This window comes from Chenopodium album, chromosome 9, assembly GCF_948465745.1.
Source record: "Chenopodium album chromosome 9, dcCheAlbu1.1, whole genome shotgun sequence".
Classification (NCBI taxonomy): domain Eukaryota; kingdom Viridiplantae; phylum Streptophyta; class Magnoliopsida; order Caryophyllales; family Amaranthaceae; genus Chenopodium; species Chenopodium album.
The window spans coordinates 57,406,825-57,478,913 of record NC_137842.1 but is presented as its reverse complement, the minus strand read 5'-3'; the positions used below and the strand labels follow the sequence as shown (position 1 = coordinate 57,478,913).

General features: G+C 35.2%; 3 protein-coding genes, 1 long non-coding RNA gene and 1 pseudogene across 5 annotated transcripts; 3 read left to right on the top strand and 2 right to left on the bottom strand.

The window, feature by feature from the left end:
• Nucleotides 1-18,732: 18,732 nt before the first annotated feature.
• On the bottom strand, nucleotides 18,733-36,207 carry LOC145558607 (mediator of RNA polymerase II transcription subunit 32-like). The gene is made up of 6 exons (XM_081619896.1): nucleotides 36,092-36,207; nucleotides 35,969-35,995; nucleotides 35,807-35,868; nucleotides 35,471-35,525; nucleotides 21,055-21,504; nucleotides 18,733-19,034 (listed from the first exon to the last, which is right to left on the bottom strand). Exons 1-5 carry the CDS (start codon nucleotides 36,092-36,094, stop codon nucleotides 21,055-21,057), a joined length of 597 nt encoding a protein of 198 aa, XP_081476022.1. The 5' UTR covers nucleotides 36,095-36,207; the 3' UTR covers nucleotides 18,733-19,034.
• On the bottom strand, nucleotides 33,197-35,364 carry LOC145559240 (uncharacterized; annotated as a pseudogene). Its single transcript, XR_014092686.1, has 6 exons — nucleotides 35,324-35,364; nucleotides 34,884-35,228; nucleotides 34,087-34,221; nucleotides 33,817-33,965; nucleotides 33,594-33,662; nucleotides 33,197-33,493 (listed from the first exon to the last, which is right to left on the bottom strand). The product of XR_014092686.1 is annotated as an uncharacterized LOC145559240 (transcript).
• A 6,504-nt stretch (nucleotides 36,208-42,711) lies between the features above and the next one.
• On the top strand, nucleotides 42,712-54,148 carry LOC145558606 (nucleobase-ascorbate transporter 12-like). The gene is made up of 10 exons (XM_081619895.1): nucleotides 42,712-43,582; nucleotides 43,838-43,935; nucleotides 44,048-44,218; nucleotides 45,765-45,865; nucleotides 50,078-50,213; nucleotides 50,333-50,383; nucleotides 50,731-51,018; nucleotides 51,584-51,818; nucleotides 52,134-52,420; nucleotides 53,482-54,148. The coding sequence occupies exons 1-10, from the start codon at nucleotides 43,018-43,020 to the stop codon at nucleotides 53,701-53,703; spliced, it is 2,154 nt and encodes a 717-aa protein (XP_081476021.1). The 5' UTR covers nucleotides 42,712-43,017; the 3' UTR covers nucleotides 53,704-54,148.
• An 811-nt stretch (nucleotides 54,149-54,959) lies between these two features.
• Nucleotides 54,960-56,596, top strand: LOC145559942 (uncharacterized). Its single transcript, XR_014093038.1, has 3 exons — nucleotides 54,960-55,263; nucleotides 55,516-55,590; nucleotides 56,217-56,596. It is a non-coding gene; the product is annotated as an uncharacterized LOC145559942 (long non-coding RNA).
• A 3,350-nt stretch (nucleotides 56,597-59,946) lies between these two features.
• Nucleotides 59,947-61,149, top strand: LOC145559941 (uncharacterized). The gene is made up of 2 exons (XM_081621212.1): nucleotides 59,947-60,812; nucleotides 61,026-61,149. The coding sequence occupies exons 1-2, from the start codon at nucleotides 60,317-60,319 to the stop codon at nucleotides 61,061-61,063; spliced, it is 534 nt and encodes a 177-aa protein (XP_081477338.1). The 5' UTR covers nucleotides 59,947-60,316; the 3' UTR covers nucleotides 61,064-61,149.
• Nucleotides 61,150-72,089: the final 10,940 nt, after the last annotated feature.

Below are 72,089 nucleotides of genomic sequence, written 5' to 3'. Positions count from 1 at the left end.
AACTCTCATTTATGTGGCGAGTAAAAGATGTACTCGATCGCTCTCCAACCAACCCCTTTATTTGTGAACAATGCCCTCCCATCTCACACTCTCGTGTGTTTAAAACAATGAACGCTCAACCTACTAGTCGACTCGAAATATATCAAGTCATAACTTGCATTGATAAACAACACTTTCACATTCATACAACTCTATGCACAAAGGTCGGAAGGTCTTTAAAGCTTGTAATGTAAGGCTAGGGTAAAGGGTAGGATAAATTTAGGAAAATGTGAGAGTAAAGCCATGCTTAAGGGAGCCATATCCTAATAAAACCTAAGGTCTCAACAAGTGATGACCAAAACATCTCCAATCACAACTCAACTCCACAAAAGTTCACCAAATAATCATATATACAACACAATCCCAACACTTACATATTCACTCACAAAATATGATAATATGGAATAGAATAAATTAAAACAAACTTTGAACCACTTATTCTTTTTCTTTTCTTCTTCTTTTTTTTTTTTTTAAACTTGAACTCTTTTTTTTCTTTTGAATTTTTTTCTCTTTTTTTTTTTTTAACAACCTTCAAATAGAACATTTGAACATATGAAACAAACTTTTTTTCTTTGCTCTTTTTTTCTTTTTTACCTCATATTGGAAATTTTCAACTTTGTAACACAAGACATCAATATTTTCCAATCATAATATCAAAGAACAATCACTCTTCTTTTATTCCCACATTGTGCAAATGATGTGCACACCACAACTCCCTCACCTCACCAACTAATAGCTCCCCCAAGCCAAGCTTGGGACTAGTAACCAATGGGGCTCATATAGGCTTGTAATGTGGCTAAATAAACAATAAAAGGGCACAAGCAACAACATGGGTAGCAAGAAAGGAACAAATGTATCTAGTATCGTCTGAAGGCTACCTAAGAGAACAAATGCCTTCGTCCTCCTCAATGTGCATAATATTGAGCTATATAAACATTACTAATAGTTGCAAACCAATACTCAAATTCATTGACATACCAGGAGCTAACACACATTCCTAACCAAATCAACTAGTCAAGCACTATATTCACAAATAGTTGGCGAAAATTGACGCTTGTTTAGGAATCCGAACAATTAAACTTCAAATCATGATCAACAAATTCACAAAGCTCATTATCATATACCAAGAATCAAAACAATATTTCTAAGTATGGGACACAGGGAAGCATGATTTACAATTCATTGGAACGTATTTTTGAATTTATTTGTTTTTCAATTTTTTTTGTATTTTTTTCATAAAGGAAAGCAATAAAAACTACACTAGGAGAGCAATAAATAGAGAAGAGAGAAAGAGAGTTACCATATATACAAGAAATCTCCCCCCAAGCCAAATCAAGCAATGCCCTCATTGACTTGGGAAGGTAGCTAGGAGAACCTACTCCTTATCGTCATCCATCCTCTCGTACCCTCCTCCATAGCTCGAGCCGGCACCACCCTGGCTCGTTCCAGCACCACCATAACCCGAACCACCTGCAAAGTAGTTAGGGTTCACATTTCCCCCCATACCCCCAAAAGGAGCATCACCCCCCATATCCATGGACTGAAGAGTAGTCCACATAAGTACCAAATGCTCCGGGGGTGGAATACCCTCCTTGGGGGTATTGGAACCAGTCGGGAACTAATTCCTCGGGGGGGATAGCCCCTCAGCGTGCATAGTCATCATACATGGGGTATAGACCCTCCCAAGGTTCCTTTCTATGTGACCTACCCGACCATCCAAGGTGCTTAACCTAGAATCTAGGTTTTGCATCATGCCCTCAACTCTCCCTTGCCCCATCTCGATACAGTCCAGTTGGCTCCTAAAAGCCGAAAAGTCATAAGGGGCATTGGGGTCGACGTTATAATCGACCGAGGAAGTGGGTATGCCATAGGTGAAGGGTGGAGGTGGTGGGTAGTGTGGTGAATGGTGTGGGGGGGATTGGTCTTGGGGTGATTGGTGGGGTTGTGGTGAAGGGTGAGGTGCTTGAACCTCGCCTTGACCGTTAATCTCGATTGTGTAAGAAGGCTTCCCCTTCTCAAATTTGGTCAAGGCGGGGTTGGGTAAGGTGAAGGCTTGGTCTCTCCTACCCGATTGTCGGTGGACTATCCACCAAGTGTCACCTCCCACGGGTTGCACCCAGTTTAGACTCCCTAAATAGGCTAGGTCCATGAGGTTTGAGCCCGCTACTTTCCTATGCCCATCTGGGTTCCAACCTAGGTGTTTGATGGCAATATGGGTCACTAACCCCCCAAAATAAATAGGTGCCCTAGACCTACCCGCTTCGGCCGCCCTATGGAAGTGATTGGCTATCATATGGGGTATGTTCAATTTTTCAGCATTAAGGATTACATAGGATGCCAATAATTCTAATGCATCCCTCCTCACATTTTCCGGTTCATGCCTCCCAAAAATAGTGAGGCCGGCAAATATTTGCCAAAACTTTGGGACGGGATGTTGAATCCACGTCCCTTTGGCGTGTTGGAGGTTAGCCAAACCCTCTCCAGTGAGTCTCTTGTAGACCACGACAATGTGGTCTTGGGAGGGTTCGATTGGTTTATCCGATTTTAATTCAAACAACTTTCCAAATTCTTTAAGAGTTAAACGCACACCGTTGTTTAATAATCGGAATTGCACATGAGTGATTATAGCATTCATTTTAATAACATTAAAACTAGAGATAAATTCTAATGTTAAATAATCATATGTATCATGGCACATTTGAAAGAAACCACTCATGCTTATACCCTTAAACAATTTTTCCACATATTTATCAAGACCTAGTCTAGATAATGTAGGATGATGAACAAAGCGGGTTGAGATTACCTGTCTATCGATGAGATTTAGCATCCTAGACCGTTGTTCCTCCGAGGTGATAACAACCTCCTCCCATCCCGGTACTTGAAGCTTCGGGTTGACTATTGGTTTTGTTACCTCGAACTTTCGCCCCTTTGATGCCTAGAACGCTTTGAAGCCATGTGTATGTGGAAAATTGGGTATTTGGGGCTTTCTCTCTCTAAGGGTTAGAAGGAATTATGAGAGAAAGTGGGTGGAAAATGTAGAGGAAGGTGTGAGGATTAAGAATATGTAAAAAATTTGAGGTTTTGATGGGTGAATTTGAGGAGATCTTGGATTGAAAGTGAAGTTGAAGGTTTGAAAATGGAGGTTTTAGAGAGAGAAAGTGTGAAATAGAAAGAAGAAGTAAGAAAGAAAAAGAAAAGAGAAAGGGAGAAGGAGGGTTTAAACCCCCGGATAAAATAGGCGCGCCCGATTGGGCGAAGGTAGTTCAGGATGATTTGTAAAGTGTGCGCCCGATCGGGCGCGAACACGAACTTGGAAATCGCCATTTCGCCCGCCCGATCGGGCAAGCTTCGCCTGATATTTCTTTTTTGGCACTCGATTTCTTCGAAATTCCGCCCGATCGGGCGAAGTTTTTCTTGATTTCTCTCCTCACTTGCGCGCCCGATCGGGCGAAATAAACTTCAATTTGGACCCTTAGGTGCGCGCCCGATCGGGACTCCTCGCCCGATCGGGCAAAATTAAGCTCCGATAAATTTGATATTTCGCGCCCGATCGGGACTCCTTGCCCGATCGGGCGAAATAAAGTTCAATTCCGACCCTTAGGTGCGCGCCCGATCGGGCCCGTACCCGATCCTGGAGCTTCTCATTCTTCGCCTTTTTCTCTTGAAACCTCTGTACCGTGTGATCTAAAACCTGTACAAAACACTCATGAAAGGTCAAATTTCACTCTCCTCACCTCTCTAAGAAAAAGTAAAAATAAAATAAAGAAAAATATTAGTCTAGAAATCAAGAAATACGGGTTGCCTCCGGCAAAGCGCTGATTTATCTAGGTCCCGCACGACCCTCTTACCACGTTGAAACTCAAAGTGAACCGGAACCGCTTAGGTGAAGTAATTCAACTGCACCAATCGTAGCCCTCTCATGATATAGCTTGAGTCTTTGGCCATTAACCTTGAACTCGTTACCATGTTCGTCGAAAACCTCCACAGATTCGAATTTATTGACCCTTTTTACAATAAAAGGCCCCGACCACCTTGACCGTAACTTTCCTGGGAAAAGTTTAAGTCGAGAGTTGAATAGTAACATTTTATCACCCTCCTTGAATTCTCTCGGAAGGATAATCTTGTCGTGCCACCTCTTTGTCTTCTCCTTGTAGACTCGAGCACTATCATAGGCCGTCAACCTGAACTCATCGAGTTGGTTAAGTTGAAGTAACCTTTTTTCTCCCGCTAGTTTGACATCCAAATTGAGCTCCTTAAAAGCCCAATATGCCTTATGTTCCAATTCGACCGGGAGATGACATGCTTTACCGTACACGAGTCTATAAGGAGTAGTACCTATAGGGGTCTTGAATGCAGTTCTGTACGCCCAAAGGGTGTCATCCAACTTGTCGCTCCAATCTTTCCTTGACTTCGCCACCACCTTCTCTAGAATGGCCTTGATCTCTGATAAGTGACTTTTATGTCACTTTTAGGGTGTTTATTGAGTCGTTTTCCGGCTTATTTTCCAATAATTTAACCCTATTTATCCTTTATTTCTATTATTCGCTTATTCTCGCCTTTTATCTTTATTTTGAGTATTTTTGCATTTTTATTAGTTTTTAGTTTATTTTTGTAGTTTTAGTTAATAATTTCCCGCTTCTCTCATTTTATTTATTTTCTTTTAGTTTTTAGTTTGTTTTATTTTATTTTATTTCATTTCATTTTATTTTATTATTTATTTAGTTTTAGCTTTTTATTTTACTTTATTTGTCTTATCTTATTTTATTTTATTTATCTTATTTTATTTTTATTTTATTTTATCTTTATTTTATTTTATTTCGTGGTAATCCCCTCGTGTTGTTTTTGGTTGTAGGTGTTTTCGGGTCCGTGGTCGATCAGGTTCAAGGTCTGAGGTTCGAGGCAATTCGCACCAGCAGCCCCTGCTCCTCCTTCTCACACCCACCTCCAATCAACAACAACCACCCAAATCACCAACCTCCACCTTCAGCCACCTTTAACAGCAGCCACTACCACCAGCCACTACCACCACCACGCAAACCACCAGTCCACCACTGCTTTCCTCCACCTTCACCAACTACCACAACAACCAACCAACACCACCTTCAGCCACCCTTAACATCAGCCCTGCTGCCAGCCGCAACTCCAATCAGCCCAACAACACCAAAACCGCCAGCAATCACCACCACCTTCACCGCACATCAACAACAACCACCTGCTCCACCGCTCCTACACCAAAAATCACCCTACTTCCCCTGCTCCCATAAACCGCACCTTCCAACCACAGCCACCGTCACAATCAACCACCCAAACCACCGTCCACCAACAGCTACAACAACAAACACAACACCACCAGCAACCCAATCAATTACCCACAACAACCAATTAATCACCATTTCACACCCCCTGTTCCACCGTCACCTCCCATTTCGCCACCAAACTGCCAGCAATTACCACCTCAATTTGACCCCCGCAACACCAATTAAACCACCAGCCCTTCACCCATAATCAACCACCCAAATCACCACCAAATTACTCACCTAATAGTCGCGCAACTCACAACACCCAAACTCACCATCTCAAGCCTCCATCGCGGCCGCGCAGCCCTGTCAGAAAGCGTGCAATTGGAATCCAAAATCAGAGTCGAGGCAGAATCTTTGCGCGACTTGTTGTGCGTCTTCTGTGCGAGCGCGCAATTGTGGGTCAATCACGAGCTTTTCATGTGATTTTAATGAAAATCGGACGGCTGCAAAGTGATGATTGCTGATGATGATGGAGTATGAACGGTGAGGATGATGCGTGAATGGGTGTTTGAATTGGAGCAGCAAATTCGAAAGTGAAGTGTTAAGGTAGTTTGGTGGGGATTTCGTGGTTTGGGTGGGAATTTTGGGATTTTTCTTTTCCTTTTTATTTTATTTTATTTTATTTTATTTTTAGTTTAGTTTTTTTTTAGTTTTTAGTTTAGTATTTTAATTGTTTTAGTTTAGTTTTATTTCTTTTTTTAATTTCTTTTTCCGGTAACCTTGAGTAACCATGAGGAGCTAGCTAGGGGATGAATTGAAGTTAGTGGAGAGAACGCGGACCGTCTTGGTTGGGGCTAGGGCGGAGAATGAAATCATTAGTTCTCTACGCTTAGCTTAGGTTTATCTTTTTCCACCTTGAGCATCTTGGAACGTGCTTTCCCTCCTTGAATTGAGAAAGATAAGTATTCTTTGGTGCATTTATTTGCAAATGAGTCCAAATTGAGCATTCCATTACCTTGAGGTTTGATTGGTTTTGCGAAAACCTTGTCATGTTATGTTTGTTGTGTTTGTCTTTTCGTTCCGGTTTTCCTTGCTTGAGGACAAGCAAGAGGCAAGTGTGGGGGATTTTGATGAGTGGCATTTATGTCACTCTTTTATCCTTTTTCTCTAAGGATTTTCCCCTCATTTGCGCTTGTTTGGCCCTTTTTCTAAGCATTTTTACTTACTTTTGCTTCCTCTTTCCTTTTCTCCCTTATCTTCCCTTCTCTTAGTCTTCTCGCTTTGTTTTTATTTTGATTTCCATGCTTTATTTTTGTAGGTATTATGTGCCGAAAGAAAGAGGATATCAAGAAGCCAAGCTATCTGTTGTGCGCGGGGTACTGCGCGGCTTCTGTGCGGGCGCACATGTGAGGCTGTGCGGACGCGCAGCCCTATCAGAACCCGCACAGCTAGACTGAAGAAACAGAGCCAAACCAGAGAGTTTGCGCGACTTGTGTGTGGCCGCACACACCGATGCGCGGGCGCGCAGGACTAATGTGCGGGCGCGCTCATTTTCCTCGTACCCTCAAAGTTGCGGTCGCGCACTACGCTGAGAGGGCGCACAAACATTGTGTGCGGGCGCGCACGGCTGGGTTTATGATTTATTTGCGCCTTGTTGTCCAAGTCTCTTTCTTTTGGGTGGAGCCACATATATATAGACGGAACTATTTGTAATAGAAAGACACTTAGTACTAATTCCATAGAACATTAGCCTAATCTAGAGAGAGAAAATAGATTGTTATTCAAGCTTCCTTTATTATATTCAACTTTGCTCAAGCTTTAATCTTCCATCAATCAAGCAAGTATCCAAGTTTTCATCTTTCTTCAATCCTTTCTTTAGTAATCTCTTCTCCTTTCCTTTAATATTATTTATTTGTTTTATTGTTACTTATTTTTGTCTATCTTATTAGTTTATCTAGTTGTTATTGATTTCATATATTTCAATCATGTTTTGTTTTGAGTTTCTTGTGTTTATTTCTAGTTTTGATATTATGTTTAATCTCCCTTCTCTAGGCTAAACTCTTAGCTAGGAGAAGGGGGTGGAAGATATGTATTGAATGATAAATGAATGATGATAGTTGGATTGATTACATGCCTTAAATTGATGAAAGACATGATTTTTAATGGCTTGAGATTATTGTTGCACTTTATTTGATTGCCTCCTAGTTTAAATGCATGAAAATGATTTGAACTAGATTAAGATCACCTCTATTTTATTGATTGCATGAGAATGAGTTGTTAAAATGGAGTTTCATGTATTGTGCTTCTTTATTCTCTTAATTTGCTTGTGTCTAATAGGATGCATGAGAATGATCCTAATTAGCATTGACTTCTTTTATTGATTTGCCTAGACTATTGCATGAGAATGAATTGTTTAGGTAGAATCTTGTGTTCTTTGGCATGTTCATCATGATAACTATCATTGTTCCCCTCTTTCTAATGCATGTTTGAAACCCCCGAACCCCTAGCGTCATTTTCTATTGATTTTAATCATCATTTTCTTGCTTACTTGTAGTTTTAGTGTTCTACTCAACAAAACCAACAAAACAATCCCCTTTTCACTCTTGCATTAGTGATATTTGATGTTGAATTAGCGTGCTTCCCTAGTGGATCGACCCTTTACTTGCCACTAACTAGTTTAGTGTAGGTTTAGGTATTATAAATTGTTAATTTGATTAGGGTGGTAGCTTAACGACCTATCTTATCCCGATCAATCTCACGGTTAGAAACCTCAACTTGGCCACTAGCTTGGGGGTGGTAGGCTAAACCTGTCCTATGGTAGACACCATACTTTTTGAGGAGGGTGTCTAACTTCCGTTCATGAAAGTGAGAACCTCCATCACTTATTATTGCTCTAGGCACGCCAAATCTTGGAAATATGATCTTCTTGAAAAGTCTGTGGACCGCCTTGGCATCATTGGTAGGAGTGGCGATGGCCTCAACCCACTTGGATACATAGTCAACGGCGACAAGAATATATCGGTTCCCTTTTGAAGAAGGGAACGGTCCCATGTAATCAACACCCCAAACGTCGAAAATTTCAACTTCTAAAATTCCGGTCTGAGGCATCTCATGCCGCCGCGAGATGTTGCCAGTCCTCTGGCAAAAGTCACAAGCCTGCACAAAAATGTTAGCATCCTTAAACATTGTAGGCCAATAGAAACCTGACTCATTAATCTTGGCCACCGTTTTAGTGGGGCCATGATGTCCTCCATATGGTGAAGTGTGGCAACTAGTAAGCACACCGTGGACTTCCCATTCGGGAACACACCTGCGAAACAATCCATCTGCACACTCACGAAACAAAAAAGGATCATCCCAAAAATAATTTTGACAGGGTAAAGTCGTATCCCCTAATCAAAAGTAATTACCTAAGTCCTTTAACTAAAGTAGATAGGGAAGTAGGCTCGAACTCCACAGGGAAACAAGTCTTTCTACTCCTAATTAATTATTATAATCTAAATTATCAAAGTAACCAATATTTTTGTAAATAAAGTCTATACTACGAAGAATAAGATCGAAAGAAAATAAAGTAGGGAGAAATTAATATTAAAAGACCTAGGGCATAGGTTCACTAATAAACAATATTCCAGGGCAAATCATAATAAGAAATCATCAAGCATTGATTAATCAGATTACAAAGGGCTTTCGCTACGTATTATAATCACAGAGTTAATTTACTAGTATTAAATCTCATCTGTCGAATCTCGACTTAACCATTTATAAATTAGTCCGCCTATTGAAACTAAGCCTAAACATCAATTCTCATCTATCGAATCTCGAATTAATATTGCAAAACTCATAAAATTAAATCTGGCCAAACCTAAGTGCATAGCATTAAATCAATCAATAGGAAATTAACCAAGCATTGATAATCAACAATCACAAATTTACCCCTTCATATTATTTTTTAGATCCCCATAAACCCTAGAAATAAAACTACTCACGCATCATCATAACTAAACTAATCAAATAAATAAAGCAAGACATAATCAAAGAAGTAAACAAAATAACTGAAATTAAAAGGGAAGAAACTTTTACCAAAAGAAATCTGGATTAATGAAAGTAATTAAGAACAAAGTTGAGAGAGAAATTAAGAGAGAGAAAATATCCTAAGTAGACAGAGAAAGTCTAAGAAAGAAGGTAATCAGAATTTACGTACATAATTCGTACTTAAACATTCCTCAAAACAAAAATTAAAACAAAACTAATCAGCTCTAAGAAAAACACGGGCCCGATCGGGCGAGGGGCCGCCCGATCAGGCCCGCCTTTTTTGCTCTGCCCACTTCTGGTGTGCCGCGCCCAATCGGGCGCACTTCTTCCTTGAAGGTGCTTATGCGCGCATCCGCCCGATCGGGCGTATGCTTGCCCGATCGGGCCTGGCTTCTTCTTCGAGGCTTGGATTTTTTATTAGGCTCGATTCCTCGGCCCAATCCGGATTTCCTCATCGGGTCTTGATTAATTGATCCAATAGCCCCAGTATCACATATCGAGCCCTTAATCACCGGCTCTCACCGATCCTGGGTTTCAAGAGTGGTCGTGTCCTTCTAGCTTCCGTAGTTGATCCATGAAAACCCGGGAAAATGCTCCAAAAGAGCAATTTCCTGTAAAACTCAACTAAAAATATGAAAACACTATAAAACACAAATTAGTAATAAAAGTGGCCCTAAAGAGCCAAAAACACTACTAATTATAACTGTGGAACGGGGGTAAAACACTATATAAATTGTATATATCATCTTCAGGCGGCAGCTGTTGGGTGGTGGGTGGTTTTTTAATTTTTCCTTTACAAAAATCTAACTTTTTAAAAAATATATTTTTTGTTTTATTTTTTAAAACCAATCACAGGCCGCCACTTGTCATATAACCTGTTATAATAGGCTTTGTGACCGATTAGGATCTTTTTGAGCAAATTGGGTATAAAGGTGTTATGAGCAATTTTTTTAAAAAAATATATTATCTTGTTTGCATAATTAGTGTGTTTTGAAGCTGACAAATTGATTTCTTATTATAGTTTTTATTAAAAAAAAATTAATAAGTTTTATCCTTTTCAAATAGATTCATAAAAAATTAACTGCCCTTTTGAAGTATAAAGACTTATAACATAAAGACAAGCAAATAAAAAAAATAAAAAACAAACAATTTATGCAAGTTAAAAAAAATTACGCAAGTATGGTTTGTTTAATATTTTTTACCATTGTACTCTGTTTTAAAATTTATTTACAAATATGTTGTCCACATGAGATAGGAGTGATTTTATTTTATGTAAACTTCACTGTTCTTGAGTTTTATTGATCGAAGAAAAAAAAAACTTAAGAAACTAAGAGAAAAGAATTTAGAGAGAGAAAGTTTAAGGGAAAAGAATTTCTCATTATTGAAAAATTAATTGTGTAATACAGGAGACAGCTATATTTATAACAAATTGTGGCCCACCTAACTAACTACTTAAGCCAGCTGTAATATCAAAACTAATAACAAACAATTGCTGACGTGGTTAACTAACCACTATTCTTCACACCCCCCCCCCCCCCTTAAGCTGGAATCTGGTGACAGCATTCCCAGCTTGGAAAGTAACTCATTGAACTAAGCAGAATGAAGAACTTTGGTAAACAAATCAGCAAGCTGTTCTTTTGTAGGAAGATAACACAAAGAAATTAAGCCTTCCATCACTTTATCTCTGGTAAAGTGACAATCAATTTCTATATGCTTAGTTCTGTCATGAAAGACAGGATTCTTAGCAATATAGATAGCTGATTGGTTGTCACACTTGAGAGCAACAGGTTTGAGACCTTGAACTCCAATTTCTTCTAGAAGTCTCACCAACCAGGTTATCTCAGAAGCTGCACTTGACATTGCTCTATACTCAGCTTCTGAAGAACTCTTAGAGACAATTGCTTGCTTCTTTGATTTCCAGGAAATTGGGGAATTCCCAAACATCATCAACCAACCTGTTATTGATCTCCTGGAGTCTGCACATGCACCCCAGTCAGAGTCTGAGAAAGCTTGTAGCTTTAATTCATTAGCAGCCCTTAGAATAATACCCTGTCCTACTGTCCCAGCCACATACCTCAAAGTATGATGCAAAGCTACCATATGGGATGTCCTGGGATCATGTAAAAACTGACTCAAAGCTTGTACTGTAAAGGACAAGTCTGGCCTGGTGTTTGTGAGGAAATTTAATTTCCCTACTAGACACCTATAGAAAGAAGGATTTGGAACCGGATCACCATCTTCTACAGTAAGCTTTAGATTGATTGGTAAAGGATTAACAGCATGCTTTGTCAGATCAAAACCAGAACTCTGTAGCAATTCTTTTGTGAATTTTTTCTATGTCATAACAAATCCCTCAGGTGATCTTGAAACCTCAAGTCCCAAAAAATAACTGACCTCACCCAGATCTTTAATGTTGAACACTCTATGCAAGTGTTCCTTCCAAGCCTGTATACTAGCTTCATCAGAACCAGTCACCAAAATGTCATCCACATACACAATCACTATTGTCAATTTTTCCTCTGAATTTTTGATGAAGAGAGAATAATCATTTTTTTATTGTGCAAAACCTTGAACCTTCAACTCTTGCACTAACCTTGCAAACCACTGCCTTGAAGCCTGTTTCAAACCATATAATGATTTCTTGAGTCTGCATACAGCATTCTTTGGAGCACTGAAAACTTCTGGAACTTTTATGTACACCTCTTCATGAAGGTCTCCATGTAGAAAAGCATTGTTTACATCTAATTGGAAGACTTTCCAATTTTTACATGCTGCCAAAGAAAGCAAACATCTGACTGTTGCCATTTTAACAACAGGAGAAAAAGTCTCAAAGAAGTCTATCCCATACTTCTGTGTATAACCTTTTGCCACTAATCTTGCCTTGAACCTTTCTATGCTTCCATCTGCTCTTCTCTTCAGCTTGAATACCCATTTACAGCCTATGGCCTTTTTTCCAACTGGTAATTGAACAACATCCCAAGTGTTATTATCACTAAGTGCTGTCAACTCCTTGTTCATGGCTTCCACCCACTGTGGTGACTTAGCAGCTTCTTTATAAGAATCTGGTTCCCTAACAAACTCAAATTCAGCAACAAAAGCCTTGTGATGTTCACTTACCTTCTCATAAGTAACAAAATTACACCAATGTTCTGTAGGTTCAGTAACAGTCAAACTACAAACATATTTAATCATCCAAGATGGTGGTTTGGATGGTCTGGAAGACTTCCTAACTTCAAGAACAGGGACAGTATTGGGAACATGAATATTAGAAATAGAATTTTGTTAATTTTGAAGATCTTGGGAAGTTTGTGAACTAGAAGAATTCTGAGGAGATTGAGAAATGTGTGAGGTTTGAAAGGTTTGTGTGTTTTGAGAAGTTTGAGGATCAGAAATATTGAAAACATCAGGTATATTATCAGTTATAACATGATCAGGTAAGGTTTCAAAAGGCAGAAAAATAGGAAAAGAAGAAGATTTAGATGAAGTGGGAGAAGGGTTAATATGGTATGGAAAATGTTTCTCATAGAATACTACATCTCTAGAGACCTGTGCAACCTTAGTGAAGATGTTCATGACCTTATACCCTTTTTGAGTTGTAGAGTATCCCAAAAAAATGTGTGGTTCTTCCCTGGTATCTGTAGGGAATATTTCAAGCATTACCCCAAACTTGAACCCCACTGTGATTATACACTCAAGCATGGTGGCGTCCAAAGGGAAGGAAGCTAGAGCAAAAGAGTCGCCAACAAGTTTTAGGAACTTGTAAACCGTTCACGAGGTGAAGGTTACACCCCTTAACGATCCAGGAGATCGTCAACTCCAATAGGTCTTGAACCATGACTGGTAGTTCGGGGATGAAGGTACAAATCCAATCTAAAAGAGATTGAACCTGCCGTAATAATAGGCCTCTACTTTATTCTGACCGTATTCATGTGCGCTTTCTGACTAACATGCAATCAATAGGATTAACCCTAAACCTGTTTATCTATGTTAGTTGAATATAATGCACAAATAAAACTATTATTGGCGATCACTTGAATTATAATCAAATTAACCCTAAACAAGATTATTAATTATCTCATTAAGCGTGATTACAAGTACAAATTCCCTTTAAACATGCATAAAAGGTGTGATCAAGCAATAAAAATAAATATAATCAACAATAATAATAATAATAAATAATTATTATAATAATTATAATAAAGCATAATAATAGTAAGATCCTAGGCATGATACTAACAAGATTAATAACAAACCCTAGCATGTCACTAAGCAATAAAAATCAAAACTTTAGCCCTAACATGATACTAACAATCATAAATATTAGGAAGAACATAAAAGGCATCATACCTTTAATCATACTTGATATTAAAGTTACCCTAGACATGATACTAGGAAGATCAAAACGCCCTAACATAACATTAGGAATCATAATAATAACCTAAGCATGATTTCTACATAATAACATCAATAAAAAAAACCATCAAAGTACTTACTTAGATGCCTCGTACCTCTTTCTAATAACAAAATACACACGTTAGTAACTTCAAGGAAAATAATAATGAAACACAGTTAAATAAAATTGAAAAAGAGATTTGGGACCAAACCCTCAGAAATTAAAACCTTTCACGTCTAGGGCGAAGGCAACTTCGAATTTGGCTAGGTGTATCTAGGTCTTGTGAGTGCGGAATTTTGTATTTAAGAAAAGGCTAGTTTAGAAAAGAGAGAGAGAATATCAAGAATTTCTTGATGAGAGTTGGTGAGAATTGATGAATGAAAACGAAGTTTTTAGAAGGCTATTTATAGAGAAAATCAGCCAAAAAGATAGAAAATTGAAACAGAGTTCTGACGCGCAAAAACGAGGTTAGCGCCAGACGCTGACATTAGCGCCAGACGCTGACATTAGCGCCAGGCGCTAACACTAGCGCTAGGCGCTAAGCTTAGCGTCAGGCGCTAATGCTGGCGTTTGGCGCTAATTAAATTATTGACGCGTTTTCAAAAATCAGATAGAAATTAACCGTACAGGAGGATAAAATCGTATTTTCCTCAAAAACATTCTTTTATTCTGATTAAAACTCTAAAAAGTCAACAAAAGTCAATTTATCAATGCTAATTGAATTAGGAATGAAAAGAACCTTCTAGAAGAATCTAGAAGACTAAAACCATTCCTAATTGCATTAGGAATGATAAATCCATATTAGGCCCTCCTCTAGATCATTCGGCCGCATATAAGGCTCAAACCAGGCCCAGTTTAGTAATTTGGCCATAACTTCCTCAATATTCATCGGAATTGGGCTTATAATATATCATTGGAAAGCTCTTTTCAAGCCCTATCCAACTACACTACTATTGGACCCATATCATGGACCAACCAAACTAGATTGGCTGTTTTCTTAAAATAGGTTTTCAAAAACAGAGAGAAGAGAAAAGAAATTAAAACTATCCGCAACACTAAACTTTCCACACTTTCACTTCATTCGATTATGATTCGACGTGAAAGATACTCATCAGCGGGTTTGGTTTTGGGGAGACACAAATGGGTGTCTACAGTATCAAATTTACTTCTACCTTGTTTTTGTGTAGAAACAAAACAAAGGCAACCAAAAACCCTTAGGTGTGAAATATCAGGCTTTGTATTGTGTATTTTTTCATAAGGTGAAATGTTTCCTAAGCATTGCAGGGGCATTCTATTTATGACATAGGCAGCACATAAGGCACATTCTCCCCAAAACTGTGTTGGAACATTATATTGAAAAAATAGGGATCTAGCTGTTTCAAGTAAGTGTTTATGTTTTCTCTCAACTACCCCATTTTGTTGAGGTGTATCAACACAACTAGTTTGATGCAAAATACCCTTCCTTAGATAAATTTTCTTAGCTTCTCCTTCACACAACTCAAGGGCATTATCAGTTCTTATGCATTGCACATGAGTACAATACTGATTTTCAATAAAGGAAAGGAAGGAATTTAGAACTGAAACAGCATCTGATTTATGTTTTAACAAATGAATCCAAGTACACCTAGAGAAATCATCAACAATATTTAAGAAAATTGAACAATTATTATAAGTAGAAATTCTATGGGGCCCCTATATAGATATATGCAAAAGCTGAAAAGACTTAGATGTTTTAATAGCACTAGTAGGAAAAGACAATCTATGCTGTTTAGCCATAGGACATATTTGACAAAAAGATTGAGAAGAATCTGAGATATTAAAGCTAGAATCAACAAGTTTAAGCTGGAAAAAGGTAAATGACCCATTCTAAGGTGAAGAAGCTTAGCTTTTTCAGCTGAATTATTGGAAGAATGTGAGGAAGATGAAGAAGCAACATTTGCAACCATAGCTCCTTCAAGTCTGGAGAGAAAACTGTCCTGTTCTGAAGCCCTAGCTGGTGTACAGTATAATCCATTCTTCAAATCACCAAGATGCATTCTCATTGAATGATCCTGAACAAAACATCCATTAGTTTTAAAAACCACATCACAACCTATATCACTGCATAATTTTGGAATAGAAACCAGGTTAAACTTAAACTCTGGCACATATAAAAACATCATTCAGCTTAACACCATTCAAATCTACAGAACCCATATGTGTCATAGAAACTTTGCTCCCATCTGGAATAGTAATATAATGATCCCCAGGTGAAACTTCTTCATAAGTTGTAAAGTAATTCAGATCACAAGTCATGTGATCTGTAGCTCCACTATCAATTATCCAATCACAACAAAATGCTGAGAATAAACATATTTTACCTGCTATGAAAGCAGAACCATTGATGTTGTTGTTCACTGTATCCTTTGTGTAACCAGAAAACTGAGAATCGGGCTGTACACTAGCTTGTCCTGATACCCTATCAGAAAACTCCATGAACTGATTGTACTGATCTCTAGGAACTGAAACCATATCTGAAACTGAACCTTCTTCTTCCATCTGAGCAAAATTAGCAAATCTTTTATTGCCTGTAAGAGTACCCTTATTATTGTTCTTGAAATCTTGAGGATAACCCTGGACTTTGAAACACCTCTTAATTGTGTGTCCTGGTATCTTGCAGTGTTCACAAAAAAACTGAGATCTTATGTTATCATAAGTCATACTAGACCTACCTCTGCCTCTTTCACTGTAACTCATCCTTGTGTTCTGATTATAATTCTGATACTGTCCTTTATAACCCTTATTGTCATATAAACTCCTTCAATCTGCAGCAAAAGCATGAGATTCATTTGTAGTCTGCATATCACCAATTACTGACTTGTGCCTTTCTTCTTGCACCAAAAGTCTATAAGCATGTGTAACTGCTACCAAAGGCTGCATCATCAAGATATTTCCTCTAACCATACCAAAATTCTCATTCAACTTCATCAAGAACTGAATTAACCTTTGGTTATCCCTTTGTGTAGACAACTTCTGATTAAGATTGCATGTACAACCTCCACAAGAACATACAGAAAATGGGTTTACAGCATCTAATTCATCCCATAACATCTTCATTTTAGTAAAAAAAAACTCAGCAACACTTGTTGTTCCTTGCTGTAAATCTGCTAGTTGCTGTTGTAAAGCAAATAACTGGGGCCCTGAAGACTGTGCATATCTTTCTTCCAAATTTTGCCAAATCTCCCTTGCTGTTGTAAAATATAGAACACTTCTTGCCAACACAGGCTCAAGAGCACTTAAAATCCAACTTATAACAAGATCATTACACCTTTTCCATGCACTAAAAGATGCATGAACAGAACTAGCCATAGGAATAGATCCATCTACAAACCCTAGTTTATTTTTAGCAGATAAACCTATCATCATTGATCTTTTCCAATCACTAAAACCTGTTCCATCAAATTTGATTGGAACCGAAGCCATTTTCAGATTATCACCCGGATGTATATAATAAGGAGATCTAGGATCCTAAGTAGGATCTTGATTCTGACTTTGCTCAATCCCAGCCATATTCAATCAAATATCAATCCAAAAAACTTCAACAAATTTCGACAGATTTAAATTAATTTCTACACAACTAATCAATTTCGCACAATCAATTCAGCAAAATAATCATCCAAGACTTCAAGAATTCAATTATTTTTAACAAATTCAATCCAGAAATTTATCAATCAACCAAAAAATCAAGCGGAATTTTCAACTAATTTCCAGAATCTATCAACCAAAAAATCTTCAGAAAAAAAAATGTAATTCGATAATTTCTCCAGAAAAACTTACAAACTGATGAAAAATTTTGCGCCCAAATCGAGTAGATTCGCAGCTCTGATACCATGTAAACTTCACTATTCTTGAGTTTTAGTAGTCGAAGAAAAAAAAAACTTAAGAAACTAAGAGAGAAGAATTTAGAGAGAGAAAGTTTAAGGGAAAAGAATTTCTCATTATTGAAAAATTAATTGTGTAATACAGGAGACAACTATATTTATAACAAATTGTGGCCCACCTAACTAACTACTTAAGCCAGCTGTAATATCAAAACTAATAACAAACAATCGCTGACGTGGCTAACTAACCACTATTCTTCACATTTTATTTTATATTTTTTTAGCAAAACCCCTATCTCAAGTAGCATTTTTTTAAAGGTACAGAGAAAGACCCTAACCGTATCTCAACCCTCACGGGTTTTTTTTATCCGATATTTGCGGGTCAAACACTTTGAGAGTAAGAGGGAAGGGTAAGGGAGTTCACCCACAAAGTGTTTCTCGTAGGAATTGAACCCCCAACTTCAAGGTTGGAAGGTAAGTGACAATCTTACCACTAGACCAAGCTTAGCTTGGTAGGTAGCAATTTCACTTATACGGAGTACTTATTTAGTAAGTTATTAGATAAAGGTAAAACCGCTATTTCAAGTAACGATTTTGCTAAGAAAACCGCAATACTAAGAAACGGTTTTGCGCTGTAATTATTTCCAATCCTATCTGAACAATAATCTTTGGTAATTAAGTTTTGTTCTGATGTAAAAGTGTAAAAAAAAATAACCTTAGTTTTGTAAATCACCCGATTTGAACACCAATATTTTACCTCTCCTTCCAAACCCAACAAGTCCTTTGAAGTGACGGTATTTGTCAGAAATCGATTTTGGATAGTAAACATCTTTTGAATTAATGTTGTCACACGAACCCCGGTTTGAAAACTCTCTGGCTCTCTGCTCATTTCCATGTTTTTTTTTTCTCTCTTTTGCAATAACTCCCTCTACTATTAACACAATAAATCACTTTCTCAATGTTACTGTTTTATTGAGCACAAGGGATTTTTTTTTTTTTGAAACTGAGCACAAGGGATATTGTGACAGCATTTCGCCGTCACAGATTTGGCAAGCTTGTAGTTAACCAGCGGATGGAAGTTATATCTAATGTACTAATGGTCAAACAACCAGAAAATTAGTGGCATGCACTAAATCACAAGAAGTCTTGCTAATTGTTACTCTTGTAATTAAGCAAGTCATGTCAGATTATAATCAGTAATTCAGTATAGTTTCAACTTTATAATTGTTTCCCCACAAATAGTTAAGAAAAATAATACACATACTGCAAAAGCTATTGCAATTTTTGTAATACAACCTATAGACACTACTAAGTTATGTGAGATCTTCCTGTATTAACCTGCAAATTCTTCCCAGCATATCTAACAAAATTCGGCACAAACCAAAGCGCTGATGTCTCAACTGCAGCGTATTTGTTGAGTCCTACAAACACCATGACCTCACTTGTGAAAACATTTGTGTCTTCTTTGATCTGCCAGTAAAAGAAATGAAAGAACAATTAATAGGTTAAGAGATCCATTAGAGTATAAAATTCCAAACTAAAATGGCATAGCTCATGCACAATAACGCGCATATGTTATTTCTACCATTTTAACCAGGTCCCCCTACTATAATATAGAAAGACAAGGAGTAGAATTATGCTTTTGACCAAAAAAAATATCGTATCAAATTCATTCAGCTGGACAGCAGATATAGCCTACTAAGATACCAGAATATACATCCATAACCAGAACAGAAGTATTCACCCTTCTCTCAGTTTACTTCTGCTGTTCTGCAAGTACTTCTACTAGTAAATTTAATCCTAGCACATAAGCTAGCTCATTGTGCGTATTTGGTACTGCTTGCTCCCATATCTCCTTTACAATTGAGCACTATAAGTTTTATGAAGGCGACAACAAAAAATAATAAACGAGAAAATCTGCAATCTTTAAGCTTCAGCACTCCTGTTCAAGGATGCCCCAGTTTCAGAAATAAGTTCTCCCCAGAAAGATTATAGAAATTACTTCATCCATCCCCTTTTACAGAAAGTGGGTTTAAAAACTGTTTTACAGAAAGTGGAAAAACGGACAGATAAATGAGAGTGGGTGGGTGTGGGCCAAATTTTAAAGAAGTAAAGGAAACAATATTACCACATAAGCAAGTTTAGTATTTAGTAAATGAAAGGACATAGAGCACTTGCCTGAATGTGAACATAAGACTAGCAAGTTTAGTATTTAGTAAATTGGCCTAGTTGAATACATAGTGCAAGAATACCTCTTATACAGTAAGAAATAGGTCTCTTACTACATATGTAATTCCTTTCAACTTTTGAAATATTCATCATAAACGGTAAACACTCACAAGCCCAAACATAACTTTACTATTGAGCTTGTGTATTTGTCTTAGAGACTTGCAAACTGGAAAGCAAACCAACATGGGAAAAAAAGAAATTGTCCTAAAACTTGAGAGTAAGAGAGAGAGAAAGAGGATGCAAAGTTCATCAGACACTCTAGCTCAGATTCTCAAATCCTTCTTCTATTCCTTGAACGGGTCCTTCCAAAGTTCCAACCCCCTCGAAGATTCAGTCAATCATGCTGGACTCAATCCTATCAAATTTCTTCACCCATTTCCTTTTAGGTGTCCCCATGTTGGAAACTTGGAAATGTTTCTGTTTACAAACTTAAGCAACCAAAAAAAAACAAAACCTGTTTCATTGACTTTCTTATCCAATTAACCTAAACATGACATTTTTGGGTGAAAAGGGAGGGGGTTACTGAGGTCATCAGGCACAACAATCCAACAAAACGTTTTCTCCTCGCTCCAGGCCCTAAAAAAACATTCTTCCTCACTGGGCGTCAAAACTGTATATATAACCCATGGGAAATGGAGCAGCTCCCACTGTGCTCTTCATTGGACCTCATCATCAAATTCGATAATAACAACCAAGATCTACATCCTTTCTCAAAATAGTCAGAAATAATTAATGCAGAAACCTATGACACAATAAGCATGCATAAAAGTAGTAGTATCAAGACTCTCAACTATATACAGAAACAGCTCATCATTTGTATACAGCAAAATATATTATTCATGGAGTCATGGGAGATTTTATCTTCCACAAAGTCCTCATGAGAAGATTTCCTTTTTTATAAGATCTATGAAAGTATTAATCATCATTTATGAACTCAAATGTGAGATGAAAATCTTATAACTGATACATGAAGCATCAACTTATGTAGGATAAGTGGATAACAGGTTTAGGCTTTTGTTCCCTTGTAATAACCTATCAGAGGCCTATTTGTACACAAGGTCATAAAGAAGAACTATTAACTAATTTGAGCTTCCCAAAGTCAATAATTACCATTTATAAATACATTTAATTAGTATCCTGATGAAAGTGCATCCATGAATGCTGCATAAAACCACTGTTTAGGATCCCAAGTTCTCATAGCACTATGCATTAGGTGTCTATGCTTCAAACAAAAAGACATTAAATTTCCAATCACACATACTTATTGAGCAGTATCCTCTGTGAACCTAGCATCAAAAGGAGCAGAAGAGTTGGGGTGGGACGACCCACCACTGCTTCCAGAACCCTGCTGCAATTCAATCACAAGCCATCTCACTGCTTTACTCATTTGTTCTAACCTTACAGCACTTATGGGTGGAAGACCAGCAATAGCCTGGCCAGGCTTCCCAGCCACTGAGCCAGTGGCCTCATCCACCAAACACTCTGATCCTATTCTCAGCTTAACAGACTCTACAAACTCCTCAGCTTGATCACAAGCCACCCTAAATAGTTCCCACCGCTGTTTAAAGCTCTCCAGGGCAGTATCTGTAATTGGTGTTTTGTAACTTTCAGATGCTTCTTGTGCCTCTAAGACCCCAGCAGCAGCAGAAAGAAATTCTTGATATGCAGAATTTAGGGCATCTACAATATTGTCCATTGGCACAATCTTGACCTGCACACATGCACAATACCCCAATGTTATTTAATTCACTAGTCTGAGATTGGGTACAGGTATGCAATTCAATAAAATCAGACAAAAAATGTACCACTTTCATGTATAATTTGATTGTTTTGGTTCAGCAGAGATTAGTGAATTATGTAAGGTTCAAAGGGGAATTAGCTAATAAAGTGACTATGCTCAGAGTTAATGAGCTTTATAAATGGTGACAAAGCACATCTAACATAACCCCTCCACATGTGATTTCCCTTCATTTCCTCTCTATCTAGCTTTCTTTACTCTTTCCACTATTTCTTCTTTCATATCAGAGGATAGAACGAACAACACCTAAATTTCATGACATGGCAACTTCTACCGGCATAGAATTTCTAAGGCAAAGACATGGTAATTCCATAGTTGAGTATATATAACATAAGTCTCAAATACTCGCAAAAGTCCAGCCTTAACTCAAGTTTTTACCAAAGTCCAGCCTTAAATAGCCATTGCCTTTTAGAATAAGCTACTAGTTGTAAACAGCTCATGTGGAAACATCAGAGTTCTTACACAATCTGCAAACCAGAAAACTGAGAAAAGCTCATTTCTCACTTTAATCTTGAACCTCCTCAGCAATCTTCTCCACCAACTACTCTTATAAAGCCAAGATATCTGCCAGACTGTTAAGAGTAATGGGATGGGTCTGGGCCTTACAAAAGCTGAAATTAGCAACATACCCATATTCCAGAAATAGATATCTAGCCAGGTTTCTCCCAAGAAAAATAAAAACGTATCAATATTGGGAAGCCAATTGGCAAATTAATAGGCCTTAAATTAGCAAGAAAACACTCCATTTCTCTTCTATTTTTTTCAACAGTACAGCAGTGATGAGTTAAAATACGATCCATAAAAGATACTTCATTGCTCTTGACGGGCAGCATGGGCGCAAATCATGCAGCGATCAAAATCAGTTTGGTTAGCTTTCAAGTTAGCTCATAAAAGCAACTATGATCCTAGTCATTCTTAGCCTCCCCACATGTCCTGATATAGTAGTCACATTGCTAATCTATATTCTATATTACATTACCACACTACGAACGTGACAACTACTTTCGGATGAACGGAGTATATTGCATATACGGTGACCGCTGGAGCCAACAAAATACTCCATTGCTCCACATTGTCACCTAAAAACCACCTTTCTTACAGAAAAAACCAACTTGGCATCAAAACATTCACCAGTCACTTTTCCAGTACAAATTATCATAAATCATAAACAATTTCATGGAAAAATCTTGTAATAAGCTCCCTGGAAAACATTATTTACCAATTTTTAATCCTAAAAATTCCCTTTTTCATAGTAATGTCTTAATATTAAAGGGTTCTGCAACAAAATAGTAACCAAATTTTATTCAATCATCAAATGTAATTCTTCCAGATTAAGAAAACGAATAGAAACATTATAGCATCGAAATTTCTAGTCAGCTCTTATTAAAACTATTAGTTCAATAACCCACTTCAGAAGAACCCTAAATTGATTTAACTGACAATAAAATTAACGATTAAAAGTAGATTGTGAAATTGATATTTAAAGGGTAGAAACGAAAAAAGAGCTTACCTCGGAATACGCTTCAATGGAGGAGAGAAAGCTCAGAAGACTCTTCAATGGAGGAAAGAGAGGGAACTAGGGAAGGGTGTAGCGATCCAGTGCAAATGAACATGAAAAATGCTTTGGTTGATAAAAAATTTGATTAGACTATTTTACCCTCTTTAAGTTACCATTTTTTTTTTCTTTTTTAATGTTGAAGAAGAAAAAAATTACCCAAAAGTTTTATGTGTAGCTAGCCAATCCACATTGTATAACTATGACCATTAGGGTTGATCATCGGTTCAAGACCCAGACCAAACCGAATATCGAAAATGAAAATTTTATGAACTGAAGACCAGACCGATTAAGCTAGGACCAAACTCGAACCAGATCGAAAGAATCGGTCCAAAACTCGGACTGGACCATTTTGGATTGTTTTAATAATTTTTTTAAAAAAAAGAATTCTAATTTTTTTTTAATATTTTTATGGAAAACAAGAAAAAAGTACAGGAAAATATACACTTTACGTCTTTTTTTTGTATATTTAGTACTCCCTCCGTTTTTTTTATATGCATCACTTTCCTTTTATGGGTGTTTTTTTTTAAATGCATGACTTCCTTATTTGGAAACTTTATACTATATTTTATCATTTCTCTCCCTTACTTTAACCCCACTTAAATTATTTTATTATTTCTCTCTCCTCTATGGTCCCCACTTATATAATAAAAATATCTACTCTCCCTCACATTCTTTCTCTTTCATGGTCCTCATCTTACTTATACTATAATAAATTATTCATCCACACACAATATTATATTACCCTTCTAAAACTTCGCGCATCACCAAGTGATGCATATAAAAAAAACGGAGGGAGTACTAAAAAGCTCATAAATTTAAAACTTTATGAGCTTATTAAAAATAATAATCTTAATCATTATTTAAGGTTTCATGCATATTTTAAAGGTAAATTTGATAATTATCACCATGTATTGTTGTCAAATTTGAAATTACCACCTCAAGGTTTTTTTTTTTTTTTTTTTTTTTAATCTTACCACCTAGTTTTTCCCAAAACTTTTAAAATCGTAAAAGTTTTGTGTAGAACGGACTCACGTGAGTTCGGTCATACAAACAGGAAAAAAATGTGGAAAAAACAAATCTTAATGATCAGAAATTAGATAATAATAGTCAGATATTAGATTATACTGGTCAGAAAATAGATTGTAATGGTCAGATATTAAATTATAAATATCATATACTATATTATAAATTTATATACTTCCTCCGTTATACATTATGTGCAACATTTTCCAAAAACAGAAGTTACACATTATGTGCAACAAACTGAAACTTTCCTATTTTAGTAAAAAAAAAATTGAATAAAATTACCAACATACCCTTACTAAAATTCAATTAACACATTAAAACATATATTATTAGGTTATTGATAATTCTAATTAATCTAATAATTTACACCTAATTCAACCCCAAACTAATCAGATTCATTCTTCCAAGTTCCAACCCCAATCAACCCTTGTACTTTCATTTCTCACCATCTCCTTCAACCATCTTCTTCATTCAACCATCACCTTCAATGGCAAACACCGTACCACCACCAAACCATCACCACCACCACTACCACCGTACCGATCTCCGATCCACTCTATCTTCATCTACCCATAAATTCCCCCTCTCTTTGTTCATCTCCCCTCATGCCCTCAAATTCAACAACCAGCTTCGTCGAAAGTCGCTGCCATTGTCATGCTTGCATTGTCGCCATCACCGCTTTCTCTCTCTTCCTTCTCCTTTTGTTTCATTTTTGTCACTAAAACTCAAATGTGAAGGTTTTATGGTCAAATTTAACCATAAAAATTCTAGATCTAGAATTTTAGTGGTTAAATTTGACCAAATAAAGCTTAAATTGATGATAGAGTCGGGTTTCATGGTGTTCAATTGATGTGTGAAGGTAATGGTTTTTCATTTGTATTATTAGGGTTGTTATTTTTGTAGGGTCGGGATGCATGGTGTTCGATTTTTCTGGTTGGAGGTGGTGGTTTTGGGGGTGGGTACGACTAATTAGGGAGGTAAGGTGGGTACAGCGATTTCGAGATGGTGGGTGAGGTTTTTTGGAAGGGTTTATTTGGTTATGGGTGGTTTTTTGGTGGTTTACGAGGTTGGCAAAAGTCGAGATCTTGGTGGTGGTGTGGTGGGTCTGTGGCTAAGGTGGTTTTCTTCGGTGGGGTGGGCTCTGAGCGGCCTGGTGTGCTGGGGGTGCGTGGGTGGATCGATGGGACGATTTGGTGGTGGTGTTGTGGGCGATCTAGTGGCTTGGTGGGTGGAGGTGTGGCGGGTTAATTAGTGGCCTGGTTGGTGGTGGTGTGGCGGGCAAGTGGCCTGGTGGATGGTGGTGTGGGTTGAATTAATTAATCATCCACTTTACTCTAATCACATGCCCCTACTTTGTTAATTAGGCTTTTCTATATTTTTTTTCTTGGGAAATGTGCACACCTCTTTGTTGCACATAATGTGTAACAGAGGAAGTATATCAGAAAATAGGTTAAATATATCAGAAATTAGAGTATAATGGTCAGGTATTAAAACCCCTCCTTCCTTCTTCTCTTTCTTTCTCCACAACAATTACTATCTTTCTCATCTTTCTCTGCAACTCACATTATTAGCTGCTGAAATCATGTAATTTGAATCGATTAGTATTTTGTTGATTAGAGAAAGCGAAGAAGGAAGTGAAGAAAAGCAAGTGGTTGACGTTGTTAATGGCAGAGTTCAAGAATCATTTCTCTATCAAAAGCAAATCGAGCTCGAAATTTAAGCTTTTACTCAATGGTTTTACTCATCAATGGCAAAGTTCAATGGCGGAGTTCGAAATTCGAGCTGTTAATGGCGGAGTTCAATGTTTTACTCATCAATGGTTTTACTCGAAATTTGAGCTTTTACTCCATTAACAGAAGGATAATGGCGGAGTTCAATGTTTTACTCATCAATGGCTTGCTGCTTAGCTTCTCGATCTCTTAATACCGCAATTAAAATTAAGGTCTGGGTTTGGGCTCTTTGGTCGGTGGTGGTGGAGTTATGGTGGTGGTGGTGGACTCACGTGAAACAGACTCACACAAAACCTTCTGTTTAAAATTTCCACCACTTTTACACATGACGTCATCATGGGACCTATATTTGTGTTTTCTCTCTCTTTCCTCGATTTCTCCTGTTCTTCTACTCCCTTCTTTCTATTTCATCTCTTAAATTTGATTTCAATTACACAAATTTCGCAAATTAGGTTATAATTTCTACAAATCTAACCTTCAATGAATTGAATTGATTATTTTAATTAGGGTTTGGGTAATCAATTTGGGGGTTTTGCTAAAATCGAAAAAATAGGATTTGTGAAATGAAAATTAGAGTTTATATTAGGTATGAATTGCATGATTTGTAGCTTACATTGTTCCAGCAACAACAAAATAACCCCAATTGCATGATTTAATTGTGTTTTTGTCCCAATTACTTGTTTAATTGTCCAATTTTCATTTCATAAACCTGAATTTTTCAATTTTAGCAAAACCCCCAAATTGATCAAAATTTTAGCAAAAACCTTGAGGTGGTAATTTCAATTTTGCCTACTATACATGGTGGTAATTATCAAAATTTCCTATTTTAAATCAAAGTATCGGTTCGGTCCAAGACCGGTTTTTATAGGGTTTTGAACCGGATTGGACCGAAGACTGGGAAAATAAATTTCTAGACCCAAAGACCATTTGGTCCGGTCCGGTCCGGACCGATTTGTGAACACCCCTAATGACCATGTTTGTTTATAGAGTAAGACATTGTTCTCTTCACCTAATTTACAATACATATTACGCAGTACATGATATCGAATAAAAATTTCAGCTCAATATAAATAAGTTAAATTCAACAAAATAAGTTTTAATTAGGTTAAATACTTAAGTTTAACATAATTATTTCAATCCAATAAAAATAATTTCATTTCAACAAAAATATAAGGTGAGGAGAACATGGTTTCTTGTTCATACATATCCATAACCTCATTTATTTAAAAATTAAACTTTATTTTGTGCATAAAAAATTCCTAATTCATTATACAAATAATATCGATCAATTTATAAAAAATTGATCTCATTTGTCTATTTAAGTAACTTCTTTTATTTTGTTTTAACTATTTATAACTAATACTAAAATAGCAACCGCTGACATTACCCTATCTTAACATCACCCTATCTTAAAAATAGACACATGTCATGCTATTATTAAAAATCTATAACTAATACTAAAAAAAGCAACCGCTGACATCATTATATCCTAAAAATAGACACATGTCATGCTGTTATTAAAATTTTTCTCTCCAAAGCTATAAATAAATGATTTCATCATTTTATGATTTTTATCTTTTTAATTGAAATTCTAATCAGCTAGATTATTATTAATATCGATTTTCAGAAAAAAAATCTATTTCCTCTAACAATAATATATTAAAATATTCTTCCACATGGACCTCAGGTACCCCTTTTAGGCTTTCATTATTCAATTTTTCTACGAGCTTAATTTTTTTTTTTAAAATTTTGATGTATTATTTGTTTTGGGATTTTTATTTTTATTTTTATTTTTTTTGAATTTTGGTATAAAAAAATAAACAAATTTAGAAAATTTTATATGTTCAAATCAATCTAGTTATTTATAAGAGAATAACTTTACCTTTTTTTTTTTTACAAGACTGCCCTAGTAATAGTTTTTATTTTTTATTTTTTTATTGAAGTAACCCCCATATATTTACAATTAAGGTACCCTCATTTGATCATCCACCGTAGTTTCCATTACTTGATTACTTGCTTAATATATGTGAAGTGGTTAGGCTATCATTATTCTAGCTTCTAATTCTAAATCTATAAATTTTGTTGACTCTTTAAAATTAAATAAAAAAAATGAAGAAGAACAACAATAACTATTCCAAGTAGCTTCAAATAACTTTCATCATCAATATTTTTGCTTTGGGAATTTGATATATCTCGTGTAATACTCATGGTTCATAATTGAGCTGGCCTAGGTGTAGGGAATAATTTCAAGCTTTAATCTCACTAGCTTGAACCCCACTGTGATCATACACTAAAGTACGGTGGCGTCCAAAAGGGAAGAAGATAGAGCAAAAGAGTCGTTAACAAGTTTTAGGAACTTGCAAACCGTTCACAGGGTGAAGGTTACACCCCTTAACGATCCAAGAGATCGTCAACTCCATAAGGTCTAGAACCAAATAAGGGTTCGGGGATGAAGGTACAAATCCAACCTAAAAGAGATTGAACCTGCCCTAATAATAGGCCTCTACTTTATTCTGATCGTATTCATGTGCGCTTTCTGACTAACATGCAATCATTAAGATTAAGCCTAAACCTGTTTAATCTATGTTGGTTGAATATAAATGCACAAACAAATCTATTATTGGCGATCACTTGAAATTATAATCACATTAACCCTAAATAAGATTATTAATTATCTTATTAAGCGTGATTACAAGTATTAATTCCCTTTAAACATGCAATAAAGGTGTGATCAAGCAATAAATAAAATATCAAACAACATAATAATAAATAATCATAACAATAATTATAATAACAATAATAATCCTCATAATCATAAATTATAACAATTATAATCATAATCATGTTCACGTTAATATTAAAGCATAATAATAGCAAGATCCTAGGCATGATACTAACAAGATTAATAACAAACCCTAGCATGTCACTAAGCATTAAAAATCAAAGCTTTAACCCTAACATGATACTAACAATCATAAATATTAGGAAGAATATAGGAAGCATCGTAACAATCATATTTAATATTAAAATTACCCTAGACATGATACTAGGAATATCATAATAACAATATAAACATGATTTCTACATCATAACATCAATTAATCAATTAAAGTACTTACTTTGATGCCTCGTACCTCTTTCTAATAACAAAATACACACGTTAGTAACTTCAAGGAAAATAATAATCAAACAATTAAATTAAATAATTGAAAGAGAGATTTGGGACCAAACCCTCAGAAATTAAACCTTTCACGTCTAGGGCGAAGGCAACTTCGAATATGGCTAGGTGTTTCTAGATCTTGTGAATCAGGAATTTTGTATGAAAAAGCAAAGTAAGAAGAAAGAGAAAGAAACAATTGAATGATTAAGAGAATGCTAATTAAAACTGATTGTAGATGAGAACTCGTGAATGATGAGAATTGGTGAATCAAAACGGAGTTTTTAATACGTTATTTATAGAGAAAATCAGCCAAAAAGATAAAATAAACAAAACAGAGTCTGACGCACAAAAACAGATCTGGCGCAAACCCTGGCTAACTGGCGCCAGGCACCAACACTAGCGCCAGGCGCCAGGCCTGGTTCCAGACGCCAAGCCTAATTTTAACGCGTTTTCGAAAATCAGATAAGTTTGCCGTACTAGAGGATAAAATCATATAATTTCCTTGAAAATGCTATTTGATTTTGATTAAAACTCTGAAAAGTCAACAAAAGTCAATTTATCAATGCTAATTGAATTAGGAATGAAAAGAACCTTCTAGAAGAATCTAGAAGACTAAAACCATTCCTAATTACATTAGGAATGATAAACCATATTAGGCTCTCCCCTAGATCATTGGGCCGTACATAAAGCTCAAACCGGGCCCAGTTTAGCAAATTGGCCATAACTTCCTCAATATTCATCGGAATTGGGCTTATAATATATCGTTGGAAAGGTATTTGCAAGCCTCATCCAACTACACTACTATTGGACCCATATCATGGACCAACCAAACTGGATTGGCTGTTTTCTTAAAATAAGTTTTCAAAAACAGAGAGAAGATAAAAGAAATTAAAACTATCCGCAACACTGGACTTTCCACACTTTCACTTCATTCGATTATGATTCGACGCGAAAGGTACTCATCACTGGGTTTGGTTTTGGGGAGACACAAATGGGTGTCTACACTAGGTTACTGGTTCAAGTTGTTACTCAAATGGCAATATGGTAAATATTTGTCTTGAAAGTTGTGAATAATAATATTCTAAAATGTTAACGTTTTTTTTTACGGAATAATAATATTTGTCTCATGCGGCACAATAAATCAAGAGTTGTGTTGCACTATTACTAATTGAATTTGAATTGTAGCTCACAATAAATCAATAGTTGCAATTGCAATTGCTTACCAACACACTTATTCGCCGGTTTGCAAGAGCAAGACCAATCATTGACTGAATATCCCCGCTTCTTTAATGGACACGCTAGTTCACAATTTGAAGAGTATCGCTTCTCAATAGTGGACTTGAATTCATCGTCGTTAATTGAATAAAAATGCTCTGCTGAAATCAACATCGAAGTCATTTGCCATCATGCTCAGCCGAAATCAACATCGGAGCCGAAATTAACATCGGAGTTCGCCAAGGAAACTAACTTCGCACGCTAATTAACGGTCTTTTCCAAGACGTTTCACACTGTATAAGTTGAGAAAAACATGACATCCAAATTTTGCCCTTACTTTTCAGCGAAAATGGACAAGCGTACCCTTTAAGTTACAAGTATTAGTTACTCAAATTGAGTAACTTGAATTTACTCGTTTATAATTCTTGTTGGCAACCACTTCATTGATGAGATATGCAAATCCATCAAAACATCTATGATGAACTTTATATCAAGCTTTTTATCCTTGAAGCCATCTATAAGACCATCTCCAATGGTGAGAGTCAAGTTTGAGTATTGAAATACAAAATGAGTTGTTTTTTTAGCTCCTATGGTGATATACCATACTCACTTTTCAATTTAGCAACTCATGTAAATAAGCTAAAATACGGTCCCTGAACTATGGCATTAGTTGCATATTTGGTCCTTCGTCTTTCAAATGAGGCAAATTGGTCCCTCTACCACTCTTACCTCACCATTTCTGGTGGAGGAACTTTTGAGTCAACAAAGTTTGGGGATGTGTGCTGCCAACTAAGCAAAAGTTAAGGGACTTATCCTAGTTAGCATTTGTTTAGGGATAATAAATCATATATTTTTTTTTGTCAGCTACTAATATTTATTATTTATTGTGACATACCCAATTTTTTTTTATTTTTTAAAAAATTAAATGACTTTTTTTAAAAATATGTCTTAAAGAATTAAAGAAGAAAATTAAATATGACTTAAAAAATTAAATACTTCGACTTTCTTTCAAAAAAAAAATTAAATACTTTGAATTAAAGAAATAAAAAAAAGGAAAAATAAAGAAAGAAGGGAATAGGAAAAAAAATTAAAAAAATAAAAAAAAAGGGTCAGCCCTCTTTTCTTCTCTTTTGGTTTAGCTGCTCTAATGGGGGAAACAATCCCCTACTTTGCACCTCATTAACGATCATCTGCAATCACCATCTTTTAATTCCAGCCTTTGATTTATTTTGTGATTTAATCTTGGCCTCCTAATTTTATTAATTCTATACAAGCTCATGACGCAATATAGTTCGGTCGAACTGGAGGTTTGGGTTGCATGGTTGATTAATGACGATGGTGACTGGCGGAGATGGGGTTGTGATGTGTTTGTGGCAGGTTGTTGGTGATGTGGGGTTAGAAAAGGTGAAAAATCCTATAGTTTCTTTTTCGAAAATTCTATAGTTTTATTAATGCAAATCATAACCAAAATATTAATGTTGATGAAAAAAAATTAATGTCAGTTAAAAGATTCTTTTTTAAATAAAAACTGACAAAAAAAAAAAAAAAAATTAATGAATCATGGTTCCTAAATTTTTGCTAACTAGGATAGGTCCCTAAACTTTTTTTTATACATAAAATATTATTTTATTTTTTGTCACATGGGCACTTTGGTCCTTAAATTTTGGTGACTCATCTTTTTTCCACCGGAAAAGTAAGTTATGGGTGATTGAGGGACCAATTTGCTTCGGTTGAAAGATGAGGGACCAAAATGCTACAAATACTAAAGTTGAGGGATCGTATTTTAGCTTAACTCGCAACTCATGTGAAGTCTAATTTTTCAATGGTGAAACTCTCTAATATATACAAATGTTACTTTCAATTTATGGTCCACCAAATCCATTTATTTTTTAATATCAAATATTGCAAGATTAAAAAATAATAAAAAAAAGTAAAAACTTAAATAAATTACAGAATATATTAGAATATTGACAAGGGACCCACACTTTTTGTCAAATGAGACTCAAAGTTGAGTATCTAAACTTAACAACTTTCTTTTGGAGTTGCTAAGTTTAGATACCAACTTATTGATATATATTGCAAAAAAATACTCTCTCTCTCCTAAAAATACTCACTTGAGTCTCACTATTGGAGAAGGTTTAAAATAGAGAGTCAACCTCCTTCACACAACAGTATGTACTTTCTTAAGGATAAAGAAAATAAAATTTAAAAGTCCTTTATACTTTGTTTGGATAGAAGGAAAATTAAATAAGAGAAGAGAAAAGGAGGAGGAAAAATTTTCTTGTTTGGGTAAAGGTTATGGGGGGTAAGGAACGGAAGGAAAGGGAACGAGGGATCGCTGAGGAGGTTCGAGGTTAAAGTGGAGCTCACTTTTCCCTTTCCCCTTCCTGTTTCTCTTCTCTACTCGTCCTCGTCTTTTCCTTCCCTGTATTTCCTTCCTTCTTTGTTCGTTATCCAAAAAAAAAAAACATTTTTAAGATAAACTAATATGTTAAAGAAAGAAAAATACTATCTCGATACTTTTATAATGTCATTCTACTCACTTATTATACATACGTGACTTAAAAAGAGTGAATAAATGAATATGAGTGGTGTAGAATAGAGTAGGAGAGATAAGTGTAAGAAAAAAGTGAATAAAATGAAAACAGTATGATAAGTGATATTATGTGGAGTTGAAATGGTAAGATGGTAAATGGGGTATGCCAAATAGAATAATAAAGCAAAGAGAGCAAAACATAATAGATCAACCAAAAATTTAAAAAAAAAAAAATTGAATGGAACCAAAAAGAACATAGGGAGTGCATGAAAGAAAAGGAAAGGAAAAAAAAAAGAAGATAGAACTAGCTAGATTAAACAAAATAAAAGAAGTATTAATAAAGCTTCTCAAATAACATATCATATTGTTTTCAAAAAAAAAATAAAATAACATATCATATTAATGCTTAAATTTACTGTCTTGCAAAGTATGATAATACATTAATATGTAGGACAATGGCCCTTTATTTATTGTAGCACTAGATCTAAATGCAGAGTGCATGCTAAAACCTTTAGAAAATAAAGCATAGGTGATAATCATCTCTAAAAAAAAACGCATATTCAGCTTTCAGGTAGACATCAATCTGCTCAAATTTGATTCCAAGACATCCCATAGTTAGAATTCTTCAAGGCTCAAACTTTCCCACGAGAAATCCTTCGTCACAGCCAATAACAATCCTAACACATTGAACCCAAAATTATGATTAGTAATTTGATATATATATATAATTATAGAAATTGAAGTTTTTCAAATAAAGGATAAGCTTGATGGTCTTACTGGCTGGAAATGTTGTCATATTTTAGTATCCACACTCGTCCAAGACTCTGATCAAGGGTCTTCTCCAGCCTAAATTTACAGGAATTTGATTATATCATTAAGAGCAATATACAAAAATGAAATTGTGTGAAAATGAAAATATATATATGTTGCTTTAAGAAATAAAAACCACAACAAAATAAATTAATAAATAAAAAATGTTTGAAAGGAGTAAGAATCTTACTTGTAAGTGATTGCATTCCAAATTTTAACTGTTTTGTCCTCAGATCCACTAAAAATGAGCGGAAGGTCAGGATGAACTAGAACGGTAGACACATTGTGTGTGTGCCCTTTTAACACGTCAACACAATTCATATTTTCATAGTTCCATACCTAATTTTTACATGCTATCATAAATTAGATTTTCTTTGAATTGAAATCATAATGTATGAAAACTATAACATATATCAATATATCATAATATTAGTGTAATAAGCATAAGAGTATGACTAACCTTCATGGTAAAATCATCTGAACCAGTGAGTATATAGAGTTTATTATCACTTGTTAAGTAATATTCAACGCAATTAATTCCAGTGTTATGGGCAGCTACTGATTGGATTGGGTTCGAGTTGTCAAGATTCCATATCTATATTAAGAAAAGAGATAATAAGGTCAAAATAAATACAAGTATAATTAATAACAAAAATAGACTCAATTATAACTCGCTCTATTGCACAATTCTGAATATATGTTAATTCTCTACATCAATGTTTCACAACTCTGATCATGATAATCATTACATATGTCATATGGTCATAACTCCTAAGGGCCTTTTCGGCCAAAACCTCTCACAGGTCCAACCTGATCCGGGTTAACGGGTTAGACAATTTGGGAGGGGGGGGGGGGGGAGGGAAGGGTAAGGGAATCCCCACCCCAAATTTGCCTCTAGTGGGGTTTGATCCCACAACCTTTTGGTTACAAGGTGACAAACTACTACTAGACCAAGCTTAGCTTTGTAAAGAGAGAGTCCACTTCTCATTTCCAAATGAGGTTTCATTCCAAAATCATATGGCATAAAATTAAGTGTTATACTACGTATATTTACGTATGATCATAACTCGTATGTAGTCAGGGGCGGATACAACATGTATCAAGGGTATGCCTTTGCATACCCTGCAACTACATTAAATTAAAATTTGGTGTAACTTTTTAGCAATAAGTGTAGTGTTTTTTAGTCTTTTCTATAAGTATATAATTGTGCACACCCTTTATATGAATCCTAAATACGCCACTATATGTAGTACGTACCTTAATGGAGCCATCAAGAGATACACTAACAAATTGTTATGGTCAATCGGGTTGATAGCAACCTGCATCACATAATGTTTGCTTCCTATGAAGGTTCGAGTACAAACCCAATCGTTTTCCCAATCCCAGAGCTTGATTTGTTTGTCGTCGGACGCGGTTAAGACATATGGAAGACTGGGATGAACAACAATGTCCCTCACATAATCTTCATGTGCTGTAAACTCCTTGACCTTCTCTTCAGTTTTGTAGTCATACACTCGGATCATTTTGTCATCGCTCCCTGTTATTATCCAATCCTTTTGTGCTACAAATATTGCTGACCTCACTGTCAAAATCAACACATCGCTACTTCATTAACGAGACATAAAATATATGGCGTACCAAGTAAAAGTTTGATACACCCGGGTATATATAATAGGCTCTCAGGGAAAATCGAAGACATGCCTGGTACATTGGTAGTAACCTCGAACGATTTCTCCATGCTCTGAGAGAAAAAGATGAGAAATTAAATAAGTAGTAAACTTCAAACAGAAAGTAAAATAGCAAATGAAAAATCAATTTGTAGTATGATACTTCTCGATTATTACCTTTGATTGATAGTTCCAGATTTGGACTGTTCCTGAGTAAAGACCAACCAAGACCCTGCATATTTTAGGGGATTATGAATTATTTTTACTAGGAAGATATATTTTAGTTTCATTTATCTATTGATTAAAGTATGTCAATACCTTTTTAACATGCTACGTATATATAACGATTTTTTAATGTACAATTCTAAATGTATAAATTTCACTTGCTTTTTATATGCGTTATTATAAAGACTAAATAAATAGTTTGTTTTGTTGATTCTATGCAAAAATATGATAAATCTTACAGGGCACACGAGTTAAATAGAATGGTTGAAAAATCGTTCGTTAAATTACCATGGCTGCACTGGATGAAGGTCCAATGACTTTACTCTAGCGGATTTTTGAGTGAACTCGGTCTGAAAATAGCAAACTTGCATTAAGACTTACAAATTGCATAAAATAGAGATTACGAAAATTTAGATTATTTTTAGTGAAAAAGATGTAAAGACGTATCACCTGGAATTCATTAGTGCTTATGAGAGACTGCAAAAAAAACAAAGAAAGATACTTATGTAGTTAGATTAAAGGCACCAAAAAAAAACACACACACAAGAAGAAATAAGATGCATTATAAATTACCATTTTTATTTCTTAAATGTGGAAATACACTTGAAATAAAATAAAATCCTTATTTGAAGTTTACAATTTTGTAGAAGAAATGAGAAATAATAGACAGAATGTATTGCATGAAGTTGCAACAAAGTAAGGTGGCTATTTATACTATTTATCACGACAACTAGAATAACGAGTTTTAAAAAAATAAGGTAACTTATTATTGTCATCATCAAATATATTATAAACCGTTGGATTAGTTATTTGTAAAAATGAAGGGTGGATATTCAAGTGTGTGATGTTGCGTAATTAATGTGCTACTGCTATTAAAAGAAAAGTCTTTTTAGGCTCCTTTGATACATCCTCTACTGTTCCACACCTAATAATCCAGCTATATGATTAAACTTGTTAATATTTTCTTAAAAAATATTTTTCATGTTTATGGGATTAAAATTGTTATTAAATTAGTTTTAAACTATTAGATAAAATTCCTAATCTCAAAAGATAATATTTTGTATTTAATTAATTTAAACTTTAAAATCTCATTCGTCAATTTTGCTTACGTGGCATTTGAATTATTTAATTGTAACAGAAATTAATAATATCTTATTTAATTGGCTACAACTTACATTTATAATCCTATATGGCGCGCTAAGAAAATTAAATCCTACGTGGCACTCTAAAAACTCGGGGAAAAACTCCCCTTTATATATATACTAGTTTTGTGCCCCGTGCGATGCCCGGGTTGTTTATTGAATTATAAAATAAATTTTTAATCTTTATACGATTTGCTAGATTGTGAAGTATATTATTTTAACCGATTAGTATATATTATAAATGCATGTTTTACGCTTTGAATTTTTAAGAATTATAATCTAATAATTTTTTTAATAAAATTATAATTGAATTTGTACATTTGAAATATTGGTAATTTATCGAAAATAAAACTAATTTTATCCTAAAATTTTATTCAAATAGAATTCTAAATTAACTTTTTTTATTTATCTTATGAGGTCTATTTAAATCTATCCAACGTGGCGCGACACTTGGCAAAAAGTTAGAATACCAAGTGTCGCAGCCTCGTGACCTGGCTAAAAGTTTAGCTTCATATATTAAACTAATTTTATCTTAAAAGTCTATCCAAATAAAATTCTAAATTAACTTTTTTTATTTATCTTATGAGGTCTATTTAAATCTATCAAACGTGCCGCGACACTTGGCGTTCGACACTTGGCAAAAAGTTAGAACGCCAAGTGTCGCAGCCTCGTGACTGGCTAAAAGTTTAGCTTCATATATTAGTTATATGATATTAGATTTAATGGATTTCTTTAGATAAACACTTATATTACACTTTTTTTTTTTTTTTTTAATTTTTTTAACACCATTTACATAAGAGATGCATTTTTATCATTTTTTTGGTCAATACATACTCGAAGCCAAACAAAAAAAAAAAAAAAAAAAAAAAAAAAAAAAAAACACTCTAATTTTTATTTAAAACGATACTACTTCAGTTATAAATAACTCAGTAAAAATTGATATCAATGCCACCCTAAATATAAATAATTAAATACTGGTACTCCGCATTGAAAAAAATTACTACGTATAAAATGCCAATAATTGATATTATAAAATTTTATAATTACGAGAAGGTATTGTGTGAATTTGGTTCAGTGATACATTATTACTGCGCATTATATTCATGCACTTCGTATTTTTCAACCTTTCCATACTTTGTTAACGTAGCAAGTCTTCAATGACAAAGACAATCCACCATTTCTACTACAAAGTAGACCTCTCTCCTCTTGCAGGTAATGAAACTATCAATAGTGATTCTCGCAAACAGACCGTTGGCAAGTTATAATCCGAGTGCTCTCAATCTGCTACTCATTTGATTACTACCTCCGTTTTATATTACTTGAAACACAGGAATATTGTATGTCTCACAAATAATAATACTCCTTTGTTGCGAGTATTATTGTATGTCTTCTATATTAGATAATGCTAAATTAAAGATTAAAAATTAAAGGAAAAAAAAGGAAATATTTTTTAGAAAAAACCTTTTAAAACAACTTATCAGTTATTTGTGAAATAAAGACTTTTACATTTTTTAGCAAGTTAAAACCTGATTTCTATTTTTTTTTTTTCAAAGACAACCAAACTTCACTTTCTGACGTTGACTTGACTATTCCCAATGTTTACCCCCATGTACAACAGGTCAACAGTACAAGTCACATTTTTTTTTTTTTTATTACTATACACACTCCCTTTATTCTAATTTCCCTCTTTTTCTCTCTCACTCAATCAAAAAGATAAAAATTAGTAAAAAACTTATGTAGGAGACTAGGAGAGTCTAAAGTATGAGTGGTTTTGAGGTATAAACTTACCCTAAATTCATATTACTCCCTCCCTTTTTTACTCTATAATTTTTAATTTACATCACTTTGATCAGTACATTTGTCCAAAGATAACTTTGATCATTAATATCTTTACTTGTTTATTAATAAAATTAGATGAAGCCCGTGCGATGCACGGTTTATAAGTATTTTTTTTTAAAAAAAAGAAAAAAATATTTTTCATATTTATGTGATTAAAATTGTTATTATATTAGTTTAAAAATATTAGATAAAATTCCTATTTCAAAAGATAATAATTTGTATGTAATTAGTTTAAACTTAAAAATCTCATTCACCAATTTTGCTTACGTGGCATTTGAATTATTTAATTGTAAAAGAAAATAATATTCTCTTATTTAATTGGCTACAACTAAAATTTATAATCCTACATAGCGCGCTAAGAAAATTAAATCCTACGTGGCTCTCTAAAAACTTGGGAAAAACTCCCCTTTAAATATATACTAGATGAAGCCTGTGCGATGCACGGTTTGTTTGATTTTTTTTAAATAATTTTTTTTTTTTGTATGTATGAGCCTAAAATTTGTTATATATTTAGATAAAATTCCTAGTATTAAAATATAATATATAATATTTAATTAATAACTTAAAAATCTCATTCGCCAATTTTGCTTACACGGCATTTAAATTATTTAATTCTAAAAATAACTTAAAAATTTCATTCGCCAATTTTGCTTACTTGGCATTTAAATTATTTAATTCTAAAAAAAATTAATAATCTCTTATTTAATTGGCTACTACTAAGATTTATAATCCTACATGGCGCGCTGAGAAAATTAGATCCTACGTGGCTCTCTAAAAACTCGGGAAAAAACTCCCCTTTATATATATACTAGTTTTGTACCCCGTGCAATGCCCGAATTGTTTATTGAATTGTAAGATAAATTTTTAATCTGTATATCAAATTTTAAAATATATTATTGATACAAATTTTAATTATAATTTGTACATCTGAAATATTGGTATTTTATCGAAAATAAAACTATAAACTAACAATTTTATCTTTTCTATCCAAATAGAATTCTAAACTAACTTTTTTTTATCTTGTAAAGTCTATTTAAGTCTATCCTACGTGGCGCGACACTTGGCGTTCTAACTTTTCGCCAAGTGTCGCTGGTTCGTGTCCTGGCTAAAAGTTTAGCTTTATATATTAGTTATATGATATTAGATTAGATTAGATTATCAATAAATAAATAAATTATGAAAATAGACGTTGTAATTATCTAAAGATATATTACACATTACAAAGTAATATTTAATCATTTTATAAAATTAAAAATTTAAATCAAACAGAGCATGTAAATAGTGAATAAGTAAATAAATGATGCAAATATTAAAAAACGGAGGGAAATATTTCGTAATACTTTGGTGTTATAGGCCTTGTTTGATAATTATCTAGTAACATTGATACAGTAGTTTATATTAATTAGTCTAACTAGCTTATTGTATTAATTGGTTTGATTAGGTAGATGTGTAAAAGTATTTGGTAAATAACTACTGTACTTCGTATGAAGTATTAATTATTATTGTAGCTGTTTTAGTGAACGTATGTAATACAAAGTAGTAATTTAAAAAAGTAAATGTTCAATAATCTAATTATCAATCTAAAATAGCTCTAGTTTTTTAGTATTGTATTTTCATAAAGTGTTTTATGAGACCAATAACTCAAAATACCCTTTTCTTGGCCAAATCTCTAAAAAGCCTCAATAAATTTAAAGATTTACAATGCTTGAGCCAAAATTTTCTTTTCTCAAAATATCTCCATTAATCTAGAAGTAAGGGAAAAATGATTTACGTAGAAAATAAAATTGATGTTCCATTTATGAAGCAAAAGTTGTGAACCTTTTTATTTATTTATTTTTTAAAAAAGATTATACTTATTATGTTTTTTTAAATGCAACATTTCTCATTATAACCAATGAGCCTATTATGTACATCCGGGGTAATTTGCCCATTCAACTAACAAATGAGTAAAAATATTATTTATTCATTTGTTAATTAAATAAGAAAATGACTCAGGATGTACGATACACCGGCCCCGAGTGTATATAACAATTTCTATTACTAGTATAACCCTATGAAATTGACTTTTCCAAGTTGTGCCGCCTCCTTTTAAATGCAACATTTCTCATTACAAGTTTACAACTATAAATTAACAAGTGTTATATATATATATATATATATATATATATATATATATATATATATATATATATATATATATATATATATATATATATATATATATATATATATATATATATATATATATATATATATATATATATATATATATATATATATAAATGTAAAAGTCAAAGTATTGCATTTAAGATAGAACTAGAATTTGTTATATAAACCTGGATTATTTGCTCACAATAAATGAGAAAATAACCCCGGCTATTCGGTACACTCGGTTTACATAATACTATAACACAAAGTATTGGGTGCGGCTGTCAGTCGAAAGAGACGGCGATGACGATGATGACAACAATGGTGGATCTCCTTCTCCCTCTGTAGGCGACGATGACGATGACAATGACAACATCAATAGCAAAGGAGAGAAGCGAGGTCATTCATGGCGGAAGAGAGAGATTGTTTAATTCTCGATTTTTTTTTTCGAAAAATGCCAAAAATCGAATTGGGGCTTTCTTATGTGATGTATAATTATTGAAATTTATTGTCCCATATGATTGTGTGTTAAATTGTGAGCATTTTGATAACATATGCATGTATTTTAGTTGAAAAATGAGCAAGTTATGTTATACCCATGACCTGGAGTACGAGATCTTCAATGGAAGTTCTGCCATTGTTATACATATCATCAAACAAATTATACATATTCTCAAACAAGTTATATATAATTACATATCCTCCTATAATTTATACATATTCTCTACTGGCTAGATGATATCATCCAGTTAGTAGAGAATATATCTAGCCAATAGAGGATGTCAAAAAGCCGCATTTTGTCTATTCAAACTGACACAATACCATCTAATAGTATAATAGGCTCTTAGAGAGAAGAAGTATGCATCTAAACGTTTTATTTTGGAAAAATTGCTCCCATTAATCTAAACTTTGTCTCGTCCGCCCAAATTAATATCAACTTTGGATTATTATCTATCATTCCCAAATTTAGGGGGTATTAATTTTTGTTGCACCCAACAGGTCATCCAACCTGATGCAGGAGGTTACCTAGACACGTGTCAGTGTATGATTGGCTTATATTATTTTTTTTTAAAAAATAAAAAACAAAAAAAAAACTTTTACAAACCACCCATACCAAGCGGCTGCCACCACACCCCCACCCCCAACCCTGCTGCTGGAAACCGCCGCCCAACCTTCCCCCTCCCTCGAAACCCACCCCTTCCCTTCCCCCACCCCCGAAAACCCCTCCTCCACCCTAAAAAACCCCTCCCTCGTTCCCGGAAACCACCGCCCAACACTTCCCCTTCCCTCGAAACTCACCCCTTCCCTTCCCCCACCCCAAAACCCCTCCCCCGTTGCCGGAAAATGGCGCCCATCCCTCTCCCACCCTTAAAACCCATCACTTTGCCTTCCCTCACCCTCAATTTCACCCCCTCCCCAACAATTAGCAACGAAAACGGCACCCCCTTCCCTGTCAATTAGCCACGAAAATGGCTGTGCTGGGTTGTTCCCATGGTCTGGGATGGGTGGTGGTTTTTAGTGGAAGTCGGTGGTTGGCCGGTGAAATTGAGGGATGGGGTTAGGGTTCCGGCGCGATTGAGGGTGGTGGTGGTGATGGAAGTTGCTGTGCGTTGAAATGTTTTTTTTTTTTTTATAATTTTTTATTTGACCATTCATGTAGTGACACGTGTTCAAAAAAATTTAAAACACAAATGTTGACCGGATTAACCGGTTGCAGGTAAGTTGGGTGCAACAAAAATTAATACCCCTAAAGTTGGGAGTGATAGATAATAATCCAAAGTTGGGATTAATTTGGACGGACGAGGCAAAGTTCAGATTAATGGGAGCAATTTTTTCTTTTATTTTTATTTTTTAAGAATATTTGTTTATAGCTTTTTGTTAAATAAAAAAATTTACTCAATTAATTTGAACTTTAATCCAATACTTCCCCCTAAAATCTTAGAAAGCAAGACAAAAACAATAAACAGTATGGATTAATTGCAGACCACTGCATGCATCATATCCATATCTTCTTCTTCCTTATGACATCATCACCTTCATTGTATCAATAAAAAATCAAAATTATTTACTCTATAATTTCGAAATTAAAGAAAAATAAAAACAATTTGAATGATACTACTAGAGTACTAGTGTAGTACTTGCTTACAGTACTTTCTTCTACTAGAAGGGTGAGAAAAGAGGAGAGAGAAAATTTAAAAACCGCGTTTCTTTCCATTTTTTGTCACTTCTGCTGCTACTGCTCTTCTTGCATTTCTTGGATCTCATAGAAATTTCAGATCTATCCATTTTTTTTATTTTATTTTTGATTTTATTACTTGGGTTTTTTGTAATGGATTCATAGCTTTCGATTTGACCCTGTAATATACAAAAATGGCGAGTTCTGACCCGAATAAGAAGCCCAAACCCGGCCCATGGCCGCCGGTGCCGGAATCCAAGCCAATGCCGCCGACTTCATGGGCTAAGAAAACTGGGTTTCGGCCCAAGTTTTCCGGTGAGACTAATGCTAGTGATTCTGGCCCAATTGGGTCTGCCCCCAAATCACGGGCCTCAGATTCTGCTGTTGATCTTGAGTTGGGCCGGGCCAGACCCTTACCGACGGCAAATGGGCCGCCGGCTGTTCCTGCAGCAGCTTCTCCGGCGGTTGTTCCGGCAGCTGCTCCGGCGGCAGGTGGGGAGAAGGAGGTGGCCGTGAAGAGGAGGAGGGATTCTGACGGTGGGAGTGGTGGGGGTGCGGCAAAGGGACCGACACCGGTGGCGAATGGGAACGGGAATGGGCCGGGACCGGGACCGGGGCAGGCGGTCGAAGGCGGTTTCCGAAGGGGGCAGGGGAGGAGTGAGGAGGGTGTAGAGGCAGTGGCTCACATTGTGGAGGATGATGGGTTTGTTGGGAGGCAATCTCATATGAAGTATGAACTTAGGGATGCTCCTGGTCTTGGTGAGTTTATTATATCAATGCTGTTTTTCTTAGAATTTTGTTTATGTTTTGTTTAATTGAAATATTATGTAAGCAATGTGGTATGTTTGAATTTAATTATACACAATGTGACAATATAATTGGTTTATGGAAAGTTGTGATCTTTATGCAGTAATCATGATGAGGTTGAATTTGTTAGTGGATATGTATTGAAAAGTTTTGATCTTTGTTTATGTGTTGATAGGAAGTTACTTTTTGGTTGGTTGAATTTTGCAGTTCCCATTGGTTTTTATGGTCTTCAACATTATATTTCGATTTTGGGCTCAATAATTCTGATACCTCTCGTGATAGTACCGGCAATGGGCGGATCTTATGTAAGCATAACACTGAAGCTGTAATAACCTGTTGCTTATGTTGTGTAAGTACAAATTCAGACATAAGTTTTGATGTTTACTGTGTTGTTCTAATGTGATTTAGTGAATGTAGGAGGATACAGCCAACGTAGTGTCTACGGTTCTCTTCATGACGGGGGTTACAACGCTATTGCATTCGTTCTTTGGAACTAGGTTGCCTTTGATTCAAGGGCCTTCATTTGTTTATCTGGCTCCAACACTGGCAATAATTAATTCCACGGAGTTTCAAAAGCTGCATGGAAATGTATGTAACCTTGGCATATTCTAAATGTTTTCTCTGAGAATCATCTTTTTCTTGTGCTACTTTTGTTTTTCCCACTATTGCTTTATGGAGTTGGTCCGACTATCTTTGGAGATTTTAAACATTACTTCGAAAGTGGTTTGAGAATGATCTAGATGCTTCCTGGTACAGAGTAATTATAATACTGGTTTAGCTGTTCATGCAACCTTATTCCTACCCCAGAATTATTTGGGCCATCAAAATCCTGTCAACAGTTTGTATATCTATCTAACTCTTAAGTTCCAACAATTGGAGAGAAAACCATGAAAGGTTTTTTTTAAAAAATTTCGTCTTTGTGATCTCCATAAAATATGTGCTAGCCCCTAAGTCCTGCCTGCAGTAGCCTGAATCCTTTGAGGGTTTGTATCCTGGAACAAACAAGTTTTTTGGTGGGGAAAGCTCTTGAGAGAGAAGAAAGGGGGGGGGGGGGATCTTCTGGGGGAAAAGTATTAATAATTTTATACTCCATAGTACATTTTTGTCTACTTTAGACTGTATTAAGCAAAGTGATCTAACAATAGTCGTAGCATAATGTAACCAAAGACACTCCTAGACATTCTTTCCTTGCAAAATTTAAAGGTCTCGAGGTGGGATCTTCTGGAAAAAAACTTAATTAAAATCTTGTAGTACATTGGTATCTACTTCAGTGCATATTAAGCAAAGTGATCTAAATATAGTAGTAGCATACATGCAACAAAAGACACTCCTAGACAGTTCTTTACTTGCACAATTTAAAGTTATGCACTAGTTTCTAGAACAGTTTAATCTGGATTCTCTATGTGGCTTTGAACTGAGGGAGGATCTAGATGCATGTGGTCTGTCCCTGCAAACTATTGGTTTTTTTTTTTTTTTTGTGTGTGTGTGTGTGTGTGTGTGTTTCCCCCTTCCCTGACCTTACATGGAGAGGCAATCGGGTTGGCTCATTCATCCACATAAATGAAGGGGCAGAAAATCAAAGCTGTTCACTTTTAGAATTGCTGTACAATCTTGTATACTGATACTTTTAAGTTTTTTATGATGTTTCATTGAGACATCTTGAGCATCTACCTTAGGAAGGTTCCTTACCATCTTGGTCTTAGAAAATTCTGATGCATCCATTGACATTGCTTAAAGCTTTAAACCTGTGTCTCCACACATCTTTGAGTTGGGCTCTTGCATGGCCCCGAATTGTCCAACTTGTTTCCTAAAGATAGTTGAATACCTAACTTCTCTGGATGTGTATCACCCCTTTGAACTACTGTACATCTTTGTCTGTCTTATTCCTGTTCTTCATTACTAGTCTAGACTCTAGTTTATAAGCAGGAGGTTATTTGTTATATGGTTGATTTGAGGTTTGGTTTGGTTTGCTTTGCTTGTAAATTTATTTTTATGGGGTATATGTTACTGATAGTCTTCTATGAATAACTTCATATATAGACTGATACAGTGATACTAGACAAGCAACCCTAGCTTATGTCCATTATATCTTAAGTGTCTTTCAAGTTTGTTCATATATTTGTAACCACTGCAGAACTTCAAGCATATAATGAAGGAGATTCAAGGGGCCATCATTATAGCCTCAGCATTTCAGACATTCTTAGGCTACAGTGGATTGATGTCTTTGTTAGTCAGGTATGATATCTGTGACTATGCATATTTTTTGCAGGTTGAATCCTTTGATGCGTGAAGTAGTTTTGTGGAGCACTAGTGGATAATGATTGTTTGAAAGATATAATAGATTTTGTTTCCTTGTGCCACTTCAATGTTAAAGAGTTTAGGATTTCTTACCAATAAGTTCTTGGTCTAGTTATTTAGACAATTAGAATCAGGTATTGGAATATTAGGCTCCAACTGTATACTCTCTTTGTTTCTAAATAATGGACACACTTCCCTCTTTTGGGTATTTATTATTCCTTATTTAGACATGATCCGCCATTATCAAAATGTTTTAATCTCACCTACCATGGCTCGCGTACTTTTCCCACTCTCACATGTCCCGTCTTCTTCATATAGAATGATTCCACTTACTTAACACCTCACTTTATGGTCCCCACTCAACATTTTTTTAAACTTTGTGCTCAACTGAGCGTGTGAATTATTCTGAAACAAAGTAGTACATAAATTGCATTGGACTTGTGCTTCTCGTGAACATAAAAGGTGCAGTTGTCTTGCGTAGCCCTCTTCATCTAATACTTTTTCTGGCCATTGTGACATTTATTTTGAGTGCATGATATATATATATATATATATATGGTGGTGGTGGGGGGGGGGGGGGGGGGGCGGGCGTGGTATAAGGGTCAGGTTGTGGGGAGGGTGGCTTAGGCGTGGAGATTGGGAAATGTAATGTTGAGACCCCAGTACCCCACTATACTTTGTTTAGCTAGTTGCTCATGATGGTTTATTTGGTGTCCACTTGGCTTGCTGAGACTTAGAGGTGGGGGTGCAAGACTGCAAGGTGCAACTCTGGTGTGTGTGTGTGTGTGTGTGTTTTTTTTTTTTTTGGGGGGGGGGGGGGGGGGGGGGGGGCATAGGTGTGGAGATTGGGGAATGTAATTTTGAGAACCCAGCACCCCACTTACTTTGTTAAGCTAGTTGCTCATGATGGTTTCTTTAGTGGGTGCAACTCTTCAATTATAATACTATTTTCCTATCCAATATTGAGTCTCTTTAGATCATCCCTTTCATTTAATGGACCGGTGGTGTATTTATAGTTTTGGCTTTGCATATGTTGCCCCATTTGCTGAACCAAGCTTACAAGAGCAGAAGTTTCTTAGATTTTTGACCTGTGTCCAATCATCATGCGTAAATTGTGTTGGGGATGGAGCAACATATAAACACAATATCTGGAAGAATAGTAAAATACGGAATGATGAAACAACACATAAGATTTTTACGTGGAAAACCCCTCCTCAACAAGGAGACTAACTACGATCCTGTTCTCCAAGGAAGAAAATAACTTCACTAGCAATAATTTTGGGTGTACAATGACCACCGCCACTATTTTAATATTGGATAAAATGTATTTTTAGGATAGCCTACGCTAACCCTCAACAATAGTACTTGTACTAATCCTTAAAGATTTGAGAATATACTCTAGATTGTAGCTTATTTACAAGAGGCCTATTTGAAATCAGGAGGATTGTTGCATTATATAGCTGTTGGGATTAAGAAGCCACCTTGCAACAATGAATTCAGGGTTTTCCTTTTTGTTTCTTCCTCTTCCCCATTTTGTTTTTTAAGGATGAAATTGCGACTTCGTATTTTTAGTAAAATGGCTCAATATACTGTTTTTGCTCCATGTTATGGTGAAATAGCTGGTTATTGTGTATGCGATAAGGGACAAGAAGAAACAATCCTACTTTTATTGCAAGGGTGAAGCTGTTTATATTATACCTTCTTTTACTTCACTCAAGGCTGGAGTCATTTAGAGGCATTAGGGATTTTGGTGTAATGCTGATGTCCTTAACAATTTGTTGGTTTGTGAAGAAGACTACTTGCAAATATTTAGAATTTGGTATTGGCACTCTTTGATGAGCTAATAGTCTACATTAAGGTAGGTCTACTCTTATTTAATCCTTTCTTCTAAACAACTATTGCTACTTTGTGTGTGTGTGTGTGTGTGTTGGGGGGGGGGGGGGATCTTGTCTAACTGGCTTAGGGGAAGTGGGTGGCATAAAACATAAATGCTAATATCATAGCAATAGTTGCGCTGTTGCGGGTGTTATGATGTGCTTTGTGGCTGGTCAAAGTATTTTGATATTGGATCTGTGCGATGTGCTCTCGTCTATGGGCGACGAAGGTGCAAGCCAAGGGTTTGAATGGCTTGTGGCACTGAGCAACACAAGTAAGATAGGCGTATGAGGGACACTCTTGTCTATTAGAAACAAGAGTAGCGACAAAGGTCGATTGAGGCTTGTGATGGCTGAGGGAGTTGATGTGGGCACAAGCGGATCCGATTACAAGTTGTATTTGTTCGGAGGGTTGGGGGTGGTGCTGCTTTGATATTTGTGAAGCACTAGCATGAAGAGTATAAAACAACACGCAAGATTAAGTGTAATTGGTAGGAGCCTTGAATTTCATTAATCACTTGCTACTTGAGGAGCTTTAATTTGCATTTACAATATTCCCTCAGTGAACGTTGGGCTGATATTAACACAATAATTCTATCTAGAGCCTAGATTACTTATAGAAAAGTCCTAGAAATCATTACATAAGCTAAATACAAGCAAAATGAAGGAGAATACATAAAGAAGAGAGGTGGATTCTAACACCATGGCAAAGTGGTTGAACTAATTTTACAAGATGTGTAAATATTCTCCAGATTGTAGCTTATTTACATTTTTATAACCTAATCTTGTTATAATGTCTTGCAAATTAGAAGATTCTTAACATTTATAATAAGATTTTGATACTGTAGTATGATTCAATGTACAAAAATTAATAGTCAAATTTTGATTTCAGAAAACATTGGTGCCATTTTTGAGATGAAGGTTGTATATTTTTCATCTAAGTTTAAGTAATTTAAAGAAACACATTTAGTTATTTTCAGCTAGTTTGATTTTATTTTTGATTCGTTATATTTTTGCATCAATTTAGGGTCTTAGCCTTTGGGTTTGCCAAAATTGCCATTATTTGTATGATTTGAGAGATTTCTTAATTGTAACATGAACGGATGGTTGTCTGCTCCGTATGAAGAATTTTTGGGAAGTTACTTTACCTGAGCCTGGGGTTAGACAATTTTGCCATGATGGGAATGGAATTGCTATAAGTTCTCGAGTCTTTTATGACTAGACCTCCCTAATGCTGTTGAGTTCTTCAATTTCTTCTGAAAGGATAATTCATGTTAGAGCATCTTTAACAAATTCCACCTAGTTTCTTTCCTAACCAATAAATGTTGGAGCGTTGATGAAGCATGTCTTTCATAGAACAATAAGCATAGTTTTCTTTTTCTGCCCTTATTATACCTAGGTCCAGTAAATGACGTCCCTTTTTTTCCCTCTATATAACCTATTGAAAGCGGTTATAATTACTCTACCGCTTCTCCTTGATCCTCTCTTCTGAATTTCTTGCAACACCCCTTTTTGTGCTGCAGTGTATAACTTTCTTATTGTCTAAGCCTCCTCTTACGCATCTAAATCTGTGGGTCAATCTCTACTATCTCTGACCACCTCCAAATTCTTTTTGTTAGTCCTACATCCACCTAAGTTTTATCATCGCTCCATCTCCAAACTTGATCCTCTTTCATTAGCTTATTCATTGGTCCAGGACAATATATTCGTCTGTGACCCCTCTAATATACCAGATACTGAAAGGAAGCATATAATCACAAAGTGTGCTACTCTGAGTCAGTGAGTCACCTCCCTTTAACGTGTGCTATATATCTGGATGTGTTTCCATTTACTTGATCTGTAGCAAGTGACTTCCATACTACGCTGCTTGTGCTATACTCTTGTGCTTACGTACGTATGTGCATTGGTTTTTTCATATGAGGACTAACTTTTGTCATCTTCGGGGGTTTGTCAAAGCCAAGTAGGAGGCTGCTTGAAATTGAACGTAGCCTCTGTTGTCAAGATTTGTAAATTTCTTCTTCTATGATTCTGGGAACTATTTATGGTTCTTTGTGTGTCTATATGTCTAAACAGAGTTATCTTAATGAGTTGATAGTCTCGTTGGATGTAGGGCTGTAGGCTACATAGGATATTATCACGTTAATATCCACTGCAGATTTATTCGCTCACTATTCACTATCTGGTTTGACTTGTTTTTGCTTTGCCATTTTTCTATATGTTTGTTGCAACGTCATATCCTATTGACAATCTTGTCTATTTTCATTTCCACTCCTAGGGTTATCAATCCAGTGGTTGTTGCTCCAACTATTGCTGCTGTAGGACTTTCTTTTTATAGTTATGGTTTCCCACAAGTTGGTACCTGCCTAGAGATTGGTGCTGTGCAGATATTGCTTGTGATTATCTTCTCTCTTGTAAGAATTGCTCACTAGCTGCTCAGCTTGTGATATTTTATGCTTAGTTTTGTTAAAGCTGTTTCTTTTACATTATGGCTTACTGTAACACTGATATCGTTCACCATTTTTCCTTGCAGTACCTAAGAAAAATATCTATTCTTGGTCATCGTGTATTTCTTATATATGCGGTATGTCTTGCTTCTTTGCTATACTATCACTACAGTATCTTTTCTGTTTGTACCATAATTTTTTTTACTGCACTTTTGGTTCTTCCTTTAAATATTGGTTGTAGACTTGTATATCTGTAAAGGATGGTTAAGATCATTCTGCTAAGTGCTAACTGTTAGATTGGAAGTTTTAGAAAATTATAAGACAATGCCACGTAACAAATGAAATTGGTTTGTCATGCCAAAAGCCAAAAACAGTTAATTGTGTGTGTGTGTTGGGGGGGGGGGGGGGGGTATTGTACTTGGTGTGTAGTTTGCATTTCTGTGTTACTGCAAGTTTGATCTCATACCAAGTTGTTGCCTGCCAGGTACCCTTGGCTCTGGCAATCACATGGGCTGCCGCATTTCTTCTAACTGCAGCAGGGGCATACAGCTACAAAGGCTGTGATCCAAATGTACCTACATCTAATATTATATCTGAGCACTGTAAAAAGCATGTTATGAGAATGAAACAATGCCGAGTAGATACTTCTCATGCACTAAGAATGGCGCCGTGGTTTAGATTTCCCTATCCTTTGCAATGGGGTACTCCTGTATTCAGCTGGAAAATGGCCCTAGTTATGTGCTTTGTCTCCATAATTGCGTCAGTGGATTCTGTAAGTTCTCTCTGTTGATTAACTTGATTTATGGTTTAAGATTCTTATAATGCTATTATAACTTCAATGTTCTGTAGCTTGGTGTTCATACTTCCTAGTATCACAAACTTTCTGTTTATGGAGCCTCTCATTCTTTTTTTGTTCGTGTTCTCCCTTCTGCAATCAAACATCAGTTTCAGTTGTATATATATTGTCATTCTGTCAGCTAACACATATTGTCTGCCAGTGTTGATTTTGACGTCATAGCAGTAGGTTCTGTACAATCTTGTACTCAGGTTGAAATTCATCATTATCTTCTTGGCTAACATGTATTAGATAAGTAATTGTAATTGTCACTCCTTGTGAAGACTCCTAACATATTTGTCATACAATTACTGATAATTAGCCCTCTATGGCTCTATGCAATTCTATGTTTTTTAATAAGCTAAAGCATTTTACATGTACCCAAATTTTCTGTAAAGGTTCTGGATTTGCTCTTATCCTTGAAATTTAACATCGCATAACTAAGCAAGGACATTAAGTTTGGTAATTCTAATTTTTATTCACTTTTCTTTTAATTTCATAGGTTGGTTCGTACCATGCGTCATCCTTATTGGTAGCCTCCAGACCTCCAACACGAGGTGTTCTTAGTCGAGGGATTGGTCTGGAAGGCTTTTGCAGTGTTTTAGCTGGTCTTTGGGGTACAGGGACTGGATCCACAACACTGACTGAAAATGTGCACACTATTGCCGTGACTAAAATGGGAAGCCGGAGAGCAGTTGAGTTAGGTGCATGTATTTTGATCGTCTTATCTCTTATAGGTGAGTCCTGTTCTTAGCTACAAGCTGTTTGGAAAACTGTGCATGATTATTAACTATGAAAGAGTCTAAAGAACCTTGTTTAACGACATTGCATAGATGTTGTACTTGCATTATGCTCATCATGAGATCACTCTGGAGCATAGCATAATGTTCATTGAGAAGAATAATTGAAAATGATGTGACTTGAAAAATTATTGTTGCTCATGCATTTCATCATGCTGTCACATTTCTTAACCCTTAATTAACCTAATAAGTCTGGATCACTAACAGTCGTGCATTACCTACCATATTGAATTTCTGTTGCCATGCCCGCAGGTAAAGTTGGAGGGTTTATAGCATCAATACCTCAAGTCATGGTTGCTGCTCTCCTATGCTTCATGTGGGGGATGCTTACTGCACTAGGTTTATCAAATCTGCGGTACAGTGAGGCTGGAAGTTCCAGAAACATTATCATTGTTGGACTCTCCCTGTTTTTCTCACTCTCCATACCAGCTTACTTCCAGCAATATGGCATCTCTCCAAAGTCTAATGTGTCCGTGCATAGTTATTTTCTTCCTTACACTGTTGCCTCTCATGGACCTGTCAATACCAAATTTGGAGGGGTAAGCATCTCCTTTGCATCGAAGTTGTGCTGTATGCTCCTTTGCTTGCCTGTGAATTCTGTGCATTCCAATGTATGGCCTGTTGGTAATAGGTTTGATAAGGATCATCAAACAAAAATCTCTTTTATTTAACTGAGTTTTCAATCACAAATCACTTAATGTGAAAGTTAATTAAAACCACTCCTAAGTCTCATTTGCATCCAAATAACAACTGCTCACCAATTTCTTTGATTTGAATTTAGTGGTTAGTATTTGACTGCAAAATGGGTTTGATTTAATGTTGGTTATTTAAAATGGTAATTACACAAGGGTAGTCATTTTCTACTGTTCTGAATGTGTAGCATCAGCATCGAGTGGTGGTTGTTTGAATTCTAATTTTTGTATAGATTTGTGCAGTTTAACTGTTTAAGGTCATGATTTTATAATTAGGGGAATGGAGTTTTTTTTTTTTGTAATTTTTTTTGTAATTTTGCATTTTGATGTGTATGTATACGTCTTAGATGGGGCATCTGTGCTGTCAATTATTAGTTCGTATCTTTCCTTTGCTCACAACTTTTGTAGATGTTAACTGGTGGATAGTTTTAAAATGTAAGGAAAACAAATTTTTGCTAATGCAAAAACATTATCTTTAGCTTTCTTATAGGAAATGGCGATATTACTCTATCTAGATACAAAATTGTCTGGTCGGTAAGGGCCCTTTGTTTTTGAGATGCCCTGCTTCCCTATATATTTTCTGGTTTTCCTCCTCCCCCACTTCCATGATCCTAGCTCGCTAAGGCTGGATTGGAAGATTAGTGAAGGGTCAGGTCCTGAAGTTCATTCATCTTACCTAACCCTAAATAACACTTCGTAAAACATACACAAACTAGATTACTATTTCCTCTTGCAGAATAAATTATTAGCAAAAGAGACGGCTCTAGTGAGTGGTTTCATATTATGTGTCCCTTCAGAGGTGATTATTGTTTTACTAATGTTACTTATAATCTTACTATACGCTTGGAATTCATTAGACTTGGCATTAGAGACTTATGGTCAATTTTTGACGTGGCATCTTTGTGCAGCTTAACTATGTTCTGGATACATTGCTATCATTCCACATGGTGATTGCATTCCTTGTGGCTGTAATCTTGGACAATACCGTACCAGGCAGTCGACAAGAACGTGGTGTATACGTCTGGTCAGAAGCTGAGGCTGCCAGGAGGGAACCTGCAGTCACCAAAGACTATGGTTTGCCATTTAGAGTTGGTCGGCTTTTCAAGTGGGTCAAATGGGTTGGTCTTTAAAGAGGTTGTACTTGGATCATTTCCAAATTTACTTGTCAAAAGCCATTGAATAGAATCGATTGGAGATAACTGGTCAAAAGACAGAAAAAGGGATAGCTTGCTGCTCGAGATTCAAATTAATGCCCCATTTTGGTCTATACAATGAAGCAGCATTCCTGGAAAACTGACTTTTCTGGCTTAGAGTCACGAAAAAGGTGAGTTATGTACATCGTAGGAGGCTATCTGCTTACCATGTAATAGTAAATTATAAGTACAAGGATTTTGTATGTATGTAGTTTTTTTTACTTTCTTATGAGCAATTATTCAAATGATGCACACTTCATGGTTGGGTGTTCCCATTGGTTTTCTTGGCCATTCCTTTGTTGTAACCCGGGTTTTGCATCTGCTATTATGGTGTTGTACTCTGTTTTCTGTTCATTTTTCAAATATAAGTAAATATGTATCAGATCCTGAGTATTATTATTGTTTTTGCCAATGATTCAGTTCAAGGGTTGGCTTCTTGTTTAGATAAAAGTTCAAGTTTGATGATAACTAATTTTCGAGTTGTTTTCAGGTTAAGCTATTTAAGGATTTTCTATGACTTCAGCTAACTCATGTAATAATGCAATCTATTACCTTATACTCAACACTCTCAAGTTGGAGCGTGAAGATTTACAACTTTAAACTTGTTTAGCAAAAACTCGAATTGCTTCCCTAAAGCCTTGGTAAATGTGTCAGCAACTAGAAGGTACAACAACATGGCCGTTTGTGAATTGTGACATCTTTCTCTAATAAAATTACAGTTCGTGTAATACCCGAGATTTTAAAACCCGATTTATTATACTCTAATATTTATTCCATTAGCATAATTAAGGTTTTGTCTCTACTTTAACAAGAACGAATGTTTTAGTTTTGAATTTTATTATTTCAGAAGCTAATTTTACGAAGGAAAACAATTTATTATTTAAAGTTTATTTCTAATACGTAAAATGTTTAAAGATTTACACCAAAATCTGTATTTTAATCCGAGAAAGCAAAATTGACCAAAATACCCTTATTCATACAAAAGGACGAAACCCACCTCTTCCCGTCACCCCTCTTTCTTTACGATTAAGTATTGAAGGCCTTATACTTGTTGCTTAATTTTATATGCCCAAATCAATCAAAGTTGATTTATTAATTTTAGTCCAATTAAGAGCTTATCCCCATGGAACAAAAGACAAAAGGCACCTCTTAACTCCCTTCTTCCTTTACGCCTAAGTATTGAAGAGGTGAAGTCAAAATTTTGCTTCTCAATGATTTGTTGCTCAATCTTTGTGATAATCACATACTACGTAAATCCTATCCTATTATTTCACTTCTTCTCTTTTAAGTTTTAACAACAAACAAGCTATATATATATATACTCCATAACCTCCCTTTTTGCCCAAGGCAATGTCATCACCACTACCACAATCACCTTCACCGTACCCTGCCCCAGGTGACCAAGTTATTGGCTGCCGCCAACCTTCTCCTCCCTCCTTTTATAGCTTCGTGCTTGATTGCCATCTTGCCGAGCTCCTTGTTTTTGTTTAAGCCCATGTAAGTCTACTGTTTTGTAGGATTAATAATCCTTAACTTTCCTTATTGATTATAAAATATAGTAGTATTTGTTTTTCTAAATGATCATAGTATCATATATGTACTTACGTACTAATATATATATACCCATTTCTAATAAAAATGAGTATTTGACTATTTATGTTGTTTTCATACTAAAATAATTAAAGAGTTTATAGTTTTAATCAATTTTTCCCTACTAATATGATAATTTAAATTCTCGTTTCATAAAAGAGGAATCGGACCTCGGAGCTCAGTGAGAACGATAAGATAAAAGCTAACAGGAAGGTTATCGGACTGTAAATCGAGGTAACGACTATTGCTAGTACCCGCAATTCCCTTCGAAATGCGTTTATGAAAGGATGATGTTACGATTGAATTAAAAGTGATTTATATTGTTGATATATTTTATGATTTGCAGGATTATTACTGTGATTTGTCTAAAACCATTCTTTGAAATATATGATTTTCTGAGAAATCACAAGGATGCTGTAATGATGAGTTTTATGATACACTATAAATATTTTATAAAGATGTTATACTATTTTATAAAAGTATTCTGAATGACTGGAATTTCTTGACTTCTATTAATTTATAAGAAAATGTAAGTATAATATGATATGATTGAGCAATAGCTCCCCTGATGGCACTGGCCCATTCCTGTTATGGAGCACTGGCTCCCCCTGATATGTATGGAGCACTGGCTCCCCCTGTTAGTAGGAGACGTCCTACCCCTGTTATATGTATATTGATTATAATGATTTTAATTAAAAATGTTATGAACGAACGTTTATTGAAATGATGTTTTATTACCTGTTTTAATATGTTCTACTCTTCCTGTTTTATTAACTAAAATGAATTGAAATGATGTTACGTTGCTAGAGTAGTACGTTACTGAGTCTTCGGCTCACCGTTTTGATGTTTTTCTGTTTTAGGTACTGCTGGAACAAAGGGAACACGTAGTGGCGAGGATTTTAATTATCTTAAGAAGCTCACTAGATATTTATAGTTTTAAGAGGATGATTTATTAATTTAATTAGCAAGTAAGACTTTAGTAAGTTTTTATTAAAATAAGATCTTTTATTATTGATGTAGGATTAATGTCTGTACTTAATAGATTTCAATATTTAATGAATTAAGGTTGTTAGGTATGAATGTTGCCTTGTAACTCTCGTGAGGGAGTTACGGCAGTGACGTCTCGACCGAATTAGGTTTATTCCGCTGCTAAGGTTACCTTAATATCCGAGTTAGAGGTCGGGGCGTTACAACTTCAATGTGTTTAGTTCTCTCATACAAATAAAACTGGATTTCGATCTATGCATAGTGCAGATTGACTGCTGCAATGAACTCCCATTCTCTTCTCATGCTTCACACCTAAGTCACCAAGCAATTGTTTCAACCATTTTATTTTAAAGGTGATAGTTTTATGGAAAAAATCATAAAGAAATGATAGTACCCTAGTTTGCTTAGCTTAATCAAACAGGAAATCTATATTTGAGGATCAATCGTAAAACTAGATCAGAGTTGTGAGCTTTGCCAACTAATAATTTTATCCTAAGATTCTATCCAAATTTGATTATAAGTAGAATTCTAAACTAATTTTTTATCCTAAAAAGTTTATCTAAAATTAATCCTACGTGGCGCGACACTTTGGCGAAAAGTTGGAACGCCAAGTATCGCTGTCTCGTGGCCTGTCTAAAAGTTTAGCTTTATATATTAGTTACTAGTTTTGTGCTCGTGCGATGCCCGGGTTGTTTATTGAATTTTAAGATAAATTTATAATCTATATATCAAATTTTAAATATATCATTGATACAAAACAATTTGTTATCTAGTAGGCATGTAATGACTAATAATAATGTTGATGTAAATGTTCGATTTAATACATTAAAAAAATAAAAAAAATTAGCAAAAAAATACATAAAATAAAATAAATGTTCAAAACCCGTTGGGTTGATCCAAATCCAAAACTTTGGGCAAGGGTTGAACATTTCTTGACTCGTAACCTAAAGTGATCCAACCGAGATGACTCATGACCAGACCCTAATTGACAGGTCTACACAGTGATAAAATTCTATTAGATTGTGAAGTATATTATTTTAATTGATTAGTATGTATTATAAAGGTATGTTTTACACTTTTTTTTTGAATAGGTATGTTTTACACTTTAAACTACTTCCTTCGCTCCAAAAAATATTATGATATAAAAAATAAATTTATTTGATAATTTTCTAATAATTTTTGTAAATAAAATTATAATTCAATTTGTACATCTGAAACATTGGTATTTTTTCGAAAAAAACTCTAAACTAACAATTTTATCTTAAAATTCTATCCAAATAGAATTTTAAACTAATTTTTTTTATATAATAATGTCTATTTAAATATATCCAATGTGGCATGACACTTGGCGAAAAGTTGGAACGCCAAGTGTTGCCGCCTCGTGACCTGACTAAAAGTTTAGCTTTATATATTAGTTATATGATTAGTTATATGATATGATATGATTAGATTAGATTATACATAATTTTATCAATGTCTCCAAAGATAAAATTTTATCTTAGAAGACATCTGATAAAATTCTGTATAATATTTATGTGCATCACACAAACGATCACTTAATAATTAATGTTTTAGGATTAAAATGTTTAATCTTACATACGATAACCATTATTATATTTTGTCGATAATCTACATTCTACAAGTAAAACCTAAGTAACACATTTGTTAGGGGAAAATACAAGTTAATCTGCCTGATAAACAAATTTTTGTTAATCTGATGGCATTTTTGTAAATATATTGAAAAAACAGGGTCATTTATTCAGTACTTTTGGAGAGTTGTGTTTGCCTTTTGCTTTTACTGTTTGGTGAGGAAATTACACATGTATCCCTCAAGTAGTACATGAAAAGACGCATAAACGCCTTCACTGATACTTAAAAAGACAATTATACCCCAGATAAATTAACTGGGTATCCCTCATTTGTTAGAGGGAACATCATTATTAATAAGGAGAGTGTAATGCTCAATTTGAACACAGGCTGGGCTATACAAACATGATTAAAAAAAAGTTGAACCAAGTCAAGCAAAGAAAGGGAGCATCTAAAAAAAAAAAAAAAAAAAAAAAAACTGAAAGATGTTATGAAATATTTGTGGATATCCATTATCCTCCTTTGTATCATCCGGAACAATCTAGATCTAAGGTTTATATTCTTATCCAATCAAACCCTAATATATTGTATGTATATATACGCCTTATCATATGGAATAATATTCACAGATTAATTCTCTTTCAATCTCTCATCTTTCCCCTTATTTTACAACACGTTATCAGCACCAACCCTAGCCGACTGAGCAATACCATTTCCTATCAATCCGTATGAATATCCCGTTAGATTATGATGTGGAAGCTAGTACACAGAGGAACTACCATTGACATTCTAACATCAATCTTGATACATTTTAAAAAAACATGTGCGTATCAATCTTGATCAAACAAGCATAAAAGCATGCATCAAGAGGTATATTTACGCTTATTATTATTAAAATTCATTTTTAAAAACATGTGTGTGACAATAATGTTTGGTTTTTCCGCAAACTATTGAATTTGTCAAAACTATGTGTCCTTGTACCAAGAGTCTTTTACCTCTGATCTCAACTTTTTCCAGGCTAATCATTTTATTGACTATGGTATTTGGATGAATTAAATTACTATTACTGGGTATTAATTTATTTTAGATAAGCAGATTGTTTGTTATGGGATCCCTTACATTTCCAAGCCTATAAAAAAAATAAAAAAAAAGATCTATTTCATGTTTAATTTCATTAAAATGAGTTTAGTTATTTTTTGTTTTGGGGGCTTGTTTACTTTATTCACCCAATATTATGTCGGCATGATGCTTTGCACATCTTCTTGTTTTCATTTTAACTTAATGATAATTTTTACGATAATTTTGCCGATTTCATTTGAACGTGATAGATATTATATTTACGATAATATTTGTCGCAAATTAGGATAATTTTGTATATATTTTGTTATACCCCGTATCCTTATCATAGTAGGATTACGACTCTTGTAAACCCCTATATATATTAATCAATGGTACACACTCTAGGTTGAGGAGTTTTCCCGAATTCTAACATGCTATCACAGCTTAGGTTTTAGATCCAAAAATAATTTTTTTTTTCCTTTTCTTCATTAATCAATCACGATTTCTTTTGTTTCTGTTCTTGAAATCAAGAATTGTTTTTGTTCCATTAATTTTGGACTACGATTCCTTTGGCACTTGTGTGTGTGGTCCCTTTTTCCTTCCGCAATTTCACACGCACTCTTCATAGTCAAAATAGTCCTTGCCTCATGACGAAGGACAGCGAAACGCCACCACCTCCGCCACCACCATCTCAGGAATTTCATCCTGCCCTATCGGTGACTAACATCAAGAATGCTATCCCCTTAATTCTTGATAGGGAGACAGTTCAATACTCAAATTGGGTCGAACTTTTCGAAGTTCGTTGCCACGCCTATAACGTGCTTGATCACATCGACTCAACCGTCCCTCGTCCATCCACCATCTCCGATTCTTTGTGGTTGCGACTTGATTCTATTGTAAAACAATGGATACATGGGACTATTACCACTGATCTCCTTCAATCCATCATGTGTAGGGGTGACTCGGCTCAGAAACTTTGGAACAAGTTGAAGGACCTCTTTCAAGACAATAAAAATACACGAGCAGTATACCTTGAAAACCAGTTCAACAGCCTTCACCTATCCAATTTCTCTGACATTAATGCTTATTGTTGGCAATTAAAATTATTGAGGATCAATTAGCGGCGGTGGACCAACCTGTGACGGAGCAAAAGCTGGTTATCCGTCTTGTTTCCGGCCTAGTTAATACGGACTATGACACCGTAGCCACCATCATCCAGCAGACTGACCCCCTCCCATCATTCGAAACAGCCCGGTCTCGCCTACTTCTTGAAGAAACCCGACGTTCGAACGATCAAGGTTCTCAACCTGCTTCGTTTGTAGCTCAGATGACCACCAACAACACCACAAACGCCGCCCCAGCACCGGCGTCTTCACAGCCACAACAACAGCGTTCTGGCGCGCCACCAGCAGGCAGAGGTGGTGGTCGCGGGCGCGGGCGTGGTGGTCCTGGCAAAGGCAAGGGGAGAGGCCGTGGGAGAGATAATGGACAGCAGCAGCAAGCTTCCAATCAACCAATTCAGTGGGCAAATCCCCCACCTTGGGCCCAACAACAACCACAACAATGGGCAGAAGCTCCTTATCCATACCCTCAGCAGGCCCAGGTTCAGCAAAGGCCCACGAATCAAGCTCTTAGAGCAGCTTTAGTGGCTCAACATCCTCAACAATACTATTCTGCTCAATATCCAGTCACTCAACCTCCGGTTTACGGGCCTCCTATGACACCTACTGAGTTAGGAAACTCGTTTGCTACTATGTCACTTCCACAAGACAACTCGTGGTACGTGGATTCTGGAGCGACATCTCATATGACCAACAATTCAGGTGAGCACTAATAATCATATTTTAGTTGGTAATGGTCATCGCATTCCAGTTATGGGTTATGGTCATACCACTTTGCCCTACCCCAAACCCCCTCTCGCCCTTCGTGATGTCCTATTCGCACCTCAAATTATTAAGAATCTTATTTATGTCAGAAAATTCACTTCCGATAACTCTGTCTCAATTGAATTTGATCCTTTTGGGTTTTCTGTGAAGGATCTTCATACGGGGAAAATAATAACGAGATGCAATAGTTCGGGGGACCTATACCCAGTCACTTCCACCACCACTCCATCTACTTGTCTTGCCACCACTCTCACGGCTGCATCCCCAACCACTTGGCATGATCGTCTTGGGCACCCGGGAAATCAATCTTTAAACTTTCTTAGGTCTAGAAATCTTATTTCGTGTAATAAGGAGCATAACTCCAAGCTTTGTGTTTCTTGTCAAATAGGAAAACATGTTCGTTTGCCGTTCTTTAATTCAAATAGTACTACCTCTACTGCTTTTGAGATTATTCATGCAGATTTATGGACTTCTCCAATTCGTAGTATTGATGGTCATAAATATTATTTGGTACTATTGGATGATTTTACTCATTTCGTGTGGACTATACCCCTAAAATTCAAATCTCAAACTTTCCAATCCTTCTTGAATTTTAGACAATATGTCGCAACTCAATTTGAACGCCCTATTAAATCTTTTCAAAGTGATCATGGTAGAGAATTTGACAATGACCCCTTTAAATTGTTTTGCGCCACTAATGGGCTTGTTTTTCGCTTTTCTTGTCCACACACATCTTCTCAAAATGGGAAGGCCGAACGCATGATTCGAACGTTAAATAACGTTTCTCGCACTCTCCTATTTCATGCGTCGATCCCACCTTCCTATTGGGCTCATTCATTAGAAACGACAACATATCTTTTAAATATCACACCCACCAAAGCTCTTACCAATATCACTCCGGCACAAGCTTTGTTTCAAGTTACACCCTCATATGATCACATTCGGGTGTTTGGGTGTCTTTGTTTTCCTAATCTTTCGGCTATTGCCACTCACAAACTAGCTCCGAGGTCCACCCCGTGTGTTTTTTTTGGGCTACCCCGCGAACCATAGGGGTTACAAGTGTCTAGACCTATCCACAAACAAAATTATTATTTCCCGTCATGTTACCTTTGATGAATCCACTTTTCCCTTTAGCAATATTGCTTCCTTTAAAAAGTTGGATTATCAATTCCTTAAGGATACTGACCCAAGCCCACTTTTATCACCTCCTTGGCAGCAAACCTCAACTCAAGGCCCACAACAACATAAGCCCACCCAATCCCCTCTTTTCACGCAAAACACTCCAAACCTCACCCAACATCATGCGAGTCAGACTACTCCGCAGCACGGGTGCGGCACAGCCCAGCCCTCCGCGGCCCACCTACGGACCGGGCTGCCTCACGGTGGGCCCTCATCTCCTACCCCAATTCAGCCCACTTCTCCTCCCTCACCTACCCAAATGACTTACTCACCCCCACCCTTACGTGGAGTGCCACCTATTCAACCCACTCGTCCACCTCCTCCTTCCCCACCCATCACTCGTAGTCAACGAGGTATTTTTAAACCAAACCCCAAGTATCACAATGCTAACATGTCCATTGCTTCTCACAAATCACCGCTTCCTAAATCATATAAAAATGCCCTTAATGATCCTAATTGGAATGCGGCGATGCATGATGAATATAATGCTCTTATTAAAACAGGGACTTGGGATTTGGTGCCTAGGCCTACGGGGGTGAATATTGTTAATTGTATGTGGTTGTTTAAACAAAAATTCAAGTCTAATGGTGACCTTGAAAGGCACAAAGCTCGTCTTGTCTGTGATGGCAGGTCGCAAGAAATTGGTGTAGATTGTGATGAGACGTTTAGTCCGGTAGTTAAACCGGCCACTATTCGTACTGTTCTCAGTTTAGCTTTGGCTAAAAAGTGGTCGATTCATCAGTTAGATGTCAAAAATGCCTTTCTACATGGTGATTTGCAGGAAATTGTATACATGCATCAACCTCCGGGATTTGTTGATCAGAGAGCACCCTCCTATGTTTGTCGACTTCGTAAGGCTCTCTATGGGTTGAAGCAAGCTCCTCGAGCTTGGTACCAGCGCTTTGCGAATTTCTTAGTTAAATTGGGCTTTGTCATTGCTAAAAGTGACAACTCTCTTTTTACTCTCCGGCAGGGTGATGATATGGCATATTTGCTCCTATATGTTGATGATATTATATTAGCTACCTATTCTGACAGGTTACGTACAGGGATTATATCTCAATTACAAACTGAGTTCCCTATGTCTGATTTGGGGCCTCTAAGTTATTTTTTGGGCATTGTAGTGACCCGAAAACCTTCTTATTTGTTACTTTCACAGGAAAAGTATGCACAGGAGATTTTAGAGCGTGCAGGTATGGCCTCTTGTAAACCTGCAACCATTCCAGTTGACACTAAGTCCAAACTTAGTGCACATGCAGGACCACCTTTTCGGGATCCTACTTTGTATCGCAGTTTAGCAGGTGCTCTTCAGTATCTCACTTTCACCAGGCCAGATATCTCTTATGCGGTACAACAGGTGTGTCTTTTTATGCATGATCCCCGGGAACCTCATTATGAGGCATTGAAACGCATTCTGCGTTATGTTCAAGGTACCATTGATCACGGTTTACATTTATATCCTACTGCTTCTCATCGCTTGATTACTTGCACTGACGCTGACTGGGGAGGCTGTCCCGATACCCGACATTCCACTTCGGGCTATTGTTGTTTTCTTGGGGACAACCTCGTGTCTTGGTCATCTAAGCGTCAACATACATTATCTAAGTCGAGTGCAGAAGCAGAATATCGAGGCGTCGCAAATGTTGTCTCTGAGGCGTGTTGGCTTCGTAATCTTTTACTTGAGTTACATTGTCCTCTACGGTAGGCTACTATTTTTTATTGTGATAATGTCAGTGCTATCTACCTTTCTGGGAACCCGGTACAGCACCAACGCACCAAACATGTGGAGATGGATATTCATTTTGTTCGAGAAAAGGTTTCTTTGGGGCAAGTTCGGGTACTCCATGTTCCTTTTAGATATCAGTTTGCAGACATTTTCACTAAAGGCCTACCGCGAGAATTATTTCTGGAATTCAGGTCCAGTCTTAGCATACGACCTCCTCCCGCTACGACTGCGGGGGTGTGATAGATATTATATTTATGATAATATTTGTCGCAGATTAGGATAATTTTGTATATATTTTGTTATACCCCGTATCCTTATCATAATAGGATTACGACTCTTGTAAACCCCTATATATATTAATCAATGGTACACACTCCAGGTTGAGGAGTTTTCCCGAATTCTAACAGAACGATTAAAGCACTATGTATTACGGGATTATTTCCTCAACTCGCTCCATCTAGGTGGATACATTGTTTCCTTGGTTTGATTGACTTTAAAAATAATCCTAATTTTATCTTGGTTGAGTTTACTTGCTTTTTAGTGTTTACTCCTTATTTTGTTTTATATAAGGTATACTAATGAATTATGCCATTTGTTAAGATATATTTTGTAAATAAGATATCCCTTGTATTAAGTGTATAATTGGTTACTGAAATTGTAGCCTAGAATAGCTTGGTCTAGTTGTATATATAGTTACTTTATTTGTAGCTAAATATTAGGGGCTTTTGATAAGTCTTGTATACAACCGTATATATTGCTAAGTTATTGAAAGCCATGATAATCCTCTCGAATAATATTTCTATTATGGTATCACACATGATTAGACCTGTTCAATGGGTTAGGGGCCCATTTAAAGCCCTAGTCCAGCCCTTTTATAAAAGGGTTTTACCCATTCAACGTTTAAATGGGGTTGGCTTTTAAAGGGCTATTAAATAATGGGGTTTTAAAGGTTTGGGTCTAAGTTAAAAAGGGTTGAAATTGGGTAACACTTAAGAGGCTTTTTGTATCCTAATTTTTCTGTTTGTTTCTAAAACTTCCTAATGTCAATTTTAAAATTCCCTATTTCCCCCAAATTATGAACCCTAAAAAAATTCCCAGATTATAATCTTCAAAAATTCCCAGATTATAGCTAATAAATTCCTTCTTCTTCCTCGCCGCTCTTAATCTTCAACTACCAAGGTATGTTTTCGTGTATTTATTTCTAAATTCGTTTGTTTTTATGTCAATTTATGTATTCTTGCTCGCCGCTCTCAATAATGTACGAATCTATTGATTTCGTGCTTGGATTATAAATTATATAATATTTTTTGAAGTTTGAATGCTAATTGATCATCATCTACTCGATTTTAAAAAACTAAAAAGGAGAAATTTTGAAAATTGATTGGGATTTATGGAGTGTATGAAAGGTGTTTGATAAAATGACGCAATGAAGTTATTTATAGAAAAGGAAAGAAGGAGGTTTCCAAACGCTGGAAGGATTATGATCTAGTGAATAAGAACGCAACCCACGAATCTGCATTTTTGCAAGGAATTATGCCTTTGGTTAGTGTTATGTTCCTTCTCAATGTGATCCTTGAGGTAAGACAAGTTACATGACTAAATACGAAGTTCTAGTCATGTAGAACTCATAGTTACCTCATCTAAGTGCAGTAAATAAATCAAGTTTTCGACTTTTTTAAAAATTAAACTAGCTAGGAACAAATTCAGTATTTCATAGAAATCAAACTAACAAGTGGTAGCTTGTTCTTGTAATTTGCTGTCAATTATCAATCCTAAACTAGTAGGCTTGCTTAGGCTCAATTTCGGTGTATATAGTTATGAAAGTTGTGTGTGTTTTCGGAACAGGACAGAAAAAGAGAATAGAAAGAAATTATTTAAGAAGTGATAAACATTTTGAATTCAAAGACATGTTGAGACTGAAATCATTTACATAGATAGAAAATAAGATCATCCCTTTAAAATGTTATGAAAAGTGTTATGAAGTAGCTAGTACTACTAACTCTAGTATAAGATCATCCCTTCAAATTAACTCTTATTTGTAGTAGTTTAGCATAAAAATACACTATTCGATGATACTCTTTTATGTTAGTGTACTAAATGTGACTTAGAAACACTTCGAGTTTTAGTTAAGTATGTATGTTTTCTTGAGTTTAGGTTGTCTGCCTAGATTTTATTCTCGTTATGTCAATTAATTATTAGTAGTAAGTGTTTTTTTTATAAGGCCCCTTAAAGGCCCTTTATAATTGTGTCTACTCTATGGTTGTTTTGGATTGTTTATACATTTTAAATGGGCCGGGCCGGGCCGGGCTTAATGGCCCATGGACAATATTGGCCCATTTTGGATTAGGCTTGGCCCGACCCATTTTAGATAAAGCCCTGTCCGGCCCGACCCGGCCCGTTGAACAGGTTTACACATGATTAGACTTATGGCATGATTTCGTTATGTGTATGTGTTAGGTTTACTATTAATAATTTGTGATTATAGATTAATCATGATAGTATTTGTTAAACAAATTTTTTTTTTTTTTTTTTTTGAGAAAAATCATTTATTTTTGTTAATTAGATCTGAAAGAAATTTATTTTAATATGTATGTATGGTTTCCTATTAACAAGGGAAGACAAATAGTGTACTACTAGTAATTTGCAAGACTATACTCTATAATTGCATATTCTTCTCCACTTCTGAGCTAGTTTCTGATTATATATATCATGTACACACCGTCTAATTGACCTAAACTTGTTACCATGATCATATTATTAGTTAAATTTATATTATTATGAAGCATACTATCTTGATTTTTATATTAAAATTAGATTGTGTGATTTCATTCAATTATATGTGACCTTATACATACTCCTACATGAAGATATATTATTAATGATGTGTAAATTGAATAATAGAAGTTTCGTAAATATAGACATGAAGTTTCTTAAATTTATAATGGGCTGAAAACCTTCCAGAATAATTTAGAAGCGTCTAATAGTTTTGAAAGTATGTGTTCCTATATATGTCATGCGAGACTTATTAGCTCATTCTCATAGATGAATGAGAAATCTCATGGTTATTGAAGAATTATGAAGTATATTTGCATGTTGTTCTCTTGATTATATATAATTTATGGAAAATTCATAAGAGTATCTATTTGAGAAAATAATAGTGTTATGAGTTCAAGATATTAAACATGCTATTTTGAGCAAATTAGTTGAAGAATGTATTATGCCCATAGTTTACAGAATTTTCAACATAAAGATTAATATAATTGTGCAAGAGGAACAAGTAAGAGTTTTATAAGAATATTTTTCTTTGCTTGATACATGACATTACCAAAAGAATTTATGGTTTAAGTGCAAGGGATTTCAAACTTGTTGGATAACTTAATTTATTTCATATCCCCACATGCAAGGATTAGGGGGTGATATTGTTATTATATGTAATCCTTGCACATGAATTGTATGATATATTGATGGTCAGTAGTGCATACATTAGCATTAATATCAATGTCAATAATTTATTTAATAAAAGCAACCACATAATTTACATATTTACAAATGACACCATCCTGAAGATGGATGTAAATAAATGAATGTCATTGATCATTACTAGTTGTAAATGCTCCAATTAAAATTATTGTCCCAGAAGGACAACATCGGTTACTAATGAAACCTAAAGCACAGCTGAAGCGTTGTAGTCCAATAGATTAAAAATAAAAATAAAAATAAAAACCTTCGGAAAAAGGAATGGAGCAACTATTGACAATGACAAATTTGAGGAAATGATAAATCCCATTACATTTCTAGAATAAAATCATTTTTAGTAAAATCAATATGTGAGTCTCATGATTATCTAAAAGACTCTACAAGAGTATGAAATATCCAACAAGATTAACATGTATCAAGATTATAGTCAAAACTCCAGCAGAGTATATATAAGTAATTATTGGATAAAATATTAGTTGATTGTCTTGCCAATTGTATAAAGAAACACATGTTGGTGTTCTAATATCACATCACATTCATGGCCATGCATGAAGTAAGTTTAATAAAGTGATCACTAGTGTTGGAAAACTGACCAGAGTTCAAATTTAGAGAAGTGATTGGATGTGATAATTAAATTAGGTCATCCTGTTATGGAAACCTGAAGTTTCGTTTGATAATGTGATGACGCACTCTCAATGTTAAATATATTAAATAAATTGAATGACAGGACATAACATTGAGATTGAGCTATATTTGGATTGTGATTCATATTAATTTGTATATATGAAAATTTCAAGGGTTAATAAGTTTTGATTTCTTATATAAAAGAGTAATGGGTGACCAGAAAATTACCAAAATAACTTATATATTATTGTCAACTATCAGGTGATTAGAAGCTAACCAAATACACTATTTAAATTTTTAAAGATCTAGAAGATCACCAATTAGTAAAATTAAAAGCAAGTGATTTATGCTTGTGTAACAATTCTTTTGATTGGGGCTATAATATGTCAGCACATAAGAAATAGAAAAAGAAGGAAATTCAACTGCACAACATATGTCTCCTCATTAATGTTGAGTTATTGATCTCCCGAAGAGAACACATTATGAAAAATAGATTTAATAATAAATACATATGCGTTATGCAATGTATAGTTAATGAAGAAATGATTTAAAATTGCTCTCTAGAAGAGATAAAAGCTTTTTTGATATAATTATATTGAGAGATAAATTTTGTTGATTATGATCCTCCCATGAAATGAATTTTATTGCAAAGTACTAAGTTGGTGAAGAACTGTGATGCCCCTATATATGAGATATTTTACCAACTTAGGGGGAGAATTGGAGTAAGTTGGCAAAAATTAATTAAACTGATGATCCCTATATAAATAATGGTGATTTGAAATGTTTTCTAGCCAACTTTCGTCCATATGCTATCAAGATATGTTGCAAATTGAGATAAAGCTTGCCAATTGTATATACTTGAATCATTACACTTGAAGTGTAGATTGTATAATCGGTTCCAAAATAAAGATGTGATATATGGCAAGATAGTGCAGTTGACACTTTTAATAGTGTAATAGTATATTAATACTAGGTGTATGAAATACCTTTGAAGTTATGTAGATATCTGAATTATTACAATAGATGGCCTATGATGTAAGAAAAATTATGTTGGTACCAATGAAAAATGTATTCAGATATCATTGTCAAAATAGCATGCAAATTAAAATTGTTCCTTGAGGAATTATATGATGATACCGGTATATGATGGATCCGATAAATAATGCATATGCATGATATAATGGACTAGTGAATAAGGGATCTAGAATATATGTCCATTTTAATGTCGACATAATGATAATAATTAAAGTTTATCATGGACCAGAAGTCCAATGAAATATGGATTTTAAAATCCACACTGTACAGTGTCTTGCATTATTTAGAGTCTTATGTATGTTCATATACATGTGTGATTCATAGGTTAATGGATTATTCATTGCATACATTGAAAGTTGTTAGATGCATTACTCATTTTATATTTTGTTTTCTATATCTCATATTGATGCATTAGTTCTATACAATAATTGTGGTATATGTGAATGTCTGTTCAAAATATATATAGTATGGCATATTTGTAACTTTGAAGGAAAATTACAAAGAAATATTTATATTCCAATGGGCTTATAGTTTTGATGAAATTATTGAAAACGTCGATTTAATAACATGTTATGAATTATGCAAGAAGAGTTCCTGAAGAACTTATATACGACGTATTTAAATAACCAGCCCTACAAATTTTTGAATATTAGAATTATCAAACTCTTGAAAATTTTATGTGACTATATCATTGACATCTCAACCTGAAGTTTGAGTATATAAAAGTTAGTGAGATTTACTATTTGTATTCAATTCGTAGAAAAATTATCGTGTAATTAATTATGAAACTTCTAAAGAAACGGGATACTTATGCGTGAGAATGTTTCTTATGGTCCAGAAGAACCATGATTAATGTATATAATTTTATATGTTATATTATAATTCATATGAGATTGAAGAACGACATTAATAATGTCAATTTTTGTCATCAAATGATTATTAATGAATGTTTGATCAAAAAATGATTATCAATTTCTATTATTAACGACTTCCAGAAGAAGTTATAACCGCATAAGTTTAATTTTTAAATCAACTATTAAACAGAGATTTGATATAATGATATTAGAGATAAACACATGTATGGTGAAATGAAGACACTTCACATGTTCACGTGAAGACTTGAAGAATTGAAGATGCAACTTCAGCTTAGGAGAGTCGTAGATCAACGAATGATACTTTACTTACTACATATGAGAAGATATCCAAACATATTGGATTCATCGTTGCGGCACTAGAAGATCTCAAGTTATGTATTCATCAGGGGGAGAAAATACGCGCTGCACTCTTTTTCCCTTGACCATGGTTTTGTCCCAAATTGGGTTTTCCTGGTAAGGTTTTTAATGAGGCAGCATCTCGAGCGTATTACGAAGAATGATGTACTCTTTTTTCTTCACTATGTTTTTATCCCACAGGGTTTTTCGTAGTAAGTTTTTAATGAGGCACAATCTTCGATAATGGACATCCAAGGGGGAGTGTTATGAAATATTTGTGGATATCCATTATCCTCCTTTGTATCATCCCGGAACAATCTAGATCTAGGGTTTATATTCTTATCCAATCAAACCCTAATATATTGTATGTATATATACGCCTTATCATATGGAATAATATTCACAAATTAATTCTCTTTCAATCTCTCATCTTTCCCCTTATTTTACAACAAAAGAAAGCATATTTTAAAACTTATTTTATTTTTTGCTTGGTTTTTAAATTCACATCTAAACAAATTTAATTGATCCCAGCATATGTGATGATTTAATGTGTATTTGTATTTTTAAAATAAAAAGCGTGTCTGTAAAAATATGGTTAATACAATTTTTGACATTAAAAGAGTGGAACAACTAGATCAAAGTCCATATCAAGTACGGAGTACAAATCATTATATTAACTCTATTTTTTTTTATTTGTTATTGTACTTATTTTTTGACATTATTCTCAAAATCTAGTTTAATTATCATTTGTAATTTATATACAAGAAAAAAATATAATTACAAGAGGTCTTGTTAAATTTGTTTTTGTTCATTGATAGTATTTTATTTTTTTTACAAAGGCAAAAAAGAAATAAAAGACAAGATTAAACTAAAACAGAAAAAATAGTGGATGACGATGAAGACGATGATGGGGGTTTAACCTAGATTTGATTTGGAGGTGCGATTTGGTGGAGGTTATAGACGGCCTTACTAGCGAATTTCAGCTCTGTAGTGTCCTCAAGGTAGATCGGGAAGCACACCTGATTGCTAATGATTGTCGTACAAATCTAGTTACTTTTCTGGTTTAGTTTAATCCTGTTCATTAATAATTAGAGAAAGCAAAGGTTTGAACCAAACACCTTGTCCCTAAAAGTTCTTTCCATTTGGATAGTAATTATATCACAAAATAGTCAAAATAGATAATATGATTAAAGAAGCGTGATTACTAATATATATATTTTTTTAAATCGTAAACTACTGGGTGTGGGGCTCCCGCACCCAAGTGTTTGTGCGTCCGATCTTCAAAGACGACGATGACGATAAAGATGACGATCACGATGATGGCAATAGTGGATAACGATGAAGACGATGATGGGGGTTTAACCTAGATTTGATTTGGAGGTGCGATTTGGTGGAGGTTACAGACGGTCTTACCAGTGAATTTATGGGGCGTTTTCAGGCGGTGGATGTGCAGGTTTTTGGCAAAATTTAAGGGGGTAATTTAATTTAGGCGGTTTTAGATGCATGGTAGTGAGGGGGTTCGGTGGTGGGTGAGTTAGTTCGGTGGTGGGTGAAGGGGTTTGGTGGTGAGGGGGAGATGAGAAGGAGATGGTAGGGGAATTGGCATTGGACTATTGGAGAAGGAGACAACATTAAAGGAAGCAGGAAGGTTTGGAGGAGAGAAAAAGAGAGGAAAATGATAATGAGAAGCAAGAGGAAAATCTTTAATATTTTTTGCCATTTTGTGATACAGAGTAGTTGTTGGCTAATGTCTTTAAAATCTTGACTGATATGAATGTGCCCATGATTTTAATTATATTGTATATTTTGATTATATTAACCAACAAAGGACGCATATCAGCCATTAAAATGAGCATATTTGCCAATTGATGTATGATATCAGTCGACATTAATAAAAACGTATCAACCAACAAAAAGAATATATTAGCCAACAAAAAATACATATTAGCCAACAAGACGAAT

Coding starts and splice junctions, on each gene's coding strand:
- LOC145558607 (XM_081619896.1), bottom strand. Junction 35,869..35,968: donor TAAGCACTAATGAATTCCAG/GTGATACGTCTT, acceptor TGCTATTTTCAG/ACCGAGTTCACTCAAAAATC. Junction 35,526..35,806: donor CTTCATCCAGTGCAGCCATG/GTAATTTAACGA, acceptor TAAAATATGCAG/GGTCTTGGTTGGTCTTTACT.
- LOC145558606 (XM_081619895.1), top strand. CDS start 43,018: ATGGCGAGTTCTGACCCGAATAAGAAGCCCAAACCCGGCCCATGGCCG. Junction 51,819..52,133: donor GATCGTCTTATCTCTTATAG/GTGAGTCCTGTT, acceptor CCATGCCCGCAG/GTAAAGTTGGAGGGTTTATA. Junction 52,421..53,481: donor TCAATACCAAATTTGGAGGG/GTAAGCATCTCC, acceptor ATCTTTGTGCAG/CTTAACTATGTTCTGGATAC.
- LOC145559941 (XM_081621212.1), top strand. CDS start 60,317: ATGACCACCAACAACACCACAAACGCCGCCCCAGCACCGGCGTCTTCA. Junction 60,813..61,025: donor TCATATGACCAACAATTCAG/GTGAGCACTAAT, acceptor TTTTCTGTGAAG/GATCTTCATACGGGGAAAAT.